The sequence below is a fragment of the Rhipicephalus microplus genome, chromosome 4, assembly GCF_043290135.1.
Source record: "Rhipicephalus microplus isolate Deutch F79 chromosome 4, USDA_Rmic, whole genome shotgun sequence".
Classification (NCBI taxonomy): domain Eukaryota; kingdom Metazoa; phylum Arthropoda; class Arachnida; order Ixodida; family Ixodidae; genus Rhipicephalus; species Rhipicephalus microplus.
The window spans coordinates 14,150,350-14,222,438 of NC_134703.1; the positions used below are offsets into that span (position 1 = coordinate 14,150,350).

Sequence of the window (72,089 nt, forward strand, 5' to 3'; positions counted from 1 at the left end):
ATTGAGCTGCGCGAAAATTATATTGAGCTTACGCACCTGGCGTGTCGGACGCTGACAGCTGCCGCGGCTCCGCTTCAGGCGTGGAATAGTGGCGAGATCGGCCGCCTACGACGTCTTCTATAGTCTCTTCCGTCTCACCGCTACAACGTCATTCAGTAGAAAGTCTGCGACGTCTGTAGCGCAGCTACGTGGCAAGGCACGAGTTATAGCATATCTGGTCGTATAGTAAGTTGCGACAGCGACCCATTTGTTGCCTGACACGGAGGTTGGGAAAGGTCCGAGCAAGTCAAGGCCGACGCGGCAGAATGGTTCCGTGGGAATGTCGATAGGTTGGAGCAGGCCAGCCGCACGGAGAGCAGGACGTTTGCGACGCTGGCAGCGCTCGCAAGCAGCGACATAGTGGCGCACAAATTTATGCAGGCCAGGCCAAAAGAACTGTTGCCGCACGCGGTGATATGCGTGAAAAACCCAGGTGTGCTGCCATCGGAGCGTCATGCAGATGTTGAAGAATGGTGGCACGCAAGTGTCGGGGAATAACTAACGAAAATTTCGGGCCATCAGGCTTCATGGTGCGGTGGTACAGAATTTTGTTGCAAAGGACATATTGACGCAGTGAAGGGTCGTAATATCCTGAAGATACTCACTCAATGACCATCTTGAGGGTTGCATCCCGGCGCTGCTCTGTGCCGATGTCGCGCAAATCAGATATGATGCCGAGCACACAAGAATCGCTCTCATGGACAGCGAGGCTAGCAGGGTCCACCGGATAACGCGAGAGATAATCGGCATCTTGGTATAACCTGCCAGACCTATAAATTATACCGAAGTTATACTCCTGGAGACGTAGAGCACTGCGACCTAGGCAACCATTTGTGTCCTTGAGTGACGACAACCAACACAGAGCGTGGTGGTCCGTAATAACTGAAAACTCCCGGCCGTACAAGTAGGGGCGAAATTTCACTACAGCCCAGACCAACGCAAGACACTGGCGCTCCGTTATCGAATAGTTTCACTCAGATGTGGAAAGAAGGCGACTGGCATACGCAATAACACACATTTGCTCCCCCCCCCTGGTGTTGGTCGAGGATGGCACCGATGCCGTGAGCACTGGCGTCTGTGCGAACTTCAGTCGTCACGGACGGGTCGAAGTGAGCCAATATTGGTGGTGAAGTGATCAGCTGGATCAGCGTGGAAAACGCAGCTGCTTGGTGTTGGCCCCACGAGAAGGGTGCATTCTTTTTGAGATCAGTGAGTGGTCATGCAATTGTAGCGAAATTGCGTATAAAACGTCGGAAGTACGAGCATAAGCCCACAAAACAATGAACATTTTTGGTAGTAGAAAGCAGAGGAAAGTTCTTGACAGCGTTAATCTTGTCAGGGTGCGGTTGCACGCCAGCAGCACTTACACGATGACCAAGGACCGTGATTTCTCGTCGGTCGAAATTGCACTTTTTCGAGTTCATCTGGAGTCCCGCTCGACGAAAAACGGCTAGAATGGTCGACAAACGAGTTAGGTGGCTTTCAAATGTTGGGGAAAAACAATCACATCGTCGAGGTAGCAAAGGCAGATGGACCATTTATAACCACGGTGGAGAGAGTCCATCATGCGTTCGAACGTTGCCGGGGCGTTGCACAGCCCAAAAGGCATAACCTTGAACTGATAAAGGCCGTCCGGTGTGACAAAAGGAGTTTTATTGCGGTCTAAGTCGTCAACGCGCCTTGAAGGCAGTCAAGGGCGTCGTCGATCCGTGGCAGTGGATATACGTGTTTGCGGGTTGTTTTGTTCAAGGCATGGTAGTCAATGCAAAATCTCCAACTGCCATCCTTCTTTTTGACTAAAACAACAGGTGACGCCCATGGACTTGAAGAGGCCTCTCCGACTCCATTGGAGAGCATCTTCTCGACTTCTCGTTGTATAACCAGGCGTTTGGACTGGGAAACGCGATATAGTCACCGTCTAACAAGACTAGCATTGCCGGTATGTGTTTGTGACGCACGACGGACGTTTGACCTAAAGGGCGGTCATCGATGTCGAAAATATCTCTGTAGGTGGCCAGAACGTCGTGGAGTTGCGCAGCCTGACAGGGTAGAAGATCAGGGGCAATCATCATCGTGATTTCATCGGTAGGTACGTTTGCTCGGCTGGCTGCAATAGGGGACGAGCAGTCTTCAGGGTTTAATGCCACGATGTTACATGCATCAAGAGGGGAAACATGGCCTAACGAAATGCCTTGTCGGAGAACTTGGGTTGAACTACTAAAGTTGAGAAGTGGAAGCTGAACGTAGTTGTCCACGATAGTCACTATGGTATGCGGCACATAACGCTTCACGCCAAGAGCACATTCACTAATGGAGACACTATGTAGTCACCGTCAGGAAGAGCTGGCGATATCGTTAAGGCAACAAACGTGGTGGCTTGCGGTGACAGCCGAACATAATCAACAGCACACAAGCGGTGTGACGATGAGGACGGCACAAATGCAAGTCGAGGCAGTTCAAGTTGGAGAACGCCGGTTGCATAGTCAATGAGAGCGGCATGAGTGGACAAGATATCCAATCCAAGAATAAGGTCATTGGGGCACTGCTCAATAACTGCAAGGAGAAAAGATGTGGGGTGATCGGCGATTGTGATGCGTGCTGTGCACATTCCTGTGATGGCAAGACTTCTTCCGTCGGCGACACGATTAATGCCAGAAGCAGCCGGTGTGAGAACTTTCTTCAGGCGGTGACGAAGTCGGACACTCATCATAGAAATATGCGCCCCGGTGTCAATAAGTGCAGAAACAGTCAAGCCGTCAACGTCTACGTCAATCACATTTCATCTTGTCGGCAGTACCACGAGAGGATTTGAGGTCGGTATCGAGAATGCAGCTTCACCTCTAAGAGCTGCACCACTGAGTTTTTCTGATGGGAATTGAACGGGGAGGTCGGGCGTCGTCGTAGAGGAGAAGCGGACGACGGGAGACATCCAGGCGGCGAACGAGACTGATGACGTCGAGGCGATGGTGAGGGGCTGTGCTGCGTATCAGGGGCATCGAAGGGTGGAAGCCGGCGGTAGCTGTCGGGGATCAGGGCAGGAGGCTGGAAAAGGTGGTAGCTGTCGGCGCAGCGAGCAGTGTTATACTGTGTTCGGGACGAAGACCAATGGTCGCGGCAATACCGTGTGACGTACCCTATGCGGCGGCAGTTAAAGCAGATCGGCGGATCATCCGCCGTTCGCCATTCGGCCGGATTGCGAGAGCGTGGAAAAGACCGTTCCTGGGGCGGTGACCTTGGGCGAGGCGGAGACCTTGAACGGAAGCCAATTGGTCGAGACTGAGCAACGGCGCAGACATCGAAGCCGAAATTTCTGAGTTATTCCCACACAATCGCCTGTACCAAGCAAACCTGAGGTACTTGAGAATCGACGTGGCCGTTGGTGGGAAGAGCAGGTGTTATTGTTTCAATTTCCCGCCGGAAGATTCGCGTAACTTCAGATGCCGGTGAAGACTGCCGATGAGAGGTCAGCCAATCTTCGCAGGAGGACTTCGCAGTGGTGTTCGGCAGTCGAGTGAATGATCTTGAAATACGCCTCCTTTTGGCCTTTTCAAAACACCGACATTTCTGGATAATTTCATCGACGGTCAGGCAGTTCCAGCACATTAGCAGGTTGAACGCATCATCCGCTATCCCCTTGAGGACGTGGCCAACCTTATCAGACTCCGACATGTCGTTGTCGACTTTACGACATAGAGCCAGCACGTCCTGTATATACGAGATATACGGCTCTGTGGACATCTGAGCACGTATAGACAACTCCTTCTTTGCAGCCGCCTTTCGACCGATGGGCTTCCCAAATAAGTCGCGAAGCTTCTCCTTGAATGTGTCCCAACTGCCGATCTCCTCTTCATGGTTCTCATACCAGACTTTCACCGTGCCTTTCAGATAAAGCAGCACATTGGCCAGCATAAGAGTCGGGTCATACCGGTTGAGTACACTGGTTCGTTCGTAGTCAGCTATGCAGTCGTCAACATCAACTTCGTCCGTACCGCAGATTGTTCCTGGATGTTTCGGATGCGTCTGCACGTACGTGGGTGGGGCCGGTGGAGGCGTTGCCGTGGATGGTGCGGGCGTTCCGAGGCCGATGGAGAGGTGGCCGTGGGATCAGTCCCGTGTTCCATCACGGAAACTGCGATTTGACGACCACTGCAGAGCTCCGTTGTAAGGCGCTTCGTTACCCAGCACGTCCACCAATTTGTTACGGGGATCACAAATACAAGGAACAAAGAAACGAGTGTATTTGCTATATTTACAGGTAGGTGTGACACCCCAGGGCTGCTAGGCTCTCGCGTGCCGAATCTGCTTCTTCTTCATCGATGGGTCAACGACGGCGGAGCCATGACCACTGCCTCGTAACAACATCATCATGTGGCTATGACAACTCAAATAAATTTCACCGTGCTCGTCACGTACCACTGAATAACGTGAAGCAGGCATCCATGGCGTCTGTTGCAGCGACATATGTTTCTATTTATTTGTTTGCTGAGACGTCGTTTCCACCGATTTAATACTACTGAAAAATCCCTATACGTGTAATATGCAAGTAGCAATAAACTGTCCATTTACTCAATATTCTCGATAGAAACTAAACGAGCTGCATGACAGTGGTGAGTGTGCACAACTGTAGCTTTAGAGAATGGAAATTCCAATGCTGTAGGTGGAATGAAAGAGTTCGCTTGAAAGTGAGCTGATGCCTACAAAAACGCCTTTGGGAGGCGCGATGATCTGTTGGCAAATACATATATAGGGCGACAATCTTGCTGATGCCACTGCACTGCTGAAATTCTGATTGAGCGGCGTGGTCGAGTTCGTCCGTGGTGTTCCCTTAAGACCACCGCAAATGCCACGCATGTGTGAGATGCCATACTAGTTCTTGCAGGAATTTTAGGGGCGGAGTTCGTCTTGGTCTTGTGCTGCGTCAGGCGTTGACCAGCAGTATCAGACAAACATTCAGACAGGTATACGGACGAACGGATGAATGGACAGGAGGACGGGTGGAGGCATGGACGGATGCATGGATGGATATGCAGGACGGACGCATGGACAGAAAGATGGACATACATACATACATACATACATACATACATACATACATACATACATACATACATACATACATACATACATACATACATACATACATATACATACATACATACATACATACGCCCACACATACAGACAGAGAGGCAGACAGACCAACGCTTCGGCCCACTCCTTCATTCACTCCGTGGATATGCTGCGATTCTTGTTATCCATGCCACTATCGCGTGTTTCACAATGTCTTGTCATGATGCCGTGTATACTGCAAGCTCGGAGGAAATTGGTGTGGCCGCGTAGCTTGGGCCATTCTCCATAGCACCCCAGTTCTCGGAAGACCACGGAACCTCGGAAACTATTATTACAAAAAAACCACATGGCCGTAGCGATGCACGTTAAATGGTCACGGGGAAGGCCTGGCTAAGAAACGCTTAGAAGAACAAAGTGGTGGGCGAATGGAAAATTGTATGGGGCACGCTTGGTTCCCCCTTGGATGATGAGGAGGGGGTGCCCCAATGCCCTACTCTTGTGCGCACACCGATGTAATTGTCAAGACTCTCCTTCTTATATTAACCAACTTAAAAAAATCTAAGAGAGACAGAAAGAGAGACAAAAAAAAAGAAACGTACTGAAATGAAGTAGCTGCGCACGTGATTTGACACCTACGTAAGCAAAAATGCATTTAAGGAAAAAAAATTGTAGGCAGTTTCGTGCTAGAGGAGCCAATTATGAATGAAGTGTGGTCCACCCTGTGTCGTTTTTTTTTGTATGTCCGATCTCTTTGTTGTCTTTTTCGGTCTGTCTCTCTCTCTGTTTCTTTTTCTGACATCCTCTGTCGTTCTTTGTCTCCCATAATTTCTTTCCCTCTATTTCTAGCTCCCTTCTTTTTTTCTATTTCCTTCTCTCCTGCTTTTATTTCCTCTTTTTTTTGTCTGGTGCTCTGTTTTTACAGCGAAAGCTGTATAATATTAAAACTCGGTGACGCGCCGTCATAGTTGTCCGCCGCCGCCACCGGTGTCCGTAACCACATCGTAAGAAATTAGAAAAAGAAGGCACAGCATATACACGGAGTGAATGATGATGAGTTGGGCGAAGCGTCCGCCAGCCCGTCCGTGCTTCCAACCGTCCGCGCGACCATCCGTGCGTCCATCCACGCGTCCGTCCATGAGTGCGTCCACCCATCTGTATATCTGTCTGTTTGTACATCCATCCAACCGTACGTCCACGCGTCTGTCCATCCGTCTATCCATTTGCTCGTCTGTGGGGCCATCCGTCCATGCGTACATCTAGTGAACACTCCAAGTACAGCCATCTCGCATCCCTTGTGGCCCATACCCAATTTAGAGCGGGTATGTGCCACTAGTGGCTACGTATTACTACACACATACAAGGGATGCACAGACCCACACATTAAGGAGCTTCGCCCCTAAAATAAAACCTAGTACCAACGACACAGTGGGGCTCGAACCCGGGTCCGCTAAGTGCCAGCCCAGTATTCTTCCAATAAGCCTTGCTGTTTTTTTACATGGTATTTAATACAAATGCGGCTCACGCATATACACAGCGTACCACATACATAGGGTCAAGTCGACGAATGTACAATGGACGTTATAAAGTAAATCTCATACAACACAATGTTTTAAGGGGTAATTGAGTAGCACATTTCATGAACTCAGCATACCAGTCCGGCTAAATTGCAGTTGGTCACAAACTTCTCTTAGCCACACAGTCGCACAAAGTTTCACCGCGAAGATCCCAATGGTTCCTCACGCCTGTCCAACATGCGAGATTTCCATAAACTATGCGTGCCCATTAAGAACATGTGCTTGGGACCTGTTGGCAAGCTTGCTTTAGGAAGGCTTGATGTAGGGAAAGCAATCGCGTTAATACGACTTGTAAAGCATTTCAATACAGTGAAACAAAAAGCGGTCGTCGCACAATGTGATTGGAATAACGAGAGGGTTGTTAAATGCTTCAAACTATTACAAAAGCTTGTTCCTTTTCACCTATTAACTGTGGTGGATATCAACTTCAGGCATAATTCATCCTCGTCGTCGGCCACTGCATGGACAACACAAAATTCCTTGCAAGTGTTTAGCGGATACCACGTTTCTCAGAACAATGACGAAAAATGGCATAGCAAAAGCCAGCCTACTACCCAAAAATTTTTATAATAATGCCATAGTGGGTGTGCTTGCAGCAGTTACCTAATGAGCGTTTAAAAAATGCTCTTAAAGGCCGCTTTTCTAGCTTTTGTTGGGACTGTGCTGCTCCTTCCGCGCAGGTCTGGCGTTTTTTTTTACTTATTTTGGTACTCCCGTGTTTCCACCCTTGAATGTTTCTTTCTATGACATTTTTATGTTGTTCTGTCTTCCATTGTTCACTCGATTTCATTATTTTATTGGAATAGCAATTATTTATTTTTTTTCACTCCCTGTACCTTTTTTTTTGGCCTATCAGTGTTATTGCATGAAGCAGCCATAATGGCCTAGTGACTAAAGCACTCAGCTGCTGACCCGCAGGTCACGGGATTGAATTATGGAAGTGGTGGCCACATTTTCGATGGAGGCGAGAATGATTGAGGCCCATGGGCTTATATTTAGGCGCGCATTAAATATCCCCCGGCAGAAAAAAATTCGGAACTCTCCACTACGGCTTCTCTCATAATCATATGGTGGTTTTGGTCCCATATTCATATGTGGTTTGGGGAAGGTAAATATTATTATCATTATTGCATCCCCATGCCGGACATATGAGCACTCGTATTCTGGCTGGGAATCAGAGAATGAAGTAAAGGGCGAAGCAAAAAAAAAAAAGGGAGTGGGGATGAGGACAGTGCGTGGCGGTTCGTAATGATGATAGTTTTATGTTCATTCTGCACGAATGATTGATTGGAATAAACCAGTGCGCAGTAATATCTGCTAATTATGCATAACTTTGTACCAGCACAAGAATAGAGAAACTCATTTAAAGTTTAAGGCAAGGTATATGGATTATAGTGGTAGCACATGCGGGAGTCATCCATCGATTAAACTTGCGCAAACACATCAAATGGTGTATCAGTTCTCAGTCACGTAGACCACGTGCTGTGTTGATCACCTAGTGCATGGGCATGCACAGATAATTTTTCGTGTCTCATTTTTTTCCGCCGTCGTGTGTCATTGCAGTTGTTGGCAGACATCTGTGATGTCTTAGCTACACCCCGTATCATTTAGAAGTGGTCTAAGGGGGTTTTTGAGACGGAAACATTTCATAACTGGCATAACTCCTCCAATACTAGGAATATCGTGCAGTGTTATTGCGAGTTCCACAATTGAATCAGTGACCTCGATGCGATGGTTTCCACACGCTTTTTCCCTTCACTACTTTTAAGATCACTTATGCTAAGACGGTACGATTGGTGTAGTTTCAACACAGGATTGCCAGCCAGAGACGGAACATCCGGTGAGACAAACTATGGCAATGATTACGATGATTTGTATGTGTAGTTGAAGATGATAAAGAACACTGTGAGCGATCCCGCTGTGTTCCCTGAATCTAAAAGTGGATAAATTATGAGCACATGGCTGTTGAACAGTTGCCACCTTTTTAGGCGATAGTAAAACGAAACTTGGGAATTCGGTAGTGTCAACCTGCGGTATGATATTCTCCCTCATGAACAGTAGAATCCACTCATTATTGTAGTGTCTTGCTACTGGAGGAAACGGCACCCTTATAAAACGAGCCAGAAACCGCCGTATCCTACTCCACAACTCACTAATAGCTGGCCCTTTTTTTTCTTCATGTCGACTCTGCTAGCGCTTGGTGACAAAGATGGTAAAGGTGGTGGTCGCGGCTAGCGTGTCGACGAGGCAATGGTTGTCATTTTGTCGCATGTGAATGACGTGGGCATCGCCCATGGAGTTTCTATATTTTTGAAGCATCTAGATGATTTTAAAATATTCTCATCATCTGCGTTAGTATGGTCATACAGCAATTATAAGACGTCATTCCTTTTAAAGATAGATCATCGTGAAGCATTCGTTGTTAAGAAATGTCGCTGTACAAAACTAAAACCCAGAAACCCCCCTCCACTAAAAAAGCACATGGAAAAACAAGACAAGGACAAGCGTGGACTAAAACTAGTACATCCCGTGCTGCATAGCGTGCTGATGTCTGCCACAAATGCACTAGTACGTGGTTGCTCATTTGAGGCAATATAGCAACGCAGCGCCAACAAGAAAGCACACCCTCGTCACAATCCTGTAATTACAAATAAATTAGCCTGTTTGCCTCATTATTTATAACAACTTGGCAGCCCCACTCTGAAGCATTCCTTGGTCACAAAAGCTAACGAAAAGAAACACTTTTGCATTGTCTTTTCTTACGTTCTAAGTGCTCAGAAATCCTTTTTAACTTCTTTCTTAAAGAAACAGAAATGCCAGAGCGAGAAATGCATTTGCTGCAAAATGCTTGAGCATATCATTTCTTCGCACATTTATTGTCATTTGGAAACCAATAACTTCTTTTTTGAGAATCAGCATGGATTTAGGCGAGGTTTCTCTTGTGACACCCAATTACTGGAATTTACCACTGATCTTCACTTCAATATGGATAATAATTTACAAACTGACTGCATTTTCCTGGATTTTTCTAAAGCATTCGACCGCGTACCTCATTCCCGTCTGATTTCAAAATTAACAGAACTGCGTTTAGATTCGCTAACCTTATCGTGGATCCGTAACTTTTTGTCTTTTCGAAAGCAATTCACTCTGGTTAATACCTCTTCCTCTCCAATTTCCGATGTCACCTCCGGAGTGCCTCAGGGCAGCGTCTTGGGGCCACTACTTTTTCTAATCTACATTAATGATCTTCCAACTAATATTTCTTCGTCAATACGGCTTTTTGCTGACGATTGCATTCTATACCGTTCTATAACTAGTACCGATGACCACTTTGCTCTCCAAAAAGACCTTAATCTCATTAACAACTGGTGTGGCGCATGGCAAATGACTTTAAATTTATCAAAATGTAAAGTAATATCCTTTAGTCGAAAAAAATTAACTGTTGAACTTGATTACACCATAAATAATTCCAACGTGTCACGGTCGTCTTCGTATAAGTACCTCGGCGTTCATTTCACTTCTAATCTTACTTGGGCGGCACATGTAACCTACATATCTGCAAACGCATCAAGAACACTGGGATACTTACGTCGAAACCTACGAAACGCGCCAAATAACGTCCGCAAACAAGCCTACTTAACCTTTGTTCGCCCACAGCTGGAATTTGCATCACCCATATGGTCCCCCTTCCAAGCCTATCTCATTAACCAGCTAGAAACTGTGCAAAACAGGGCGGCACGGTTCATTTCACGTATTTACAGTCGCCCCTCGAGCGCCACACAAATAAAACATGACCTTTCATTACAGCATCTAGACATACGGCGCACAGTTGCCCTCCTGTCTTTGCTTCATAAATATATTCACGCATTCAGGCCACCACCCTTCCCACTAACGGCACCATCGCGCATGTCTAAACGACTTCACAATCAGCGAAGCATCACGCGCATCTCTGGAAAAACAAAATCATTCAATTCATCGGCTTTGCCTCGTGCCATAGCACACTGGAATGACCTACCCGACGTCATTGTCAATTTAACTAATCATGAAAATTTTCGTGAGCAATTAATGATACATCTATCTCAATAGCATTGTGCAACCTCCTTGAATTCTGTTTTTGTTCTTTGTGCTTTTTTGCGGGTGGGAAATGCTTGTTGTTGCTTGAAGCCCCTCTTTGTCATTTGTTCAACCATTATTAGTTCCAATGCTATTACTTGCTTTGTATTTTTATTAGTTATTAGTTATTAGTTGCTCTGTAGTTGCTTTGCTTTGTAGTTTCTTTGTATTGTGACAGAAGTATCACCCACTAGCATTCTTTCCTATGTACCCCCCTTACTCTATGCTCCGTAATAGAGCCTGTAAGGTATTTTTAAATAAATAAATAAATAAATAAATAAATAAATTTCGAGAGTTTTTTCAAAGTGTTACGCCTCACAAGACAGTCTGGGAAATTTCAAGTGTCCGCGCTTTAGTCTTGCAAATATCTTTATCTTTTGACATACTTTTATCTCTTGAAAATACCTTTTGACCTTTTGAAACGTCCCTTAACCCGGAATCATGAAAATATCTTAGCTCACGGTTTAGCCGCAATAAAGAACATCAACGCAGAAGGCATCTAACACACCTTCCGTTGAATAAACAAGGATGTTGCATTTTCGTTTTTGTTGAAAAAACTATTTCTTGAATAAACAAGACATTTGTAGGGGTGCAAAATAGAGAATTTTAGCTGATGCGTCAAATTTAGTAAGGAAGAGATGCTGACGACTTGCGGTCTTCATTACGCGGTAACAAGTGTGATTGACTTTTGCGGATTTAAACTCAGTGCGGGTGCGTGAACGTGTCTGTGTGAGTACACCCATCGGCCAGGGAACGCATCACACAGAACAAAGAAAAATCACGGCATTTCTACGGAATACATGATGATGAGTGGGGTGAAGCATCGGAGGGTTTTGTTGGGAAACGGCGAATTGTCCATGCATCTATCCATCTATCCGTCCGTCCATTCATCCGTCCCTCCGCCAGTCCGTCCGTTCAACCGTTCGTCCGTCCGTCCGTTCGTCCGTCCTTCCGTCCTTCCGTCCATCCATCCATCCATCCATCCATCCATCCATCCATCCATCCATCCATCCATCCATCCATCCGTCCGTCCGTCCGTCCGTCCGTCCGTCCGTCCGTCCGTCCGTCCGTCCGTCCGTCCGTCCATCCATCCATCCATCCATCCATCCATCCATCCATCCATCCATCCATCCATCCATCCATCCGTCCGTCCGTCCTTCAATATAATACCTGTAATATAATATCTGTATTTATAGAGAGTAGAGGACACTCGATTGAAAGTAAAATTATTGGACAGCAGTTAAGTATGGATGTTCACTGCACTCCATCATCACTTGGGAAATGTTTTGGAGAGAAAATAAGATTTTAGGCCCTTGACATCCGAGTACGTCAGGAATTTTGTAGATCATTGCAGAAATATGCGAAAAAGGTGATCATTGAGACTATTATTGGGGGGGGGGGAAGTGAACACATAGAGTCAGATAAACACAAGCATTTTAGATGAAATGTCGTATATGGTCTCCACATGAGCTACTTTGGTGCTGCCTTGACTGATTCATTGATTTACTTTTGGAAAACATTAGGTGCTCGAAAGTAAGGTACTGTTGGCTTCCCCAGGCATGTTATGTTGCTCAGTGATGAAGTGGTGATTGATAGCACCAAGAGGTTACATCAGCAAAATGCTTTTATTGAACTTTTTAAAGAGGTAAGGAAAAAAAAGAACTTAATATGAATAGGTGCGGGCTGCTGTTATTGCCACTGATATGCCAATAACGTAATCTCGCTTGCCCCGCAGTGGTAGTGTAGTGACTAAGGTACTCGGCTGCATACCCGCATGCAGCTCACGGGATCAAGTTCCGGCTGCGGTGGTGCCATTTTTGATAGAGGCGAAAACGCTGTAGGTACGTGTGCTCAGATTTGGATGTACGTTAAAGAACCCCAGGTGGTTCAAATTTTCGAAGCCTTCCACTACAGCGTCTTCCATAATCATATGGTGGTATTGGGACTTTAAATCCTACACATCAATCAGCAAAATCTTATTCCTTCAAAGTAAAAAAACTCAAACAAAACAGTTTCGCCTCGAAGACGAGGCAAACAATGCGATAGCAAGAAACTGAAGTTTATGTGAAGTAAGGTGAGCAGTTAACTTTTCTAGAATTCGACCTGGCTAAAATAAACAAAACGCAAAGTTAGCAAACGTCATCACTGCAGCTTGGGAAGGTACTTATGTGCTGTCCATTGCTTCTGCGTGAACTTACGGTGAGAACACAGCACATACATACGAGTGCTGATGGCTGTCAGGAAAAGATCCGTGCCCGCGCATGGGCAGTCAAAGTGCGCAGTTTCCACTACACTTAAGGCCCACCCTATTTTTTGTGCCGGAAGATTCTATGCCCATCCAGGTGCAGCCTTCGTCTTGCCATCATCTAGTATGGCGTGAAGCGGCTGCATGCAGCACGTCTCCGATAAATTAAAGCACCACCGCAGGCTTACGTCACAGGCGGTGGCCACAACACCTAGCCGCCAAGCTAGAAGGATAATCAATGCTTGGCTTACCAGACAAGTGTGACGTTGGCGTGCTCACCCACTGCCATTGTTAAACAAATAAACTATTGTTATGTTTTGATGTTTAGATTCGTACTTGGTTAACTACCCCCCCTTCTTTGCCCGGGACACCCCAGGAATAATTTGTGCGATGGGAGGCAGCTGGGCGTTTTCTCTCCGCTTCAGCTACGATCGTCGGCTGCCCACGGACGCTTTTACAACCACGTCCGAGACCCCCCCCCCCCTCCTCTCACCACTCAGCAACAGCTAGCAATGTAAAACCAACTACTGCGACGACCATTCAACGGTGTGTTCCCTTCTATGCCAGCTGCAAGGCAGTTTATTTCGCTGGCCTTTACTTGGACGCAGACTGCTACCTCACTGCCCCAACACCCCAACTTCCCGTAGTGACATTAAGTGACTCCCGGCTACAGGTCACCGTGGCGCTGCTGCGCACCAAGCTAAATCAGTATATACAGCTTGCGGTGAGCGCCTGTCCCTCCACTCGCTTCCCTCACACACTGGGATATGTGCTGGAAGAAGGAGGCTGACGCCACCGCTAATGCTCGACACCATGATGTGACACTTCAGTCATCGAGGCAGCAGCCCTGTCGAACTACTGCCAGCCACGACTGCGGCCGCTGGTAACAACAGCTGACTCTGACAAGAGCGTGGCAAGTGGCAAAGCCCAGCCAACGCTACCGGAGACCGGCTTGGAGAGATGCGAGTGGTGGCTGCTCATTCGCCTGAAGACAAGCAGCGCCTTGTCTACGGCATGCACGTACTCTGAACCCCACTGCAAATCCCCTGCGTGCCTCAGATGACGTGACGGAAAAAAATTTACCGCATGTCCCCGAAGTCAATGATTATTAGGGGGCGAAGCACCGGGGAATTATTCGGGTAACAGTAAATAACCAAACATGGCTAACTGGAACGTGGAAATGAGTGACAACAAGTACCTTATATACAATCTTGTTGTATGGGTCGCATACTGTATTGAGGTGCGGACTTCGTTTGACATGTAGAGGAAACCAAGTACACCATGTGATTCCGGCAAACTCTCGCTGCAGCACAGCAATGGCTTTGGTCCAAGACCGTTCATTTTGACTGTTGGCGATTTTCATCAAATCGTTGTCTAAACACAGGTGATTGCATACCTTTCAGTTGAGCTTGAAACTTCGTCATGGGAATCACACTTGAACTGAGCGTCAGCGCCAACAACTTCAGGTTGCCAACGTTTCCGGTGTTTCGTCGCCGTTTTTCGCGCTCTCACTGCCTCCGGGTCCACTTGCCTGCGTCGCCGTGCCGCGGCAACTTAACGAGCCCTCAGCTATGCTTTTAGGTGAGCCGCCATTCGCGCCTTTTTTTTTCCATAGAGTTTCCTAAATATACACTAGAGAAAGCTCTGGTGCTAGTGTCTACGGGAGCTGAAACGGACGGCGCTTCAGCGAGTATGGGAATGAAGGGTAGTACGCGGATTTGTCAAATCTTCGTACTTCTTGCTCCATGTGGGTTAATGTGGTTTGAAGCTGTTTCTCTCACGAAACCAAAATGAGCAAATGATCAGCGATTCCACTTCACCTCCCTATTATTTTAGACTTACCATTTCGATTCAGGTCAAGAAGTTCGAAAGGGTTCGTTCTTTCCTTCTAAACAAAATCTAAACACCGCAATAAAGGAAGCCACAAGTGCGATTCGCTGCTCGCAAGTACGAAAACTAAAAAATTTTGTGTACTACCCATCATTCCCATGGTACTCTCTAGTTAATTTTAGGAAACTCTATAGGTAGCAGCGTTGGCGTTGCTAGGCGAGAAAAGGGGAGCGTAGAATAGAGGAGGGGGAAGAAGCCGCGCATGCGCAATGGGGCTTTAGCAAAGCGGCAAGAGATGCCTTGAGGAGGGAGAGAAGGGGGAGCGAGCGCGAGTAGGTAGTAGGAGAGACGTGGAAAGAGTAACACACAGGTGTTAGAGAGATGGAAAGAGGAGACTTGCGCATGCCTAGTGTGAAAGCGGACACAGCCGACACCGCGGAGCCTAGGCACGAGCAAGATGTGCTTCGCATCTGAAGGTTGCAACGGCTTCGTTGGCGCATTCTTTGTCTATTAGTTTTTTCCATATGTCAGCTTCATACCACCACGTTCGTCTCTTCTGTGGCCCTTTTCGTCTAGCCTCTATTCGCAGTTGCGCGTGCCGCTGCCTGCTGCACACTGACTCATCGCACACGTTTTTCCTGGCAGACAGTCCCTTTGCTAAATAAATAAAATATACTGCAGCCGGATAGGTCCGGCACAACGTGTCCTCGTATACTTTAAAAGCGCGTGACCTGATTGTAGAAAATGGTTTTGTCTTGTGAGCTCTTAAGCGATGCAATGTTCTTTTAATTTGTTGACCAGCGTAATGCGTTCGTAACACTTAAAAAGCCGATCTTCGGAGTGAGAGAGAGAGAGAAAACACGTTGAATTACCACTTCAGGAAAAATAAAAATTGATCATGACGCACCAGAATCGTAGGTGGCAGAGCGAAACATATGCATGCGGCCAAGTACCATAGATGCACCTGCAACGAGTACAACTGACTGATAATGCATTCAAATCACATTTTCAGTGAAGTCAGGAGAGGTACAACTTGTTTTAGGGCTGCAGCTATTAAACTAACATGTTCGGCGTGTTCTCGAGGTGTATTCTGTGTTTGGTATATGTTTCACAAATGCTTATATGACTGTTATACAACGTTGCTGCTAGGCTTTCGCGACGTGATGTTAGATTGTTTCAAGATTGCTTCTATAATGCTACTAGGACTCAGCGAGTTGATGATTGGCTATTTCTTGGTTGCTTATACGCGCAGGGTGGTTCGAGTTAAACCAAGGACACTCACAGACACGACGCGGATGTCGAAACTCCAGAGATCAAAACTCGATCCGCGTTCGCTTCTCTAATAAATATACAGGAACATCGTCATGGGCGTAGGACCTCCTCAAAATCTTCCGGTCGCAGAGTTGCCTCTCTCACTCTCTCGCATTTTTTGAACGTACCGCTAAAGTATTCCGCAAAGATGCTTCAGCGGTGATCTATCAAATATTCTCACCGTTACTGTTCGGGACTCCAACTCAGCGCTGGCCACCTATAGGCCCACCTGAAAACGGCGCTGACAGACTAAATCTTGAAAGGAGATATGCTACCACGTTCCGCATGTTGAAAAGCGGCTCTATATACAGTTCCTTAATCTTCGCCATGCCACACGTCCGAGTGCGGAAAAAGAAGAAATCACTGTCCAAGGACCATTCAAATGGGCTGCAATGCGTGGCATCGTGGTGGAATGATTGCAACGCATCGTTCCATCACTTCCCGAAGAATGCAGATGACGCGCAATGAAGAACGGAGCAAATGAAACACTTTTGCATTGGAAAGGTGACTAAAACTATGGTAGTTAATTCTAATCATTTGCTCGCGACGACTTCATTCTCCTTAGAAAGTACACTGTTATTTAGCATAGGTGCATTTTTACCAATAATTGGTTATATGAGCAAACACTTTAAAAAATTTTTGCATTACATGTGTGACTGTATTTTTGGTATACGTATTTCTGGTGCAAGTCGTAGTGCTAACGATTTTCTAATTAGGCTGCTGTTCCTCCTAAAATTGTTTGATTTCACATGTCTCTATTTACACGCACTCAAACGTACGCGCGAATGTCGCGCGCGCGAATAGCGTGCGTGTATCTGTGTTCGTGTGTATATATTTCATGACCGTGCATTCATGGCACGCGTAGTGTGCGTGAATATATCTGCTTTGGATATCAACCACTGCCAACATCAACTAGCCACTGTTCTAAAGCACACGACCTTCTTCATTAGAAACCTAGCAATAGGAATCGACTCCTACATATCACAATAATAAGTACGATTTGTTTTATCTCAAGATACACTGGCGCAATTAGAGCTTTCTTTCTGTATTGAAGTGAACAGCGTGCGTATTCAGCTTTTAACGGGAAACTAAGTAGGATACATGCAAAACGGCAGCATGACGTCGCAGCGTAGTCACATCAAAAACTTTTGAAGCCTTGCTTAGCAAAAGCAGGTGGTAGGAAAGGGCTAGCACCTTTTGGAGAGGCCCGCTCCACATGAGCAGTTGCCTCTGCATCGCTATTCAGGTTCGTCAACTTGAATTATTGTGGTTCGCCGAAGACGCTCGATGTTTGCGCGCACAGCAGAAATATTCCGCTGTTTCTCATCGAAATGCCTTTATGCCGCTGAGAATGCAATGGTCCGCGGCCAGCAGCCATTCTCCTTCGATGAATCAAGGCTATCCGACGCCACAGTCGAATTGCGTTCAACAGCGCAAAATGGAAGTGCCGTGTTGGCCCTGTTAAGCGCAGCCATCTTCGTTTTTCGATCAGTCTTGCCAGCAAACAGAGCATTAAGTAAGGTGCGAATAGTTCCCTAGAAATGCATTGAAGAAGAACGGCTATTTGGGCTAGTTGGCTAAAAGTTTGAATTGTTTCTATCCGCCCGTACTTGCTGTCTTCATTTTTTGGGGACCAATGGTGAGCGGTTAGATTTGCCTAATGTATGTGGCACTTTGACACTTTTCAGTGTCCAACTTCAGGGATTCGTATTATTGATAATATTTGAGGTTTTACTACCCAAAGTACAATATTAGTATATGTAAAACCGTGGTGGAAAGCTCCGCAAACTTTGACCATCTGGTGTTCTTTAGCTGACATCGCACAGGGCATGGTGCTCCAGTAGTTTGCCTCCGTAGAAATGCGATGGCCGGGACCGAACCTAACGCCTCCCGGTCGGTAACCAAGCGGCATAATTATTGCTTCACCCCGGTAGACTTTAAGCTTCACAACTTTAGTTTCGAATGTAACTTTACAAAGTGACTCCACTAAGTGCTGTACCACAAGTGTCACTCCTGGGCAGGAACGTCAAATACGCACTGAATTGTTTGCTCGCCATACCCGTGGGTCATCATATAGTGAGTCAATGTCATACTTATTTAGCAACTTGAATTATAAGTAATATTGTGCGCTGATTGGTTCAAGAAAAATGCTGAGATGCTTCACAGATAGAACCAGGGTGCCAGAAAGTCACACGTTTAAGAAGATTAGGATTAGCCACACTGCATCGCATAATATTCATAGGTTGCTCCAAAACAGACATCATTGCCTTCAACTAAGATGGCTAGGTGGTGTGAGCAACATGAGGTGGCTATTAGACCGCGGACTTTATAAAGACATCTAGTTTTCATTATGCAGGTATTAAAATGCACCTTTCACATATTACAGTATATTACCTCGAATGTCAGCAAATTTTCTTCCAATATTGTCGAATAAAAAAACTGCTAACTCACCCTCCACTACCTAACTTTCAGCAATGAAGCCACTGCTCACTTGACTTGCTTTGATTAATGAATGCGAAGCATTTCTTGGCGAACTTTGGTGATTTTGAGCGCATCCATCCATCCATCCATCCGTCCATCCGTCCATCCGTCTATCCGTCCGTCCATCCGTCCGTCCGTCCGTCCGTCCGTCCGTTTGTCCGTCCGTCCGTCCATCCGTCCATCCATCCATCCATCCATCCATCCATCCATCCATCCATCCATCCATCCGTCCATCCGTCCATCCGTCCGTCCGTCCGTCCGTCCATCCATCCGTCCGTCCGTCCGTCCATCCATCCATCCATCCATCCATCCATCCATCCATAAGTCCGTCCGTCCGTCCGTGTGTCTATATATATATATATATATATATATATATATATATATATATATATATATATATATATATTATTCGCCTACGACATTTAGCTCTCCTGAACATTTAGATAATGATATCGAAACCAAACTTAGTATGATATAACATGACTGTATGACGAACATAACTGACTAGTCATAACACGAAAATCATAAGATGTATGTCATACATGTCATGATTTACATGTCATGGTCTTGCTGCTCTTGCGATGGTTTCATCAACATAACATGTTGAAAAAAGTGCCAGATCCCGCGTGCATGGGGCTTGAAATCGACATTGTGCAAGCATGCGTAGGGAAGGGGACCGTGTTGCAATTTTTTTATTGAGTGACACGTCATCAAATGACGCTAAATATATGTACACATGTTGCGCGCATAGACGTATGTTGAAGAGTTGCAGATGTTTATATAACCAATTGTTTGCTCTTGCACAACGAAGCCAACTGGAACATGCGTATTAGCAACACCAGATGCTTATATGAAGCGCTGATGCTCGCGAGGATGCTGGACCTGGATACTGCTGCATAAATCAACTTCAGTGCATCGCAACTAACCACAATTGACGTTAACCCGATGGCTGTATGAAAGGTGTACATATGTAATGTTTATAAATTTGGGTAGGTAGCACTGCAACCACTATTAACATTTCACGAAGATTAGCGACTATTTGAAAAGTAGTTACGACACCTGGCGTAGCTCTGCGATAGAATGCTTTATCGCCACGCAAAATTCTTGGGTTCGATTCCAGCTGGGACCCTGACATTTATTCTTTGCATTCGTCAAGTGGACAATACCGATGTCGGGTTTTTCTTGTCGCTCCCACGTTAAAATTGTCCATGTGTGTTCTCGTAGTTCCTGGGTAGATACTGAAAGTGTCTATCACCCGTGGCACATACCCGCATACCAGCGGCACATACCCATCCGTTGGTATGTGCCACTGTCGGGCGGAAAGTGATTGACGACGTGCGCGACGGGAATATTACATTATTCATGCCTTTCCCAGCGCGTCATATTTGTCAAACCATCTTACCCTCCCATGGTAATTTTGGTTCACGCCAGGGTAAGGGGGTGACCACGAGAGCACCCAAATGTAAAAGGCTATATATATATATATATATATATATATATATATATATGTAGATAGATAGATAGATAGATAGATAGATACGCTTAAAGTCGCCGAAGTTCGCTAAGAAATGCTTTAAAAATGTGCAGATCCCACGTACAGCGGGAATCTATGATATGCGAAGCACGAATGAGAAAGGTTGATATGTCACTTTCAAATGAGCACAACGTTACGACGTCAAGGTAAATGATGCAGTACATGACTTCCGTGTCATAATTACGTTTGGATGTGTCGTTTACCTTCGTCATCTATTCACGTCACGTGATACCAAATTTAGTATATGTGGAGCTACTGAAACTGCCGTGAACACGCTATGAGCGTGGTATGCTGTCATGTTTTTAGATGACATTCGTGTCAGGACTATCATGTTTGCACCAGCCATATATTTCGTCATTTATTGACGTCACGTAACACCAAATTTGGTATATGTAGAGGTAGCAAAACGGCTGCGAGTGCATCATGAAGGGCCCAATATACTCCAATGTAGCGTTGACGCGCGCACATGCTGAGCACAGCGATGTTACGTTAGCGAAACGCGAGAACTCTATTGTCTGACGACAGGCGCGACCAGCGTCCGTCGGTGTGGCCCGATGGCAACCGGCGCGAAATGCGACATGCTGCATTTTGCGCCGATGCGTTACCCAGACAACTCTGCGTCTCCCTCTCTTCATGACGGAGGCATGCCGGACGCGCTTAAACGCGTATGCGTCAGAGCAACGCAGCGCGGCGCGTGCCTGCAAGAATATGGCAGGACCGGCGCTTGGCGTGGCAACGACGGCGTGACGCGACGAAATGAACGCCGGCGAGCACGCGCACCGCTTCACGTCGAAATGTATTGGCGCCTTGACTGTGGCATGTAGTCTTGTTCTCACATGACACGCATCTCATGATTATGATGTATGTACCAGTCACATACCTTCGTCATCCATAGACGTCACGTATTACCGAATTTGGCTCATTTTCAACTAGCGAAATAGCCGTGAGCGCATCATCAGTGTGGCTTGTAGTCTTGTTACATGACATGCACGTCAAGATTATCATGTTTGGATGTGTTATTTGCCTATATCGTCCGTTCTCGTCGCGTAATACCGAGTTTGTATACATGTGAACCTACCGAAACGGCCTGGTGTGCATCATGAGCGTAGCATGTAGTCATGTTGTTACATGACACGCATCTCATGTTTATCATGTTTGCACCAGTATCTCAATTTCGTCATCCATTCACTTCCCGTAATACCAAATTCAACATAAGTGAAGCTAGCGAAACGGCCACCAGCGCTTCATGGGCGTCGCATGTAGTCATGTTGTTACATGGCACGTGTGTCATGATTTTCCTCTTAGGATCTGCCGCTTATGTTGGTCATGCAATCATGCCATATGAGAACTGGTTGCAATGAATTTAGGCAGATTAACGGATGATCTATGTATACAATCGCCCATTTTCTTATGCTTGTGTGTTGTTTTTATTATGTTTAATATGGAATAAGCATTTCAGAAAGCAATAATTATTATCTTCCGCAAAACTGGCATGATAAAACTGAGTCGTCACCGATATAAATGTTGCGACAACGTTACTTATACTCAGGTTTCTCGTGAAACAATCGAGCGCATGTAGGCTCATACGAGGAACACTGTGCTCTGGATATCGTAGAGACTATACCGACAAAACGAGCGTATGATTTAATCGCGGTTTTGATACTTCTCCTCTCTTTGTTGTTCACCAGTAGCCACTTATGATGTACCGCAGCTCAAAGTGCTGCTTGATGAAGAAGCTAGGCCGATCCGTGCAAATTCTAATTGACATTTTTCGTGAGTTGGCAGGCTCTTGAAACAGTGAATGTAATGACGCAATTTTGGCGTGCCTGCATATTCACACCTATACACCATGGCACGTAGCAGGTGCGTCCACTGATAAAGGCTCAGAAACGCATTAAACGCGCTAAATACGCGCAATTACATGCTTTCGTAGGCTACGGAGCGCGCTCTTCCAATGCAGACGCTCCTGAGGTCTTCAGTACAATGGGACAACAACGCCCCCGCTACTGTCACCCGCCGGAAAATCAGCTGAGATGCGGCGCGGCCGCGTCGTTCATTCCACTGCCCCCTTCTAGTACACTGTACCTTAGTAGAGATCAATGGATCTGCCCACTGGCCTTCCTTGTGCATGCCATGCACTCGCAGGCGCACGCCGCGCTGCGTCGCTTTGACGCATGCGCGTTTGAGCACACACGGCGTCCCTCCGTCACGCACAGAAGCAGATGCGGTGCTGTCTAAATAACGTCGTCGGCGCGAAATGCAGCATGTCGCTTTTCGCGCCGCTTGTCACCGGGCCTCGCCGACGGACGCTGGTCGTGCTGGCTGCGCCTGGCGTCACACTACAGAGTACTCGCGCTTTGCAGGCGTGGCGTCGCTGCGCCCAGCCTGCGCGTGCGTAACGTTGCGTCGGAGTATATTTGGTTCTTCATGACGCGCTCGCCACCGTTGCGCTGGCTCCACGTGTACCACATTTGGTATCACGGGAAGTGAATAGACGATGTAGGTAAATGACGCGTCCAAACCGGATAATAAAAATATGCGTTTCATGTAAAACATGACTACATGCTACGCTCATTACGTTCTCGCGGCCGTTACACTTGTTTCACATATACCAAAGTTGATATTACGTGACGTCAATGAAAGGTACATCTAAATGACAGGCTCAAATATGATAATCATGATATAAATTTTATGTAAAACATGACGACATGCTACGCTCATAGCACGCTGGCGGCCGTTTCGCTAGCTTCATGTAAACCAAAGTGGGTATCAGGTGACGTTAATAGATGACGAAGGTAAACGAAACGTTCAAACATGGTAATCATGCCCTGGAAGTCATGTGCGGCATAATCAACCTCCGCCTCTTAACGTTGTGCTGATTTTAAAGTGACCTATCACCCTTCCTCATTCGTGCTTCGCATATCATCGATACCCACTGTACGTGGGATCTGCCAATTTTATATCTACATGCAAAGCGCGACTATGGCTCCTCTAGTCGCCAGTAAGCCCAACAAGCTGAATGCGTGTCTAGGTTTCCAGACTAAAAAAAGGGCTAAAATCGCACGTGACAAAAAAGGAAAAAAAAAACTGATTCACGCAAACATTGCAAAGGTGAGGTGACCACGCAACTCGCAAGCTTAACGCCAGAAGACAAGCAATTTTTTTATGACTATCAATTCTGAGTGTTATCACTCGCTGAATACGGAAATGCATTAAAATTACATGAGTTCTTTATATGCAAAATCCAAATGTAACCTTTGCACTTGACCTCTTGACCTGTTACTATAGAAACAGAGATAGGAGAGATAGCAACAGGTCACTGTTTCAAACGTTGAGTTATGGGTCGGAGAATTAGACAAAGATAGAAAAGCAGGAAGCAAGGTACCATCGATTAGTGGGCACACCTTGGTGCCACGATGATGAAGGAAAGGGGAAGGCACTATTACTGAATGCCGCGTAATAATGGTTACTTTACAACTAGCAGTTTGTCTTTATAAATTATCATACTGAATTAGTTTGATCGTTATGCCAGCAACAGCAATATGTTGTTTTTCTTTGTCTCCGTAATATTAGTTTACAAGTAAAGCCTAACTGCACGAAGCGAAGCAGCTATGTAGTACAAAAACAATGTTATATCAATATAATACAATTGTTCGGGTTTAACGTTTCGAAACCATCATATGATTATCAGAGACGCCATATTGGAGGGCTCCGGAAATTTTAACCACCTGGGGCTCATCGACGTGCAACTCAATCTAGGCACACATGACTTCAAACAATTTCGCCTCCATCGAAAATGCGGCCGTTTCGGCCGGGATTCATTCCCACGGGTTTGCGCGTCAGCAGCCGAGTTTTTTGAACATGGCGGGTTCATTTCACAAACTACGGAAATTTTTTATCGCTATATAGTTGCCATTGATTTCCTTTCAAAATATCATCGTTTTATTGTTTTCATTTTGTTCGTTGTAAAAAAAAGGGTTTTTGAAATAGTTTGTTTCATGGTCCGTGCTACAGAATTCTTCCTTTTAGTTAAGCCATGAGGGATATATTGTACGTGAATCTTGTTTTTCTTTTTACAACAATCGTTTGTGCAGACAGGCGATGCAGGGTGGCCGAGAAAACACATAGCTGATTGATGAGCTTTATTTGGGCGTACGTTAAAGAACCCCAGATGGTCAAAATTTCCGAATCCCTCCACTACGACGTCTCTCATATTCATATGGTGATTTTGGGACGTTAAACTCTACATTTCAATCATCAAATCAATTGATGAGCTTTCTTTTCTCCTGGACTCCCGCAACGTTGTGATAGCGCCACTCTTTTAACTTCTCGATGCGCCAGGTAGTGCTAACAGAAATTATCATCATCATAAACCAGTAGTGCTCGCCTCGTCCACTGTCCACTGCTTCTGCCTAGCTGCTACAACCCAGGTGCCCATTTGTCCAGTGCAAAAAAACAAACAAAAGCTTTCTGTCACGTGACTCAAATTTACGTAACACCATGTAACAACGAGCCAAAAAACTGAAATGCACAACATTACATAACAGTTCGTGCCAGGACCAAAAATCACGAGACACCATGTGATAAAAAATCAGGCTTTAATCTATGCTTCAGTCGATTACATTACTTCGTTGGGCAATTAACGTTTACCACATACCAAAATGTCCGCTCCAGAAGTTTAGTCTTTGCCTATATGCATGATACTGATTGATTGATATGGGGGTTAAACGTCCCAAAACCACCATATGATTATTACAGACGCCGCATGCAGTGGAGGGCTCCGGAAATTTCAGCCAACTGGAATTCTTTACCGTGCACTTACATTTGAGCCCATGGGCCTACAGCATTTTCGCCCCCAACAAAAATGCAGCCGTCGCCACCAGGATCCGATCCTGCGACCTACGAGTGAGCAGCCGAGTGCCTTATCCAGTACACCACCGCGGCGGAGTGATTACCTATAATCATAAATGCTGCCATTATTACCGTTAAGTTTGAAGAAATTTAGGAAGAAACTTTAAAACACCAATACAATGGAAATTTGTGAGAGTTCGTAAACATTTATCATAAAAACAGTGGCGCCGGGAGGGGCCTTAGTAGTGTCAGTACTGGTACCTTCGTGGCACCGCCCCCGGCAAAAGCCACCTAGAAAAAAATGGCAGCATATCCACGGAGTGAATGATGGAGAATGGGGTGAAGCATTCGTCCGTCCATTCGTTTTTGCTTTCATCCGTCCATGCGTCCGTCTGTGTGACCGTCCATGCGTCCATCCGTCCGTCCGCGCATCTGTTCGTGCGTCCGCCCCTGCGTCCGTTCATGCGTCCATCCATGCATATGTCTGTGTGTCCGTTCGTCCATTTATTCAACATTCCAAGTACCATCATCTCGCATCTTTTCGTCATATATTCCCCATATAGAAGCACCGCCATCCAGCGGACATTCTGCTCCGCCATCAGAAGCACCGCCGTCCAGCGGACGGCTGGCGCTTCGGGTCTACTTCCTATCTTTAACCACCTCGAGTTCACGGTACATACTAGTTCACTGTATTCATGGCACTGCGGCCCAACGCTCACTAAACCTTTCTAATATCAAGGAGGTTATGCCCAGCGAGTATAACGAAGCAAACCTTTCTTGTCAGATAGTGCTCAATGTACATGCCAATGGCTGCTAATGGGGAATGAGAGACAGGAACATTCGGCTTTTAGTTAACACGCACGCCGTGAACTTTTTATTGTTCAACAAAGCACAGGAGAAATCTTCCACCGGCACCAACTTGCAGGTCAAAATGTAACACTGCTTACACACTACGACTACGACTATGTGGGACAAACGGGTGCCGCTTTAAGGAGCTTCGCACCTAAAAATATTTTTTTTACGTGACTTTGCTTCGCCTCGGCTTTATGACCGGGTCAGCCTCTTCGGCACCTTTTCACGGCTCCACCTGCAGCAACCTTTGCCAGCAGCGAGCGTTCCCGACACGAGGTGTGCTCTCGAGTGACCGCACCACGTCATTATGGTTCCCATTTGCCTGTGACCACGGTGTCATGGAGTGTCCTTCGACGTCTGCACTCTTCCCAGTGTCGCCCGCCACAGACACACTGGTTGCCGATAGTCCATTCCCGTTGACGACCTGGATTTCTTACGCACCCTTTAGCTTGTCGATCTGCACACTTTTGTATACATGCCCTCATTGTTTTGATTACGGGTTCATTTCTGCAGAGGGCAGTAATCTGTAGCGTGATCATCATCGCAAATCATCATCATCATCATTTCATAGCCACAGCGCCGCGCCTCTCGCGCAGCTCATGCATAGCTCGAGCTGCGCGAGAAAAGAACGAGTTTACGCGCCTGACTTTACGGAATCTGGATATCGCCGCCGATTTCAGCCCAGACGAATAAAGTGGTGAGTTTGACATGGGCCCGTCGGCCGCTTGTACCCTTGCCACTACACTTGTGTTCGTCGAAAGGTGGATAGCAATATGACACATCCTCTTTTACGCTACTTTCGGTTCAATGCTTATCTTCAACTTTGGCATGCGCACGCGCATACGTATTTTGGCATGCGCTCACTCAAATGGATTTTGACATGCGCACGCACATACGCCTTCTTGCATGCGCACGCGCATACGCATTTTGGCATGCACACGCACAAAGGCATTTATGTATACGCGAGCGCACCCGCATTTTGGCTTGCGCACGTTCATATGCATTTTGTGATGCGCACGCGCCTACGCATTTTGGCTTGAGCACACACATACGCATTTGGGCATGCGCACGCGCATACGCATTTCGGAACGCGCAAACGCCTCTTTTCATGCGCACGCGCATAGGCGCTGGGGCGTGAGCTTGCGCTACGCATTTTTGCATGTGCGCGCGCAGACATTTCATGGCATGCGCATGCGCATACTCATTTTGGCATGAGCACACACATACGCATTTCGAAACTGCGTGGCTCCGAAACTGCGTGGTCACACATGCCAACAACAAAATCCGCAGCAAGCGCGTTTCTGCCAACCGTGCCGCCAAGGCGACGACACCACTTGTTTTAGCGTTTAAGCGCAATCTAGGACGTGCACCGCTGATGCTGCTAGATAACTGATAACGGGCCGAACATTTTCTGAACGCACTGAGATTGCGCTTTTCAAGGCGTTGCGGGGAGAGTGTCAACACCTGTATATTCTTACACCGTGGCTTTGAAGTATGCGCACGCGCATATGTCAAGAGGCATAGCTGGCACATAGCTGGATGGTTTGCTCTACGCCATCGCGAAGGCCTGCCACTGTTCCAGTTACATTTGCCGATGATGGTACATAACGAGAGAGAGAAACAACTTTTATTGAAACGGCAAGTGTTAGAGGAGTTGACTCCCCTCCCTTAGATGGCAGCTAGGAGTCCTTGGGCCCTAGCGGCATCTTCGGCTTGCCTGATGACCTGTAGTTGGTCCTCGATGCTTGAGCTTAGCAGCGCGGTCTCCCACTGGTACATAACGAAAAAAAACCTAGGTGGGAGGTGCGCATGACACAATCAATTAAGAATTGCCCAAACACCCAGGTGCCGTAAAACCATAGAGATAAAAATTTGGGGACCTTAATGTTCACCTTTAAGAGTCGAACCCGATAGCGATATACGGTTCTTGTGTGCACTTGAACCATTTAGTGCGTACTTTTTATCACATGACTTATGATGTTATTCAAGAAGCTCAAATTGTGGATGGCTACAATTTAATAGATAATGTTCGAACTGGCTTGTGTCTTAAACTTTCGAATTGGGTTGCGTCCTGCGTAATGAATAGCGTGTTTAAACCATGAGCGCGTGAAAACGATTATTAGCGCGAAATATTTTCGAACTTCTTGTAGGGTCATCATCATTACCATTCATCATCATCATCATCATTTCATACTCACAGCACCGCGCCTGTCGCGCAGCTCACGCGTAGCTCGAGCTGCACGAGAAGAGAACGAGTTCACGCGCTTGGCTTGACGGGCGCTGGCTCCTTTATACTAAAATTCTATGTAATGATTTGAAATTCATAACTAATTAACTTGATGACCCTGCCATCCGGTTCTTGGCTGATACCCCTTTGTGGGCGAGTGCCAGCAGATCAAAAGGCTCATTTTCATCATAATCAGCCGCCACCGCTCCACTTCATTCATTCATTCATTCACAAAACTTTATTTGTGTCCTGAAGCCCGGTGTTTTCAGACCAAGGTGGGCCGCGTCCACGTCGGTACTGTCAGGCCGAGCCCTGTGGCGTCATCGTGGACCTTCTGGACTGCCCGTAGTTGGTCTTGATAAGACGCGCTTCGCACCATCGTCTGCCAGTAAAGCCATTGTTCTTCGGGGTCGGCGAGAGTCGCGGGACAGCCCGCCAGCATTTGTCTGACCCAATATGTCATCGCACATGTGACACTTGTCTTGAATTTCACTGTGAGGGAGAATTTCATGTAGAAAATACGGAGTGGGGTAACCTCCGGTTTGCAGCAAACGTAGCGTGACTGCCTGAGCCCTGTTCAATTTTGCGTGCGACAGTGGGAATTGCCTACGTCCCAAGTGATAATATTTTCTGATGTCATTGTCAGTGATTAAATTATCTTTATAGCCCCGGAATGGCAGTGGGCGTCGGATCGGGTCTGACCGGCACGGTTCAGCCCCGACGAATAAAGTGGCGAGTATGGCAAGCTCGTCGGCCACTTTCGACGTCGTCTCACGTCTCTCTCGCAGGTACAGTGGTGACCTGAAGGACACGCCCTTCGGCGAGCTACCGCGCTTCCGCCACTCTGCCCGCCAGTGCCGCCGTTCCACCCGACCCTAGAGGCACTGCTTATGCACCTCGTCACCGTTCTCGCTGTGAGTGGCGTCTTGGACCTGCCTCTTAAGCACGCCATCTTGCTGGACGCGCTGCCCCTTGCTTCAAAATAGACCACAAGCCCGCATCCATATGACGCCCTCTACACTGCGCTGGTCGCCTGCTAAGACCTCACGTGCCGCCCGCTTCCGGGGTCCCGCGACTTCGGGGTCACCACTGTGTCGCAGCGCACGCTACCAACCGGCCCGCAACCGTTCATTGACCGCGACCTCGCTACCCTTGCTACGGCTCCTTCTACCTAAGATCCGGTTGCAGGAACATCCAATCTTGCAACTGACCACGAAGACGCTCTCACTTCGACTGGTCTCACCAGCGAGAGGTGCGCACACTTGGAGCCCGCGAACACCGGTCCGTCACACGTGCCTGCTGCCTGTACGTCTTCCTCGACCTCCTCCACCCGAGACGACTCAGGAAGGTCCGGCTCCACGATGGCAACCTCATCACACGCCTTGGAGCCTGCAGCAACTACGTACAGGGTCATGCTCGCTATTCGCCCCCCGATCACGGAGGCACCGCCGTCGACGATGTCTGAAGGTGACTCCTGAACCGACCTGGACGCGTTGTATGTCTTTCAATCAGCCACTATCATCTACCTCGACGTATCCCACAGCTGAAGTTCCTGCCCGTGACATGCTACGACCAAGCTTTCGGGGAGATGCTGCTACAATGACCGAGGACTACGTGGCAGCTTGGCCAACAGCAGGACAGACCACACGTTTTGTAACTTCCACGCAGGCGGATAATCACCAGGCTGCTCCTACGAGCACGGGCACGGCATTCAACCCTCCAGCAGAGGCCATGACTTCTGGGCTCCCCAGCCATCCCCCGGAGCCTTTGACGCTGGACGGCAACGCAGGCGTGTCCGCAACGCAGGCTCGTTGGTGACATGAGTGACGACGCCAATTGCTGCTGCATGTCTACCACCCGTGACAGCGCATAGAAGCAATCATAACGTTCGACGTAAAGCAGAACGGCCCTTCTTCAGGCGTCCTGCTATGCAGTCATTCTTTTGCAGCCATGGCCTTCAAGACGGCGCATGCGCCTACTAGGTTGTCCCGACGCAATGACCTACAACTTGCCGTGGGCGTATCTACCCGTAGTGCACGCGTTACCGTTATTTAGGCACGGGGTTTAAGGATGCCTTCTCACCGTGAGGGAGCGCCCACGTGCCTTGAGAGGGCTCGGCTCCCGCGTTCTAACGTGGCAATAAATGTTTCTACCACCACCAGTGTTTTCGCGTCCATCGACACGACCACCCCTGCCGGCACGCCAGCCAGAACAAAACGCTGATGCCGGTGTTCTATCGGCGGCGACGTTCGCACGAGCCTGACCAGCCCACTATTCCTTGTCGACAGCCTGGTCGGTGCCCTGTGCACTGTTGGAGGCCCCACCATGGCATTTGCACTTCAGTACTCGGTCGTCCCTGCTCCGCTTCGAGCATCGCACCGCCCAAAGTCATCTAGAAAAAATATAAAGGCCTCCAAATCACTTCCTCCTGTCAAGACAGTGAAGTGAGATCACAGTGTTAGAATGGGGAAGGGGAGTAAGGAAGTAGTCAAAGCGACGCCCACCGCATTGTGAACGCAACAAACCCACGCCGCGCTGTGAAAAAAGTTTTCTCCTAGGCTGAAACACTACAGCGGCCGAATGTAGAGCCACGGCCGGATTGGAAAGACGCACGCGTTCCGTAGAAGGAACACGCGCGTCTGCATCGCATGCGCTGCATCGCATACGCGCTTGCAATATCTCACGTGCGCGGGGTTAACGATTCCCATGGTCATCCACTGAAGCACAACAATGACTGGCTGTTGCTGTGCACCAAACTGCTAGTCAAATTATGATGGAGGGCCAAGTGTACGAGTGCACAGGTTTGTTTCAGACCCAATCATGCGGGCAGCGTGAACTAGAGCTCTTCTTTGGAGGACTTCTTTCCAACGAAGTACACTGTGGTAAGCATTCATTATCTGCGTTGTTTATCAGGGTTTTCAGATATATGGATTTCGTTAGCATAGTGTCCTATGTATCCGTTGATGGTTGCACGCTAGATGGGGATTGCGCATTCGTCGGCACGCTTGTTCTGCGTTTTGGTCCATCTCATGTTTCTAACATCTTTTTATTTTGTTTCAACTCTGTGAAAAGCATTTCTTGCGTTCGGATTACTTGAAGACGACATCTTACACAGGCGTGAAGACAGTAGTAAACAACTTTATTAAGGCAGCTGACGGTTTCCTAAGTGGCGAGGGCTGTCAGGCCATGCCTGGTCGCCACCTCGTCAGCGCGTTTGATGGCCCGGAGCTGGGTGTCCAGGCTTGTGGTCGTGAGGATTCTCTCCCAGGCCTCACTTGAAGGTGACTGTCCTAGGAGGTTTGGTGGGGGAGACAGAAAAAATTGTAGAAATTACCCTAAAAACAGTCGTCCGAAGCAAACTGCTGTGCCGAGCTTGTTTCCCAACTGCCCTGCCTACTTATCGCGTTCGCAAGCATGCGTTCTGGAAGCACGGGATGTGAAAAGAGCGTTATTGGAAGCCGCTTGTTTGCACAATGCAATAATGCTTTCGCTGCAAACGCAAGCAGAAAAGAAAACCAAAAATTACCTCTGTAGTTTTGCAGACTTGCTCAACGCCTTGCCAGGATTTGGCATTCAGACTCCTGGACTGTAAACCACAATGGCTCCAAGGTTTACTTTTTGGACTTGGCTCTCCATTCCGCTCCAAACATCCGCACTTCAGTGATTGTGTCAACTGACCTTTACATTGAAGAATTTTTTAGTGAAATGGTCGTGAGAAATTGGGGTGATGTGATAGTTTCTGAGAATATATGGGACTTAAGAGATATGAAGATAGTGCTAGATATCATTGATCAGACTGGCAAGCATAGGCGTATCAGCCGGGGTTGCAAGGGAGGCGCGAGCCTCCCAACTGAGGAAAGTTAGGAGGGCTTAAACCCCCCCACCCCCCTTTCGACAGTGGTCACTTTCAGCTGAACGCTGGGGAAACTAACAAATAAGGCGAAATGTTCCTTCGCCATAGTAATCACTGAATGTTACAAAAAAACGAAAATGTTTACAGGCAATGTTTTAATATAGCAAAACTTTTCAACATTTCTGCTGTGAAGATTTTCCTTGAAGGCTCTCTGCCTTGCGGACCACCTATGCGACATTTTCGCGCGTTGTACCACGCATTGCAAAGCAGGCTACAGAACAAGGCGAGAAAGCATATACTGATTTGTTATGTATACTTTGCCCGCTTTGTTATGGATGGGAACGAGCAATCGTTTTATGAACCAATCAGAGCTTTTGCTTTTTCGGCAAAATCATTTTCTTTCGCCGAAAATGAACAGCTTAATTCCTGCTCTGTCGAAGCTGCTGTGAGCCGATGATTGTGACAAATATTTTTAAATTTTCTGGTTTTGCCGTACTGGAAACGCCAAAGAAAAGTTCAGCCGAATAATATATATGTGGCTGACGAGTAAAATAGGTTCGCTCCCCCCCTCCCGCCCTCGCGAAAGAATTGGTTCGCATCTGTTCACGAAGATATCAAGAAAGCCCGTCATCTACCGAGATTGGTGTCGACGTTACTAGGGCAAGTAAGCGGGGTACATTTCGCATGCTAGTTGCGAGAGTGGCATTTGGAGGTGCTTAAATTCTTGAAAAGTCAAGTTGATCTCGTTTTGAATAATGCCAGCCGTTATCCCCCAAATTTGTTGTTTTTTCCAGCCTTTTGTTCACCATTTTCCCTCATGCATATATTCTTGAGAAATTCGATCTTCTTAAGACGCCACATCCTGGTAATATCAGGAGACTGTGTTCATCATGTGATATTAACCCAGTGAAGGAGCAGCAAGAAGCTAGCTTTCTTCCTTATGCCAATACAATTGTAAGCGCACTTAAAGATCATGAAAAGACTGTGACATTAAGGTTTGATGAGGTTGATCTGCAGTCTCCTTTTTTATTACAAGGTTGGCTTTTTAACTTGCGCTGCGCCAAATTCATCGATTGCAGCAAAGACTGCGCATGTATTTATGATAAAGAGCCTTTTTTCTCCAAACAAGGATGTTGTACACATTCTTCCCTTGGCGCAAATTGATGCTAAGACACTACATGACTTTCTCCGGAAGCTTATTCTTGATCTCGAGGCACCTGGTTTTAGAATAATCACAGTGATCTCAGACAATAACTTCGTAAACAGAAAAGCTATGTCCTTCTTCGCTAATCCCGCAAGTGTCAGCATTGTTTACCAGCATCCTGCTGACTCATCGCGTCCTCTGTTTTTCATGTTGGACCCAATTCACATATTAAAGTGTATGAGAAATAACCGGTTCAATCAACAAAACATTGGAAAATGCACGTGCCTTCCTGAACCAGAAAGTATAGCGGCTGAACTAAAGATACAGCGTCTTTCAAGGTATTGTGAGAGTTCCACGAAGCTGAAAAGCACGAGCTCTTGAAGTTAGCGCCAACTCTCGCTTTGAAAGTGCTGAACCCCTCCAACAAGAAATGACAGGACTTTAGGTTGGACTAAAGGTTTTGAACTCATCTACTGTTGCCTGCTTTCAGTACCGCCACATTCCAACATGCTAAAGAAACATCTGAGTACATTGACACCATATTGACTTGGTGGAACATTGTTAACGTAGAGACGCTAAAAAAAGGGCAGCAGTTGCGAGATATAATTTGCAAGGGCTAATAGTATCATCGTTGTGTCCACAGCTCGACTTCTTGCAAAAAATAGTTGAGTGGCTTGATCCCCGGGAGAGCCTCAGACATGACAACGGCCACCTTATATGTGAAACGCGCACACCTTTCAGCCACATTACCCCCCCCCCCCCCCCTAGCACGAACTAGCCATACACTGCTTGGAAGAGCTTCATTTTGAGTACGTTCTTTTGGGCAAATTACAAACTGACTGTTCAGAGGATCGCTTCGAAAAGTATCGGTAACTGTCGGGTGCAAACTACCATGTGTGAATAAGGCAGATATATGAATGTGGAAACAATTGTATTCATTCTAAACAGGAAGTAATGGAGCATGTTGTAAGTACTGCAGCGAATACACTGCTGAACAACTTGTGCCACGCAGAAAACGACAAACGCGTAATGTCAAGAATGAGCGAAAGCTAAAGACCTTAAAGACATGAGAGCTGTTTCTCGTTCTTTATGTTTTATTCATGATGCTCTGTTTTTTGGAACTTATTTGTATGCTTTTTCTGACAGAAACCATGTAAAAATTGTGTGCTGTAGCTAGGCTTCACTTGCGCACATCATCTTATGAAAAATTGCATTTTGTTCATCTTAAATATTATCGTTGAAGCGCATTATGGTAGTTTATCATTGGAGCTCTCCATGTGACCGCATTTATTCATTGGCCACTTTAATTTTGCACTGATGGGAGAAACTTTGTCTTTTGTTGGGTCTTCGCCATTATATCAACATTTTATGATGAGCAAAGTGAGCAGCAAACAGGGTGGATTGAAATAAAAAAGCGATCAGGGATAGTACAAGAAGGCTGAAGATCGTTTTGTGCGAATCATTTGTGCATGGCGCTATTCTGACAAAATGTACACCAATAAAATGAACCTTCATACTTGAGAACGACACAGCGAGCAATGGAAAGAATAATGGTAGGTGTAACCTTAAGAGACAAGAAGAGAGCAGAGTGAATTAGGGAACAAACGGGGTTTAAGGATATCATAGTTGAAATCAAGAAGAAGAGATGGACATGGGCTGGGCATGTAGCGCGTAGACGGGATATCCGCGAGTCATTAAGGGTGACTAAGTGGATTCCCAGAGAAGGCAAGCGGGTTAGGGGGAGACAGATGGTTAGGTGGGCAGATAATATTAAGAAGTTTGTGGGTATAAATTGGCAGCAGCAAGCACAGGACCGGGTTAACTGGCGGAACATGGGAGAAGCCTTTGTCTTGCAGTGGACGTAGTCTGGCTGATGGTGATGATGATGATGATGATGATGATGATGATGATACTCTTGTGTCTAGCCCTGATTTACAAAATGTGAAAATACACTTGATCTATGCAAATACATGCTTTCAACTATTCTTGAAGAATGGAGTTTTTATAATTTGTGTACAAAGTATACTATGTGCCTTCACTGTGCTGTTCTCTTTCGTAGTCGCGCCAGTCTACGACTGAAGTGACAGAGTTTGCTTTCTATAGCCTTTGTCAAGCATTCACGCCCAAAAGCACAATAAGAGATGTAATGTTACGATACACACAAAAACAATGTTTTTAGCACATTATCCTAAGGGTAAGAGAATGACGCTTCTTATGATGGTGTAGATTGCGGTGTACCCGCACGAAGTACTTATTTTTTGCGTTCAGAATAGGTGTTTTGCGTTGAGGCCGAAGCATATACAGTGCTGTATAAACTTGGAGGACAGCGCAAAATTTTCGAAGCCATAAACAGCGACTCGCAAAGTGACTACCTGCAAGCGCGACAAACCTAGACGCGTCGAAGCCAACGGTCCGGCCCATCTCGCTAGCGTGACGTCGCATCGGCGTTCGGAGGCCTTGATATTTTTTTTCTCGGTGGTTTTGTCCCGTCTCACCCCAGGAAACACTGGTTTCTTTCCAGTAAACTATAAACCGTGCCCTGTTGTCTCGAGCTAATTATCTGTCTCTTTCTTACTCTTCTTTTTTTCTTTCAATCTCTTTTCTTATCATTATTCCCCCTTTCCCTACCCCAAGCGCAGGTATAGTCAACCGAGCCAAGCTTGGCTAACCTCCCTGCCTTCCCTCTCTATTTCTCTCTCTCAATATATATATCTTGTTACGTTGGGGAATGACAGAAAACGGTCATATTATTTACAATATTCACAGTCCATAGTAGTGCAGTCAAAACAACCAAGATGGCGAGAGCAGGCACACCTAGTCTTTCACTTCTTTGTTTTGTAGGTGAGCGGCAAACACCATTACCCTCCAATGGCGAAGGCACCGAGGGTGCAGCCAGAGAAAGAAGGTAGTTAAAGTCGTCACTATATATGTGCGTTGGCGGAGTCATATGTGTGATAAGGCTTCAGGCGGACAACGTGAACGATGTCAGTGTGGGGTCGCGTGAACGAGGACGAAGACAATTTTTCGATTTCGTACGTGACGTCGGTCACATGGCGGTGCACACGGTATGGTCCGGAGTACGGGAATAGTAGCTTCTCAGACAGCCGAATACGGCGTGCTGGACACCGCAGGAGGACAAGAGATCCTGGTATAAATTGGGTATTTTGGTGGTGACTGTCCCACTGAGTTTTTTGGCCTATTCACCCACGTGCTGAGGTTTTTTGCTGGAAAAACGTGGGGCGCATCGGTACGAGCAATGCTTCAACTTTACAATGTTCTGTTTCTCGGTTATATGCGCTACAGCTTACCACTGCTTTGTGGGATCCGAAAAACAAACTTGCGCGTCCTTCAGTCGATCCAAGCCCAAGCACTGTGAATAAGCCTTGGTCTCCCGAGATGCACGTCTACAGCAGCGACCAGTCATCATTACGCGTGATTATCCAGTCGACGCATACATTCGCGTAGACGCTTTGAGAATGCACATAAGACATTTCGCTCGGCTTCCATCACATCACCTCGCCTCACTTCGAACTTCTCGGGCACACTCAGTGTTTGGCGCAACTGTAGCTAAGCATAACGCAATACTTCCATTTCACTTCACGCATGCAGCATGACCGCCTTTACCATTGTGGTGCCTACACCCACTCAATGCCCTTCTTACAATTCCTGGCATCGAAACTAAGATATATTTGTCGCATCTAGCCCTGAAACGGGCCACAATACTCTTCCTGCAAGAGAAGCACAACGGACGTCTTCAAATTTACACGGATGGCTCGGTGTCTTCAGTAAGCTCAGCAGAGGCGGTGGTTATTCCCGCGAGGCGCATCACAATTAAATTTATGGCATCGCATTTGACATCGTCGACAGTTGCAGAACTCGCCACCATACGTGTAGCTCAGGAGTTTATAGTTGAACAACCTTCGGGAACTTGGCCTATCTTCTCGGACTTGAAGGCAGCTCTTCAATGTCTTGTGTCACCCTTTCGACATGAACCTAATGAACAGTTAGTAGCTGTAATAAGGCTTCTTCACCACCAGGCAATCAAGAAACAGCACAGCATAGTGTATCAGTGGATACCAGGTAATTGCGGTATATATGGCAATGACCGCGCCGATGAGGCCGCTAGATCTGCGCACGACGGTACCCAATACACAGCCATCCCGTTCTCAAGAACCAACGCAGCTACAAGACTTCGTTCGCTTGCGTGCACGTGATGTCACACTGGTACAGTGGAACTCGACAGAATTCACAAACGCGCGCCTGCATAACTTGGATCCCGATCTGCAGCTTCGTCTTCCCTCAGGGATATCTCTAGCTGAGGAGACTCTTCTATGCCGCCCGTGGCTTCAAGTGGCCTTTACGAAGGCATACTCCTAACTCATTGGAATGGCCAGCTCTTCTACATGCACTTACTGCAGCGGCGAAGAAACCATTGCGCACCTTCTATGTGATCGCACCCATTTCAACGCGCCAAGACAAGCACTGACTGCAGCTCTGGATAGACTGGATGATCAGCCTTTGTCGGAACAAAAGATTCTGGGTCATTGGCCGAGCTCATCCTCAGCTCAGAAGGCTTTGAAAGCTTTGCTACGTTTTTTGCGGACAACTGGCCTCATTCAGAGACAGACTTTAGTGTCTTTTACTCTTTGATGTGACATTTCCTCTGTCGCTATGATGTTGTTTTTTCTCTGTCCCTGAACGGTTTATATGGAACGTCGAGTGATTGAATACAGCCAGCAGGTGGGTGAGTTGACTTCTTCCGATACCGAGAAGGATCGCACAAGATCACGTAACGACGTACTGACTTATGCATTCCTGGCTGGCAGAACCAACGGTGTGCTCGATCGTAGGTACGGGAAACGCCAAGGTGCCCCGCCATCGACACGTCATGAAGCTGGTTTAGAACAGTGAAACAAACATATGCGGCAATCACAAGTAAGAGCTCAGGAAGTAGCAAATTGCCGTCGCGTAGCACAAAGAGCCGAAGGGATGGATCGGGAGCTGTAGAGTTGATGTGGTCGATAATGTTACGAAGAGTCTGGTCACTTCGTTGCTCATCAGAAATGTTGAACATATCAGTTACAACAAGCACAGGCGGAGTGGTATCGTTCACCGAAGAGCCTTCTGGGTCGACTGGATAGCGGGAAAGGCTGTTGGCGTCCTGATGAAAGCGGCCAGACTTGTCTGTAGACAACAGTGGACGTGTACTCTTGAAGTCGTAGTGCCCAACGACCAAGTCGACCAGCCGGATCTTTGAGTGAAGATAGCAAGCTTAAGGCGTGGCGATCACTTACCATGGTGAAGGGTCTGCCTTAAATATAGGTACGAAATTTTCCGACAGCCCAAACAAGAGCAAGACACTCTATCTAAATTATAGAATAGTTCCGCTCAGCTGCGGTGAGGAGGTGGCTTTCGTCAGCAATACCGCAGTCATTGCCGCGTTGATTTTGACCGAGGAGAGCGCCGATATCATGACCACTGGCATCGGTCCGTACTTTGCTAGGTGCAGAGTCGTTGAAATGGGCCAACACAAGGGATGACGTGAGTTGGTCGACGAGATGAGAAAGAGCCGATGCTTGGTCAGGTCTCCAAGAAAAAGGGACGTCCTTTTTCAAAAGACATGTGAGGGGCTGCGCAATGACTGTGAAATAGCTAACAAAGCGGCGAAAATACGAGCACAAGCCGAGGAACGAGCAAACGTCCTTGGAAGAACCTGGATTAGGGAAGTTGGTGACTGCGCGTATTGTTGCTGGATCAGGTCGTGTACCCACAGCGTCAACAAGATGGCCAAGCACGGTGATCTCTCGGCGGCCAAAGCGGCATTTTGATGAGTTGAGTTGAAGACTGGTGGTGCGAAAGACTTGAGAAATAGCCGACAGACGTTGCAGGTGACTGGTGAACGTTGGAGAGAAAACGATAACATCGTCTCAGGTAGCAGAGACATATGAACCACTTGAAACCCCTCAGCAGCGAGTCCATCATGCAGCAACTCAAATGTTGCTGATGGCGCGTTGCACAACCCAAATGGCATGACCTTAAACTGATACAGACTATCGGGTGTAATAAAGGCGGTCTTCTCCCGATCATTTTCATTTATAGCTACTTGCCAATTGCCTGAACGAAGGTCGATAGAAGTAAAGGACCGTGCGCCAAGAAGAGAATCAAGGGCGTCGTTCATTCGCGGCAAAGGGTAGACGTCTTTTTTAGTGACTTTGTTGAGGTGCTGGTATTCGACGCAGAACCGCCAGGTGTTATCTTTGTTTTTTACAAGTACCACGTGCGACGCCCAAAAGATCGAAGATGGCTTGATGATGTCCTTAGAGAGCATCTCGTCAACTTCTGTTTGAATGTCGCCGCGTTCAGTCGCCGAGACAGGGTAAGGGCGTCGATGAACAGGTCTTGCGTCTGCGGTGTCCATTATATGGGTCACCATAGATGTTTTTTCAAGTTTTGGTGAAGCAAAATAAAAAAACACGTTGTGGTATAACGCCAACAAAAGGCGAAGGTCCATTCATTGAGAAGGGTCCAGGTTTGGGGCAATGATGTTGTCGAATGCGTCATCAGGTGTTGGACTAGAAACAGGGCTGCCTAGAGGCGGCTGTAGGACATCAAGGACCAGGGCAACAGGGTCGTTTGCGTCTGAAGGTGATAGAGTGCCCAGCGTGATGCCTTCAGGAAGCAGTTGTGCACAGCGTCCAAAGTTCAGGACAGGTGTACAAGCGTTGTTCGCAGAAACAGTCACAAGAGAGTGAGGCACAGCTACTCGTCGCTTCAGAACAACGTTCAAGGAGGGGGTAATCATGTAGTCGTCATCACCTACTAGTGGGTCTGCGTTAAATGAGACGTAAGTTGCGGTACCTGGGCACAAGCGAACAAACTGGACGAGACATAAACGTGGTGACGATACCATAGTGAGGTCAGGTATAGCAGGAAGCTCGAATTCTAACAAACTAGACAAAAAGTCGATCAGGGCTCAATGCATGCTCAGAAAGTCGTGGCCGAGGATTAGGTCATGAGGGAACTCGCCCAGAATAGCAAAAAGAACTGGGGTCTTGTGGTCATCGAAACTTACACGCGCCGAACACATTCCAAGGATAGTAGGTTTACGGTCATCGGCTACGCGAACAACAGGTGATGAGGCAAGTGTAACTATTTTACGGAGACGACGAGAAAGGTAAGCGCTCATGACTGATAATTGGGCACCTGTGTCGATGAGCGCTGAGACAGGAACGCCATCTACTTCTACGTCAAAAAAAGATTTGCCGAGTTGCCGGAGTTAGGAGAGGGTTTTCGGGTCGATTGTTCAATGCAGCATCACCTCCGATAGCTGCACGGGTCAGTTCCCCGAGGAGGGACGGCGTGGGAAAGGCGAAGGGGAGCGACGGGGCATAGATGACCGAGAACGTCGCTGGGTCTGTGGGGATGGCGAGCGGTCGTAACGTGTGGTCGATGTTAGGGCCTCAGGGATTGCTGGGTCCTCATAGCTGTGCAAAGGGGAAAACCTAGTGTCGTCTAAACGGTATAATGAACGAAGGGTCGATGGCTGACGGTAGCGACAATAGCAAAAAATGTGGTCTACACCATGCCAGTTGAAACATATCGGCCGTTCATCAAGCGTGCGCTACTGGTTTAGATCACGTTAGCGGGAATACATCTGTTGTGACCGGTAGTATGGAGCAGGGCTAGCCGCAAGACTACTTAAGGCACATGCTGGCTGGATGCCTGCATTTGCCAGTTCTTCGTGCATGGCGGCTTGAATTAGTTACACTGTCAGACGCGCTTCCTCGTGAGAACGAGCCTGGGGAGCGGAAGGAGTTGCTGCCTCGATCTCTCGCCGCACAAGACGCAGAATGTTTTCGGTACTGGGTGGCGGCTGATTCTGGACGTCTTCGCACAACGACGTTGTGGCATTGTTAGAGAGCCGAACAAAGTGCTGCGTGACTCGTCGGCTCTTTGCTTCTTCGAACCACCGGCACTCCTTGATAATGTCTTCAATGGCGGAGCAGTCTTTATACACAAGCAAGTGAAAGGCGTCGTCAGCGATGCCTTTGAGGATGTGGCTGACTTTGTCGGCTTCGGGCATTTGGCTATTAACTTGCCGGCGCAAGGCTAAGACGTCTTGTATGTACAGCATGTACGGCTCCGTTGAGGTTTGGGCCCGACACGAGAGGTCTTTCTGGGCGGCTCATTGGCGTGCAATAGGCTCTCCGAAAAGGTATTTCATGTTTTTGTTTACATACGTCCCAGCTGATCAGCTCTTCCTCGTGCGTGTCGAATCACAGACTGGTCGTACCCCTGATGTAGTAGCTGACATTTGCAAGCATCAAAGTCGGATCCCAGCGATCGGTCTTGTTGGCGCGCTCGTAGTCGGCCAGCCACTTCTCCACGTGCACGTTATCAGTCCCGCAGAAGAGCCAGAGTCTCGAGGGTGGGTCACAACAACGCGGCTCGCTGCATACGGCATATCGGGGGCTGGATCGATGGAATTGTCTGTCAACATGATGGACTGTCCAAGAAGACGCCCGCTGCGAAGTTCCGTCTTGCGTGAAGTGAATACCCCGCAACCTCCACCAATAATGTTACGTGGGGGGGAATGACAGAAAACAGGCGTATTATTTACAATATTTACAGTCCACAGTAGCGCGGCCAAAAACAACCAAAATGGCGAGAGCAGGCACACTTAGTTCTTCACTTCGTCGTTCTCTAGGTGAGCGGCACATAGCAATATACATATGCTTTGTCTCTCCTTCTCGTCTGCGCTGCATTTACGATGAACTAAAGCTTGCTACGTTTGCATTGAATGGTTACGAGATTTCGGCTACTGCGAAATCAGCGTCTGAAGCGGCAAGGTTGCATACCTTATTCACTAGTAGCCCCCCCTTCGCCATACCTTCTTTTTAAGAGCAATGCATAAAACGTTCTCACAAGAACATCTGTCTTCAAACAAGCTAAAATTCTTTTGTCATGGAGCGGATAATAACGAATAATTATCGCGCAAACAAAGCGAATCCGTTCTGGGCTTGCCTTATTTTTAGGTTTGCCTTATTTTCAGATGATTTCGACATCACTGTCTGTCAAACGTAATTCTTCACGTAGGGACATCAAACATTCTTAACAGTGAAAAAGTAGTTATGGTTACAACGGAAACCACGTAGCACGACTCTCACGCACTGATGAATCGCTGGTGAGACGCAGTGTTAGGGGGTGGTGCTTGTATTTTTATTTTATTTGGGTTTATATTCTTAGGTTTTAACCGACTATACATAATGAAGATCTGCAAGGGTGGGAAGCTGGGAGTGCTGGAGGGGATGCGTAACTAGACATGGTTCTGGTGCTAGGATGGGGGCAGAAGAACCTGCCGTCGGGACAATCATGCACAACAAACCCCGTTTATCAATGAACATACAGAATATATACATAACTCCTATTGCACTGTTATCATACAATGAAAGACCATGCTGTAAATAGCTATACTACCAAAGAAGCACTGTCGGCTCCGATCAAAATATACTACAAACCACTCACGTGGTAACAGTCAAGAAAATAGCGTTTAAATAAGAGGTGAAAATTTCTCACTAATTCTGACCTCAGATTCACAAAAACAGTTAAGTTTATACCCTGCGTGACGGTGATTCTCAAAGTCGAGGCTGTTTTGTTTACGCTGCATTAAGAATGTGCAAATACAAAAGTCCGCACAAACAGGGCATTGACAAAATATGCATTAGGTTGCAGCCAAATGACTAAACTTATGTGAAACCAAGTGTTGTCGAACATATCCCTTTATTTCATGATACGTCACACTCGAGCCCATAAAGTTTTGCTAATACAGTTGAGGCGGATGCGAAGCATCAACCAAAAGCTCAATAGATTCAAGAGCATTGCTGGCTGACCAAAGAATAAATGTATGCAAGCCGTTTGATACGCATGCGAGTTCCAGAAAAAGGGTGGTACATTTGAGTGCTTACCAGCTATTTTTGACAATCGGACGATGCTCGAAGCAGCGATTCTGAGAATACCCCCCGCACACGACTTGGGGCGTCTCCATAAGCTAACATAACGTGCAATCGCATCATCGAGTCAGATCACGTGCTCCGCAGCCAGTGCGATTAACAAGCGCGCATATCCAAGATTCCCTCCACGTAACACTGTGCTCGCGCAATTCATTACTTGAGTGAGGCTTTTGCGTTGATATTGCGGCTTCTTTTTTTAAATTCTGTAAATCAAGAAAGGGGGTCTGTGCACGCAACACCGGAGCACGCTGGAACTTGAAGCGAAAAGCAACGATCTTCCGAGATAGGAACAACGCCGAGAAACAGGCTGGCGGAGCTCTTTATTTAGTTAATATAGGATCGCACGAAACTCGTTCTCACCCATTGCATTAATGAGGCTGTACAACGTCAAGTGACCGGTGCCACCTCGAGCGAACGTTCAAGGTTTTGTGAAGAGGAGGACGCTCGAAGCTGGACTTAGTTGCTAGTTCAGGCGAAGGAAGGAGAGGGCAAAAAGGTCCGTGCGTATAAAACCCACCCCTTTTTTTCTAGGGCTCCGTATTCGTTTCAACCAACTCTGCACTTGTGCGGCTACTGAGAAGGTGAGCCCCTGAACGCCAGGATGAACGCTTTGCTTCGCGACGATTGCGGATACCAAAACTGCCCAGCTTTCGGAAGAGGCGTAACGTCACACACGCCACGCCGTGACACTCTGCGCAAGTAGCGACGCCTTGTTGCTCTCGTGAAAGGCAGCCTGCAAATCTTTAAAATAGCGCGGCTCCCGGATATGTTATCTCTAGCAGCGTTCGCATCACTTCATAGGACATATCTTGAGCTTGAATATTGGTGGCAAGCACCGGTGGATATGCATTACTAGCTACACCCCCCCCCCTCCGAGTTTTCCGCCACGAGAAGAAAGCAATCGTAGAGAAATGTGGTAGCCCACATACAATAAAGCTTAATGTATCCACAGCATGCAAGATATAGCAGAATATAGAAAAGCGAAATATTTTCTCACATGTACTGAGTTCCGACTAAAATCTCTCATTTAAAGCAAAAATTCTGCAGTTATTGTACAAGCACACAGATATTCTTCGGTAACATTTTTGTTCAAAGTTATCTAGGTACATTGCGTAAGCACTAACGTCTCCATAATTTTCAGCTGCCGTAGTGTTAATGATGTCTTTAAACGTTTTTTCGATGTTAGCATCCATGTTATCAGTAACACCCGCACGTAAGACACGTTAACATGATAATATTATAATAATAGAGGGTTATATTATTAAAATATTTTAATTATATTATGGAGACGCCGAAGTGTAGGGCTCCGGAAATTTTCATCTAAACTTCCGCCTAAATATGAGTACACAGGCTATATACAAGCATTTTCGCCTCTGTTGAAAATGCAGCCGCCGCAACCAGGATTTGATCCCGCAATGTTCGGGTTAGCAGTCGAGTTCCATATATCCACTAGACTACCACTGGGGAGCCTGCTGTTAGCATACTTATGAAAGAAATCTGCGCATCTCTCTGCTTTTCAAAAATATCTGTACTGGTTAATAAATTGGTAACTAAGAAACCTAGAATTTCATTAACGCCGATAACCTACTTCAGTTAGAATGTCAACGTTTCAGTGCGCGGTATTTCGCAGGAGTTCGTACGATGAAGCAGCACACCGCCTTCCATTGGTGATTTAGCAAAACTTCAAATTCGGTGAGATGGTGCATTGTTGACGGGAATTTCGAGTGCTGAAAAGACACAGTCACAAGAGGAGAGGAGAGGATGGGCGCCACTTTCAGCTAAGTTTGTTTGAGGCATCGCCCGCCGTTCTAACCAGAAAAGCCCACGTGTGCGCAAAATCAAATGCAACTGTCGAAGACGTTTTCGCTTCGCAAAGTTTATTGAGATTCTCAGCTTCTGCTTTCCAAAGCTTCACCGATTTGTCACTGAGAGCTCTTTTCCCTGATACGAGGAGGCACGTCTGTTATCGACACTTACGATTGACTGCGTGCGCATGTGTGCTTTTCCAGTTAGATTTCAGGCGATGCCTCAAATAAAGTTTGATAGATCTAGCACCCGTCCAGTCCTCTAGTCTTGTGAATGCGTCTTTTTGTGCGCTGAAAATTCCCGTCAACTTACTAATGAGAGTCTGGAAACTTGGCCCCCGCAAATTTTTTTTCGTGAGTCAAACGAGTAAATTTGTGAAGAACTAAATATAGAAAAAGCAAGAACCGGATGGCTGCTTGTTGACTCAATACGCAACCAAGAAATATTATATCAGGATATGGTTCAGCATGTGAGGAATAAATCGTAACTTTGAAGAACAATATTGTGGGGTAAGAGTGCTACTGGCAGTAAAATACGGTCAAGATGAGCAAAATACTTCTTCACTATAAAAGTTACTTAATTTGACAACTCAAAAATAAATATTAATTAGGTTCACCGAAACAACGCTTCTGTGACAGCTAGGTTCTTCTATATCTGTCTTCTCGATAGCCTCATAGCCGAACTTCGACGCTACTTATAAGAGATATTCAAAAATTATTTTATGTGAAGAGGAACCTGTAATTTATTTTTATTAATTGATATGAAGCCTCATGTTTGCCTAACTTTATCTGTGCTGCGACTTTTGCGAACTGTTTTTATGTGCGTGAGAACGTTTTAAACTGTGTTTCATGTGTATGGTGTATTGTGTGTGTTAAAGGTTAGTGAGTCTGTATTGTTGCAGTCCAGGGTTTATAACTTCTTGGGCATAGTGTTACAAGAGTAATGAGAAACAAAGGCACTCCTACCGTATCTGCGGGTCAAATTTCGTGGCAGGTTATTTGTGCTCAGCTTCTTTTCTCTGTTGCTCGCTTTCAATAGCAGGGTTGCCACTTATCACCAGCAAGATGGTATCCAAAACGATCAAAATAAAGGTAGTGAATTGAGAAAGAGAGGAAGAAAGACCAAGAAATCAGCCAGCAAAGTGAAGGCTGTGTAGAAATCTGTTATGGTTACCAGAGGTAATTATGTTTGGAAATCGCCAAATGGAAACGGAAGTTACAGTTCAGGATTAGAGGTGAATGAAAGTAAACACGTTGATACGGATCCATCTGAGAAAAGCCGCGCTAAATCAAACACGACCTGCGAAACATCACATGAAGGCACACCCATCCTCGTTTGATGTTTCGTAGTCCGTGTTTGAATTATTACTACTTTTTTTAAGATGGATACAGTAAGGCTAATACGCCAAAAAGAGAGGAGAGTAAAATGAGTTACCACGTAATTAGGTACAATATTTGCACAAGTATAATGGGGCGGCTCTCTTTGAAAAACGAGCAAAGGGCCTTTCGAAGGCATACGAAGGTCCCTTGGCTGCAGCAGTAAGAAGTGCTTAAAAGAGAGGTGACGAGACGAAATGAGAAGCTGCGATTTGGTTTAATTGAATAGCGAATCTAATTCACGCTTAGTGACGAAGCCTCTTAAAGCTGGACGTCGAACTTACCGTTAGGTGTTTCCGTGATCATCTCAATCAGTACAGGGCGATGAGAAAGATAATACAACTAATACTTTTTTTTTAGATTTTATATACGTAAAAAAGACCGACTTTTGTTGCTGCGTATACGTCCGCATCAGTAATTAATGTACTAATGCCCTAGTTTACCTTGTTGCACTCCCGTTTTCTTTGCATTGTGTTTAGAAAACGAAGATGAAGGCTGCTCTGTGTCTCCTGGTCGTGTTCACCATAGCCGTCATCGGGTAAGAAAGAGCATGTTATGTGGCGTCTTCTATTTAGAAAACTCACGCACTCTACCATATCATTCTCATTAGATCTATCCTAGATATATCCAATTAGAGGCTGAATACAGTTACCCAAACATCCATATATGTAGTTTGGCTGTCAAAATAACTGCGAAAACTTTTCTGACATTTTAGTATGCCCGAGATATTCAGTAACGTTGAAATAAGGTAATTCAGTTCCTGGAAGAACTACTGAAGACAGAAGTTGAGAGTATTTTTATGCTAGAATAAGGCGAAGACTAGTTGGGCAGCTCCAATTAATCATGGTCATCAGGACTAGAACATCAATGCATGGTATATCAGAGCTTTGATTATATATTCACTAAAAATGATCACTACATCATTACACACAGTGGAATAAGAGGCGGGAATTTTTAATAGGCGTTTAGTCTTTCACTGCTTTCTTTCTGACACGTCATGAAATATTTCACGCTTGCAAAAATTATGGTAGTATAAATGGATGGTCTAGCTGGCAATATTTATTTCTAGATATGCACATTTCAAAACATTGGTGTGCATATGAGGCACACCGTGGGAAAAACCGGATCAATATGACCATGTTGCGTTCTTAATATGCACCTAAATCAAAGTACACAGATAATCGTGTACTTCGCTACCATCTAAATGCTGATGACGTGGCCTATATGTGATCCGGCGGCATGAGCTTCCACGCACAACTTACAATGTTAGCAACTTCAGTCAGTAGTCATTGTTTGAAAAAAAATAGGGGATTTTAAAGCTTCACCTTAAAGAGTTGAATGAGATAGTAACGTATTGTTTCTAGTGCATAAACACTTAGTGCATGAAATCTTTTCGAATTTGGTATGCACCCACCACGTGGCATTAAGGGAATAAGCGAAGTAGCGTGTGTGCCTTTTGTAGTGGGGTACCGGCCTTCGACCACGGAACCATTATGATAATCACATATTTTGACGCCCGTTCGCAGGAAACACTTGTACCACGCATCATTACTGCAACATTTCATGTTGCATTGTGAAACATGCATACAGGACGCATGTGCTTGTGAAGCATTAAATATATTTTCCCTGCATTTCCAAGCAAAGTTCTTTTCCCTGTTTCACAAGCAGAGATGTGTTCGTGTGGTAGAACATCCGCTGGCCACGAGAAAGACGCAGGTTCGATTGCCACTTGTACCCAATAAACCCTGGTTCGGTCCCCATGCACTCTGCTCCAAGATTTTCATTATTCATTTTATTTCAGTGTGATCAATTCTTCGGTCAACATAAGATGATGATGTTTTGTTCAAAACCAACGACGCTGACACCAGAATTTCTGCGAAACGATCTCTTTATTGCTATCGTGTTCATACAATATTTGTAATGATTTTAGAGCGCAGAAACCTCTACATATGAATAAAGCATCGTAGGAAACGGCCGGATGTGTTACCATGACGCCTGAATTTCTGTCATCCTTTTTTGCGCTGAATTTGGTTAATTCAACGTCCATGTGCTTATGGGTACGTGTTTCACTGGAATAGGTATAATATGTGCCTTTCTATAACGCAGCACCCTGGCTACCTCTCAGCCAAACTGCGCCGCTAGCCCCTGCGATCCAAGCAAGTGCCCAAACACTGCCAGCTGCAAGTGCGGTACTTACAAGGACGCCTGCAACTGCTGCGATGTCTGCTACAAGGTATACACACTTTTCAACTGCCAAAAATTATTGTTTTATTCGTGAGTTATCTGTAGCTATAACTGCAGGAACGTATAAAGAGGAAATTGGGACCGGCGATTCTTTTTATTTCTGCCAGGTGATTACTAGCAAACTTCTTTTAGTTGCATGGACTGATCTATGCAGGAACATGAAAGGCAGAAAAAAAACCGTTGTTTCTTACGAAGTCGCATCAGTGCCGCCGAGAAATGAATAGGCAGCCTTAAGGGATGGCTCTTCGAAAATGCATGGCAAATGGTACGCCAAATACGTCCGTATAAACCTTCCAGTTGCAGTGAAGTTTCTCAAATAGAAGAATAAATCTCATAAACCCATATATAGCATCAAGATAAAACAAGGGTCAAGAGAAGTTTTTGGGCGAGGATGCTTCTTGCACGTAATATTGAACACATTTTATAATATAGTGATCTAAACTTCTAAATCATATGGATAGCAACTGAAGAAAAAGACGAAGACTGAACTGCACCTTTTTTATTCACTCGCGTGTTTAAATCATTGGCAAGTTCAACCTTGTTGTTGACGCACTTCTGCTGTATACCCTTTTTATATTTTTAACGGGAAAATATCCATCATTTTGGCTTTTTTTTCCGCCTCATAAAGACAGCGTAAGTAGTATGACGGGTGTCGTTAATGTAGCTAGAGCCGAGCACCTCCGCGGAGATAATAACGACCTTATTTTGACAAATGCGAGGCATTCGCAAATGGGCAAAACAGCTTGTCAGGAGGCGCAGCACAAGCGTGACATCGAGCACTGAATTTTTTTACTTTCAGTATTACTATCTTGCGCACTTAACAACGGGAAAACATTCAAAGCCTTCATGATTATGAAAAGACAAACTCAAAAGTTACTGCATGCCAAAGAAGACTCGAAGCAGAAAGCCTTTTCTTTATCTTTTTAGTCGATGTTTTGATGCTCTTCTACCTCATCTGAAAACTTTCTGCCTCTAAAAAGGTATTGCGCTGCCTGTGAGATTGCAGGCATCGCGAGCATTTTTGCAGCTTGCTCGGTCTTGCTCTGTTTCCATGACCGGCCCAGCTTTAAGCGCGTGACGCTGCGATGCGATTACCTCAACACGTGACGCTGCGTCTTGTGACGTCATAATGACGTTATATTGTGAAATTCATGACACGCTTTGTTTTTGCATCACTCACGCTGATACCACCGATGCGGGATGTAAATTTTCTCGTTTGATGAAGCGTCTAAACGGACAAATGCTTTTGTGCGTTCGTGCTGGTTCGGTACTGTCTAAAGCAGCGCATTCGCATTTGTACTGCATGGAAGGCGATACCAAGTCAAATTAAAGTCAACAATTGTGTCTGAATACGGGGGTGAGGGTTTCGCCTTAAAAAAAAATGTGCTTCGTCTTCTTTTGCATTGTTTTTTTTTCATAATCAATGTGTGACCAACAATAACAATGGCGTATATCTATAGTTTTCTCGGTAGCATTCGTTTAAGCGAGAGGCATAATGAGCCCAAATCACCGACCTTTGTACTCTTGTCTCGCAGTGCCCCGGTGAGGCCTGCGTGCCAGTCTTCCAGGACAAGTGCGCCGGCAAGACCACCTGCCAGCTGGAGCCCGGCGCAGCCATCCTGACCGGCGCCACCGGCATCTGCTCCGAGAAGGGATACGTCTTCAACAGCGAGAAGAGCCACCACGGCTGAGCGACATGGTGTCCGTCCGCAGCTGTGATGGGGGCGCATGCGTATGGGCCCCGGCCTAATGTGATATATATCTTTAATTTTATATCTGCTGCTTCAAGAAACTGTTACCGGTATTCCCAGTGTAAAAAATAAAAATTCCTTACGTTTTTCTTGCCGTTACCTGCAGCGTGAATCCACTATAGCACTTTACGGTGTTGTTTAGAATGCAGTCGTCTTTTATACTTCATTACGAGTCTATAGGCTACACGAGAACGTATAACAAAGCATAACATATCCAAAACTCTCATTGCACTAACAGAACCCTAATTCAAATCATGACATTGTAGGGATCATAAATGCACCTTTTATCATTGCAGATACCATATCTTCTAGTCAAGCACATACCATGATAGAAATAAACAAACAATTATCATTTGTGAAGACATAAGCAAGGAGGCCATCATAAACAAGGTTTAAGAAAAGATAAACGGCATTACCAAAAATAAAAAAAAGAAGACATAATTCCTTGGTGAACATGCCAGAACGATCCGAATATGAAACATTCAGTACCGATTCACAATGTATTCCTCAATTATGCAGTCAATACACGATACATATGTGTTTTTACCATGGAGGAAGAAAAAGAAAGTAGGGCACCTGACGTCACGTGGGCAGCCTTGGCAAGCCGTGAAGTTTTGAAGCCAGCATTGTCAGCCCAGCACGTGGCCTTTTCCGGAAAATCACGCCAGCTATGAGACTTGTCGATACTTCGGAGTACGGCACCAGGTAGCTTTTAATCGAAACGCTCTGGTTCGGTGTAGACCAGCCGGCTCACACAGGTCGTTCAAAGACGGAACAGCACTGAGATCACTAAGTCCTACCACAAGCTCTCACGTTTTGATCACTTGCTGGGGCGACAAGGTGGGCTTCACTCGTGTGATGTAATGCTCCCTCCTTTTTTTTTACTTCACCCTGGCTTTTACGTTTTGTATCTGCCCGAGCTGCAGCTGCCTTGGTTACTCTGATAGAACCACGTCAGTAGACTGTAGCCAGACATCGCCGATGCGCAATCGTGGCTAGTAGAGAAAAACTCACAGGGGCATAGCAACACCCTCTAGAAAAGTACGAAGCCCTTCGCTCTCTCCACGGGACGTCACACGTTGGGGCGTATTTGAAAGGAAAAAAGTATGAAGTGCTGTTGAACAGAGGTTGCCTCGCAGGTGCACAGCGTGTAAACATTTTTTTTCTGCAAGAACAATCACGCATGTATTCAAAATTAAATAGAAGCAAAACGCTGTATACCAGCAGAACCTTTATTTACACAGCCCAGTTTCGTTTAATACTTGCTCATATTAGAAGCAATTGATGCACTTATTTGTAGGCTGTGTCCTACCTTTGTTTATTTATTGACAGCGTCGAAAGGTTTGTCGTTCAGCTTCTTACAAAATTTTTTTAAAGCAGAATATGGGTGTTCCACGGCAGGATGTGTAAGTAATAATGGAATCGTGTAGCCATTGAACCTGTCGGCGTTGGATAGCGTTTCGTTAGCGAGCAATTGTAGCATCAATTTATTGACGACCTCACAGCTGGGAGATACAAAACAGGTGAAAAACACGGGCTCAGCAAAGAATAGATACCACATGAGCAGTGACTTTATACAGAATATTTATATTGGAAAAACACTATACTGTAGTCTTACTGCACATGCTCTTACAAGGCATAAAAACTCATAACGACACTTCTGGCTAGATCCAAGATGGCTAATGTTTACAGTACTAACGGTTAGAATAATCTAAAGAAGTACAAGTCTTTGAACTTACACGTCAGGATGCGCACTACAAAAACTAGTGCACAGTTAGCAGCTTCAATTCTGTTAACGATAATATTGCCCCCTTCGTAGTCCAAGTAGAGTTTTATATGTATTTAGTCTACCATAAGTGTGACAAAGCATTGGTCGTCTTTCATGACAGAAATTCTTCTCGTCATGTAGTGGAGGAGTGTTTAACTTCGATGCTTTTGTTGGGGGCTCATACCATATGATGAGCACACCAATCTGATAGTCATAGGATGCGGCAAAGTGATGCTTCCGTGGCTGGGCATTAACACGTACGCATGGGGCAATACAGTGAAAAGAATGCAGAAGAACGTCATGAAGTTAGCAGAATAACGCTTGCGCTGTTTTTTCGATGGATGCAAGATGACTTGCTCCTTCACAAATCTAATATATTGGGCGTTGGATTTCGCTTGGGATGTGCAAAGGTGGTCTAGCAGTAAACAAACTGTCTCGCGAATTTCCATGACCGAGATGCACATCAGGTCACCATCTCATTTCTCCATGCCTTCCAGGAATTCCGACACAACCTTTTTGCTGCTGGGCAATTCGGTAACGTAGCAATTTATGCCATGCTTTTTTACAGCCGTTATTATAGCATGTAGATCCACACTCAAGTGTACTTTCACGCAGAGTATTTCAACCACGGGGCTTCGTCATAGGTGATTTGTATGAGGAGATGCCGTTCATATTTATTTTGTTATATCCCTGAACTACATACCTTTGCCCTTCAAGCAGTAGGTAAGTTCGTTGACAGTGTTGAATTTATCCTCATCCCAAACTTTGATAACCAAATGTCACGTAAAATACAGCGATGGCTTTCTGGAGGGCCGCATCCTACATATACGTGCGCTTGGAGTCGAGATCTTCCCTTCTTGCGGTCTTGCCCCGCCGCGGTAGTCTAGTGGATAAGGGCCCTTCCATGCACTCGCCGCACAGTCGCAACACACATACCAGCACACCTGCCGGACAGAAGCGTAGGGTGGAAGAGCGTCGCCAATCGGCTTATTCGACCCCTGCTTGCGTGCGGCAGGGATCCCGGCACGTACGTTGCAGCTGCGAGGGTAGCGCGTGTAAAGGCCATAAGGTACGCGGCTGCTGACCCGCAGGTCGCGGGATTGAATCCCGGCGGCGGCTGAATTTCCGATGGAGGCGGAAATGCTGTAGGCCCGTGTGCTCAGATTTGGGCGCCTGTAAAAGAACCCTAGGTGGTCAAAATTTCCGGAGCCCTCCACTACGGCGTCTCTCATAACCATATGGTGGTCTTGGGACGTCAAACCCCACATATCAATCATCAACCTTCTTGAGATGAGGGCGCCCCGCTGCGGTGGTCTAGTGGCTAAGGTACTCGGCTGCTGACTCGCACGTTGCAGGATCAAATCCCGGCTGCGGCGGCTGCATTTCTCAAGGAGGCGGAAATGTTGTAGGCCCGTGTGCTCAGATTTGGGTGCACGTTAAAAAACCTCAGGTGGTCCAAATTTCCGGAGCATGACGATCGCGGGCAGTGACGCAGCGGTTATCATTGTCACCGCAGTCGAGGTCATGACTTTGGTTTTCCGAGTCGTGTCTTGTAGAGGCCCGTACTCCAGCGGTAGACCTTGCCGCCTGCGGCTTGTTCGCTGCTCGTGGCTGGCGTCAGTGTTTTATACGCGATGTGGGCTTGGTGAATGGCTTGACGGGGCTGTCCGGTAGATGAACGAAGCAGCGCCTCTTCCAGATGTCATGGGTTCGTGACATGGCCGAAGACAGGAGACGATATGTTGAGATTAAACTGTTTATTTGGGCGAATCTGTGCCCCGGAAACGGAGTGTTGGATTACTGTAGCAGACTCGCACTGATAGTGGTGAACGTACCGTGTCGGCCATCGATAAACTGACAAAGGGTGAAGGGCGTCTGCATTTATACACGTGGCGTCGAACATTCTAGCGTTATCGCCAGCGACCGCGTAGGTTCCACATTAATCTACAATGTTCGCGAAGTGGGCCTGATCCTAACGAAATGATCTACTGCAGCCCCAAACCTTCTCGAACATTGCAGGTGCAGTTTTTGCTGAGAATTACGTACAGTGACGGCACGATAACAAAACTAGAGGAAGGGACATGGCAATATAGCTAGTATAATTCGAGAGCATTGACGGCACAGTGGCTGAACGAAGGTACACATTAGATAGTGGCACTTCCATTATATCAGCTTGATCTGTATACGTTGTTACTCAAATGATGTCTTCATCTTCAAAGTGAGTCAGCATACCCAGAAATAAAAATTTAGCTCAAATCAGCAAACCGATGATTACTTGTCACAAAACGTGTGATGCGCGAACCACTTGTAAGCACTTAAATACCGAAAAAAAAGCTTACCCTGAAAAATTTTATGGCTGTGATATTTTCCCTTGTTACAGCGCAAATCCAAGCGTTCTTCGGAGCTTACTGTTTCAGCAACTTGAAGACGTGCATCTTCATGTACCCTGTGTAGTTCCTGGGACATGGAGGTATACAGAACTTCATCATCATCATTTATTTGACCCTTAAGGGCCCCTTAGAGGCATTTTATAAGGGGGCGGGGCATTTTTCTAAATGCAAAATCAAGGAAAAAATAGAAAGTTGTACAAACACATGAGCAATACTTTTGCAGGATCTGAGAACAGACGCACAGAAAATGTACTTATACAAGTATAAAAACATGCGCGCACAAAATTTACACATACAAGAGCTCAAAATACTTGTACGGCATCTTGGCGTCATCGCTTATTTCATTCACAGAAAAGAAAATGCGGCCAGCTGAACAAAGAGCGATGAGATGTGCTACTCTTTATACGCGCTATTAACGCGCACCAGCGTGATCCGGACGCACGAATGCGTTGTGTCGCAGCGACTGGCAAAACGCGCTCGTCGCCTCATGCATCCGCCCCATGTACTGACGTAGTGCGAGTGGAGAGAAAACAAAACTAAGGCCTTCACAGGGCATAGATATAGTGGAAAAAATCACAGAGTATCCACGGAGTGAATAATTATGAGTTGGACGAAGCGTCCATCCATCTGTCCGTTCGTGTGTCCAACCGTCTGTGCGTTGATCTGTCCGTCCGTTCGTTCGCTCGTCCATTTATTTATCTGTCTATGCTTCCATCCGTTCGTCCATTCGGGCTTACGTCAGTCCGTGCGTTCGTCTGTGCATCTGTCCGTCCATCCGTCAGTAAGTCCGTCCGTCCGTGCTTCTCCGTCTGTCTGTCCGTCCATGCTTCCGCCGGTTCATAGGGTGTCCAACTGTTCTTCTGTCCATGCATCCGTCTGCTTGTCCACCCGTCCATGTATCCGTCTGTCTGTCTGTCTGTCTGTCTGTCTGTCTGTCTGTCTGTCTACCCTTCCATGCGTCCGTCCATCTGTGCGTCCTTCCGTTCATGCTTTTGTCCCTTCGCTCATGCGTCCATCCATGCGTCCGTCATTCTGTCCGTGCCTCTATCCATCCATCCATCCATCCATCCATCCATCCGTCCGTCCGTCTATCTGTCTGACTGTCCCTCACACTAGCACCACCAGCTGAGTTAGTCATACAGGCAGGTGGTTACGAGTGGTTCACAAAGAGACATGCCTGGTCCGACTTACAGCTTTAAGAGCTTCGCCCCTGATTGATGATTGATATGTGGGGTTTAACGTCCCAAAACCACCATATGATTATGAGAGACGCCGTAGTGGAGGGCTCCGGAAATTTTGACCACCTGGGGTTCTTTAACGTGCACCCAAATCTGAGCACACGGGCCTCGACATTTCCGCCTCCATCGGAAATGCAGCCGCCGCAGCGAAGATTCGATTCCGCGACCTGCGGGTCAGCAGCCGAGTACCTCAGCCACTAGACCACCACGGCGGGGCGCTTCGCCCCTGAAAAAATAGTTTGATTGATATGTGGGGTTTAACGTCCCCAAGCCACCATATGATTATGAGAGACGCCATAGTGGAGGGCTCCGGAAATTTCGACCACCTGGGGTTCTTTACCGTGCACCCAAATCGGAGAACACGGGCCTATAACATTTCCGCCTCCATCAGAAATGCAGCCGCCGCAGCCGGGATTCGATCCCGCGACCTGCGGCTCAGCAGCCGAGTACCTCAGCCACTAGACCACCGCAGCGGCGCGCTTCGCCCCTGAAAAAAAGTTTGATTGATATGTGGGGTTGAACGTCCCAAAACCACCATATGATTATGAGAGACGCTGGAGTGGAGGGCTCCGGAAATTTGGACCACCAGGGGTTCTTTAACGTGCACCTAAATTTGAGCACACGGGCCTACACCATTTCCGCCTCCATCGAAAATGCAGCCGCCGCAGCCGGGATCCGAAACCGCAACCTCAGCAGCCCAGAACCTTAGCCGTTGACCACTGCGGTGGGGCGTGATGGATGGATGGATGGATGAAAAACTTTTATTGAAGTCCTGAAGGATTCCACCTCCGATTTATAGGGGTAGGATCGCGGGCCGCTCCCACGTTGGGACGGGGAGGCCCAGCCTCACCGCCGCAAAAAAAAAGAAAAATAGTTGGTTTGTTTGTTGGTAAGTAAGGTATAGCTTCTCAATGCGGGTGGGACTGCGGAAGACGCTGCAGTGGAAGGCTTCGAATGGTTTATTTTAAAGGGCCAGTCAACAGTCTCCGAAGCACGCATGAAAAACTCACGCATTTTCCCTGCACGTGACCGAACTCCGATCACCGAGTTGACGTCACTGCGCGTGGAAGGAAGTTGGTGACGCGCCGTGAAAATTTGCGAGCTTTTCCAGCGCGTTTGTTGCCTGTTGACTGGCCCTTCAATAAAGCTTATCTCGTACAAATATATTCTCAGCCTCGAAGTTCCCAGTGCCACGTGACACCTTTATTTTATTATGTGCATTGACATCGAACATGAACGCTCTCTAGCATAGGCATCTAGCATTTCGGCTAAATAATACTGCAACCCCTGTGGCTGGGATCTAATCCACATATTACGGATTTGCCACCAAGCCCTGTAATCAAGAGCAACTGTATAACAGTAAAGAGCCGTGAATACTGCACATAAGTATAACAGCTTTAAAAAGGGTGCCTGTCAATAATCTCTTATGTCCTTTATGTCCTTATGTCCGTTTTTGCTCATGACCATCAAAGCCTGAAACGAGGCTGAGTGCCTTCGAAGTTGTGTTGCTGCCATTCCCGCACACTGCCACTTTTCTGCGTCATACGAGAAATCATGCTTATGAAATATTGTCAAAACACTTTGAATGAATTTGAAAAATATGCATCACATTACTGTGAGTTTATTTCTTGCTCGAATCGTTGGGCAATTTTAACATGCTGCCTCGCCGTGGTGGTGTAGTGGTTGAGGTACTCGGCTGCTGACTCGCAGGTCGCGATTCGCATCCCGGCTGCGTCGGCTGCATTACAAATGGAGGCGGAAATGTTGTAGGTTCATGTGCTCAGATTTTGGTGCACGTCACAGAACCCCAGGTGGTCGAAATTCCCGGAGCCCTCCACTATGGCGTCTCCCATAATCATATGGTTGGTTTGGGACGTTACGCCCGACATATCAATCACTCTCTCAATGAATCAATCAATCAATCAATCGATTTTAACATGCCTAATACAAACTGAACAACGTTGCACTTTCCCTCGCGTTCTTAGAACATATTCCTAGATACTACATTGAATCTTAATTTGTCTCAAATAGTAAATCAACCTACGCGTATATTCAGGTCTTCATCTAACATTCCAGATCTATTATTTCTCAGTGGTCACTTCCCAGAATATCGAATAGGAATTGGCGTCATCAATGGTATAGCAGATAATCTTGTCTTTTGTAGTATACCTATTCGAGGCACCATATCATACCTAAATACCCCAAATAAATGTCAGGATTTTTGTAATGTTGACGACCCGAGCATCCTTGGTCACCTGATCGTTGAATTTCCTGTCTTCCTAGAACTATCCAATAATGCAATATCTGACATTGAACAACTATGACATAGATTAAAAGAATTGCATAGACAGTATTGTACCTATGAAAATGAAAAAGACAAAGGAAATAATCTGTGCTATAATCGTGAACTCATTTATGCTAAACGTAAGGCAAAGCGCTTAAGGAAGACATAGGAATCCAATCCCAGCAACACATTTTGACTAGTCATTTCGACTGCCATTCGTAACACAAAAAGTCAAATAAACGCGTCTAAAGCCAACTAGACCTTTACAATACTCTTTCAAATTTTCCAAAAAGTTCCCTCAGAAGTTCTAGAATTATTTTAAACCTAAATAAATAAAGCGAGCACTTGATTCCCTCTGAAAACAAACTCTGTAGGACGAATAATTTTAATAACTCTTTTCAGTCAGTGTTTACCGTGAATGATGGAAACATTCCACATGTTAACCCATGGAACCAAATACGATTAGACAGACCTGTTGTAACTGAGCGTGGTCTGTTTATTTAGACTTTCACTAAATATCGACACTGAAAATTGACTGGGACCAGAAGATATACCTAATATGTTCCTAAAAAGATATGACGAAGGGTTAGCAAAATGCCTGTGCTTAGTTTTCAGTAATCCACTGTTGTCCTCTACATTACCACAAGATAACAAAGTCGCGAAAATTATTTTAGTATATAGGTTCGGTGAGAAAGCTGGAATCTCTAATTATCGGTTCATGTCTCTCACCAGCTGATTCAGTGAACTTTTGGAACACATAGTGCTTTAAAAGCATATCCACATACCTTAAAGAAGAAAGCATCATTTCACTTTGTGAACACGGCTTTCGAAAAGGGCTATTTACTGTCACCAAGCTTGTTGAGCTAATTCACGACATATCACTCAGCATCGATAATAAAAAAAACAAATAGACCTTCTTTTACTAGACATTTTAAAAGTTTCGGATCGGGCCTCACTAAGTACATTCATGGCTAAAACTGAATCAGCTCTGGGAAACAGACCCATCATCTCTTGTATACGAGATTACCTTCGCCCCGCCGTGGTGGTCTTCTGGCTAACGTACTCGGCTGCTGAACCGCAGGTCGCGGGTTCGCATTTCGGCTGCGCCGGCGGCATTTCCGATGGAAGCGGAAATGTTGTAGGCCCGTGTGCTCAGATTTGGGTGCACGTCAAAGAACACAAGGTGCTCGAAATTTCCGGAGCCCTCCACTACGGCGTCTCTCATAATCATATGGTGGAGTTGGGACGTTAAACCCCACTTATCAATGAATCAAAATTACCTTGTCAACCGTTTGCAGTTCGTAGAAATTTGTTATCAGTCATCCACTCTTTCGCGTGTAAGATCTGGAGTGCTTGCGGATGTACACTGGCTCCACTTCTTTTCCTGATCTTTAACAATGATCTACCATTTAACATTTGTGCCGAATTTGATTGTTTGCGGACGATTGTGTACTTTATCATATTATTAACTCTTCCGAGGATTACATTTCATAAAAAAGATCTGCGCTCAGTTTTTAAATGATGTACTGACTGACAAATATTCCTTAAGGTTAAAAATTTGGCTGCCCTCACAGTTAGCACTAAAAACACGTGTCAGAGTTCAAATATACCGCAAATAACACACAGCTAGCTTGAAATCAAGAAAACAAATACCTAGGTTTATTACTTACTCCCGATTTTACATTGGACTCCCACATCAACACCATTACCTTAACTGCCTCAAAAAAGCTCTTCTTCCTCAGCAGACACCTCTGTCTTCCGCCACCTGACATCAAGTATTTAGCATACAAAACTTTTATCCGAACAGCTCTCGCATATGCTAACTTTGCATGGTTCCCGTACACTAATATGTGAATGATAAACTTGAATGCAGGGATGCATATAAAGACCATTAGGTTTGTATTTAACAACTATAAAACTTCAGACTCACCGACTGAATTACTGAAAATGCTGGCCTCTTTAGCCTATAAAATAGATGTAAACTAACCAGATTAAAATTTATGCATCAACTAGTACACTATCAAGTAAACATTGACACCACTACATATATATCAATTACGTCATGTGGACCTAAACGTAACCCACAATCCATTACACTAACTGAATGTTCACACCATTATAACTGCTTTAAGTACTCCTACTTCCCGAGAGCCATAGCAGAATGAAATGAACTAGATCCATGAACTGCTAATTTTCACTCACTAAATAGATTCATCACGACATTCCAGGTAGTCCTATTAACACAACACGGTTCTGTTATGTTATTCCTAATATATTTATTTTTTGCGCGTTTTTTTCTTTCTGTTACTCTTCTTTCTAGTATAATGATGTTTCTACGGCATATTCTGTAGTTAACTTAAGTTTGCATTTATCTATTTAGTGCATTACTTACAACTTAGTATATTTTGTTCATTGTTTTTATGTATTCTGCTGCGACATTCTCGTTTTCCGGCCTTGATCTTGGTTTAAATAGGCATATATATATATATATATATATATATATATATATATATATATATATATATATATATATATATATATATATATATATATATATATATATATATATATATATATATATAGTCCAGTAGATCCTCCGTGAGCGGTCACAACGTGGTTTATTTCTACGTTTCGGCCTACAGTCTGGCCTTGATGAGGCCTTCATCGGCCTAGAGTCGTCAGCCTTTTAACCTTAATCAGCCTAGAGTCTGGCCTTCATCCTGATGAAGGCCAGACTCTAGGCCGAAACGTCGAAATAAACCACGTTGTGACTGCTCAAGGAGGATCTACTGGGCTGTATGCAACGCTACGGCCACTCAACCACCATGCCTGCATATATATATATATATATATATATATATATATATATATATATATATATATATATATATATATATATATATATATATATATATATATATATATATATATATATATATATATATATATATATATGTATATATATATATATATAAGAAGTAAATAAAAGAAAAAAAATCAAGCACACAAAGAAAGCAACACTTGATGCTCAGCGCTTTCAGGCACTTAATTATTTAGGCATGAGTTTCAAGAGCCATGATGATTATTGCTCCACGTGCACAAACATAAGGTGAGGCGAGTTTCTTGCATGCTTTCCGCTGTTGTTTATTTGACATTGAAGCGGTAACAAATATAGAAAGAAAAACATGAAATAGAAAAAAAGCAAACTGACAACTGTTTCCGAGGCGTACACAACTCCTACCTAATTCGTTGGCAGGTGGTAATAAAACTAATCTCAGAAATAAACGTGTATTGAAAGAGCGAGCGCTTTTCTGAGAACAATACGTTGAACTCAAGTGGAGGTGAGTGGGGCCGACAAATGAAGCTTCTCTGGCCGCTTTTGAGAGGGCATATTTACTTTAATAAAACTTGTCTGGTACAATCGTCTCCTCAGACTCGACGTTCTGAGTGTCACGTGACAGTGTGGTCTTCACTTACAATAGCCTACAAAGAGTTCGAACGAAAATGCATTGTCTTAGTATTACGAATACCTGCATTGTGTTTCATTTGTCACAACAAAATACTGTAAGCCCACGGCTGCGCAGTTCTGCAGTGACTGCAGCTGAGTGAAATATGACCTTGCAAGATGAGTCTGTGCTAGCTTTTCATGATCATCGTACTCAGTGGTCAACACGTGAAAGTGCGTTCAACGGGAGCTAGCATGTTAGCATCGAATATCATCTTACTGATATGCGGTGTGTGCTATGGTCAAACCATCTCAGGTGCGTATTATATTCGTATTTGAAAGCAATATATAACAGCTGTCAGCACTTCAAGTTGCGTTCTATAGTGATTTTCACCTTTATCATTCACCGTTACTGTATTTGAGACTAAATTTCTTCAAACACCCGAAAGTTCTCAGACATTTAATAGATTCTTTTCATGCAAAGCACTCGGTAGCGTGTGACGTTGTCCCCCTTTTTTTTGCTTTCAGCCAAGTGCCATGGCGACGGCCAAAGCGCTTGGGTGAATTAATTAGTTGAGCGCATATTGTAGACTTGCCTGGCTTTCAGCCAAGTGCCATGGCGATGGCCAAAGCGCTGGTGGAAATTAATTAGTTGAGCGCATATTGCAGACCAGACTTGCCTGGCAGGACGGATGCACTGGCGTGTAGATTACCTGACTTAAAGTCAGCATTCACGTTAAAGCACAGACGTCAGTTTTGTTGTTATAGTTTTATAGTTAGAAATGGTTAAGAATAGCACTGCAAAAAACGAGGACACAAAGGAGGCACACACACACACACACACACACACACACACACACACACACACGCGCGCGCACACACACACACACACACACACGCACACGCACGCACGCACACGCACACGCACACGCACACACACACGCACGCACGCACGCACGCACACACACGCACACACACACACACACACACACACACACACACACACACACACACACACACACACACACACACACACACACACACACTCAGCGCAGCTTTCAAGAGTTTTATTACGTGATACTATGGCTACTTCTAGGGCCAAAGATACAATAAATATGCGCACTTCTGTTGCGCAGTAAAACGAGATTATTACTAGGCATCAAGACGGACACCAAGAAAATCAAATTCCTTTCTTGTGAGCTGAAGAGGTCATACAATTAGATAATGCTTCGTTATCTCTTCTTAGTGGTTAGCAAGAAAAGACATTCGTGTCGACGATGTCATGATTTCTCGCGTGGTTGTTGCGGTAGGAGCTTCACAAAACGCGTCGTGTGTGTGGGCGCGGTAACCTACGCCATTTCCGGTTCTTTTCTTGTAGCCACGCTGCACTGCCATGCAAGGTTCCAGCCACTCGCTGATACAAACTGTGAGAGCAATGTTTATATGAAAAAGGTTCAAGTAATTACAGTGAAATCTAAAGTTCTCCAGCTGGATTTTTATACCTATATTAGAGACAAAGCGCCCAGGCTTACGTAAACAAGTTTCTCTCACTGATTCCCAGAAATCAGAGGATCTGCCGAATTTTTATACTCTAGTGTTTTCGTTTACCATCACCATCATAATTGTCTCGTAATCTTTATTTTTATGGAACGTCAATTCCTTAGGTAATGCGTACCTGCCCAATTAATAAAAAAGGTAAATTGTCAGACAGGAGAACTTTCACACCAGGAAAAACAAACTTTCATAATTAAAAACAATAATACTAAACTATAACCAGCGATAGTACTGAGAGCAGTTTCCTTTGCAGCCTTGCAAAAAGAAGGGCAAAAGCAGTGTGGACGAAAGATAGACTATCGAGAGATAGAATGAGCATCTAGTCTTTGATTGCCTTTTCCGATGCGCGAAGGCAACTTGCTCAGTTATCCAAATTTCCGAAATCGCTGTATTGTTCAGAACCTACCGTTATTGCCATTACGTGTCGTAATTTACGTTTTTAGGAACCAATAGGCATGGTAGACGGAACTTTAGATAAAGTTAATAAGCAGTGTTTCCTGCATGACCACCACTGCAAAGCCTATACACACCTGAACAACTAAAGAAATGGCCGAACACACGTTTTCTGTGGTAATATGCATGCAGCAGAAGACGAATTTGAAGCAAACTGGACTCATTTTTATTAGGAAAGACGCCACTATTGGTTGCTTTTTCACGTTTTGTTTAGTTCTACGTTGACGAAAGCTGCTGTGCTGCTTTCAACACGACCAGACATATAAGTTTTGAAGGAGTAGTGCAGTATGGGGGCAATAAGAAGTTTGCAAATTAGGGTCCAAAAAGTTCTAGGTTCCCAAAAGCTTTGTGTTTTTTTTTGGCCTTTCATTACGCCTAAAGTTAGAAATTTCGAACAGGCTCCTAAGCTGACTGTTTGAGCCTTGAGCTTGCAATGCTACGGTAATTAGCAAAGGAAGTTACAATCAATAATACATGTAATCAGAAGCTTTTGCACGAATTTTTTTTCGGTATATTGCCTTTCAGTCACTTTTTCTTTTACATTGACTTTGAGATACATTGCTTTGAATCAAAATTTTTCTTTAATTCATCCGTGCTATAAAGGCTACAAGCTGTAAATTGGTGGCAGATCTTAAAAACGACATATACTTTTCTTGTCACGGTTTTTGTGTGTGAGATGAAACGAAGGAATAGTTTACGCAATATTTGTTTACTTATAATTATCGGTTCTATTAAAACTCACTCATGACAAAAGCTTACTGAAAAAGTTCCTAAAGCTCACTCAGGACTTACATATTTTGCCCAAAGGGCTCGCACCATTAATCACCAAACTTTTCTTGAGCCAGACCCACTGTTCCTTTGACTCACAAAACATTTTCTTCATGTAGACTCACCGGGACTCAAACTCATCAAAATACTAATTATCCGACTCGCTAAGACTCAGACTCACGGCTCAATTTGAGTTTGAGTGAGTCCAAATCAGTCGACTCATGAGTCCGCCAGGATCAGAATTAAAAGGTCCCTACTAATCCACAATTGAATGATGGCAAGTGGGTGAAGCTTCGGGGGATCACTAATACCCGAAAATTCTTCATTTCTTTCAAAGTGATCAATATGGTTAGTTGGTGAAGAATGATCTAAGTGTACTACGCGGTAGAAAATACGGACGGGAAAACTACAAGGACAAGCGAGACTATGAACTCAAGGTTTATTCATCCCACATTGGATGTATATATGACAACCAGGAAAAAAGAGAAGAAAGAAAGGGAAGTAGCATTAAAAAAAAAACAACAACTTCAGACTTCATATACGTGAAGCACGAGGAAGAATATCAGATGAATCACATGCACGCGTCATTTGTCTGAAATTGAAGCTCTTTATCTAGGAGGGCAACCGATGGTTTACTCAAGCAGTTGTCAGGTTCTTGAGCCATTGCCTCTGCTTCAACAATCATGCGCATGTTATCATCTTTGTGCCTGTACAATACAACTGCGATTTTGTACAGTGCATTGCAATCTTCATTCTTGTTTTCTTTTTAACATTCTTTCGTACTTTCCTCCTTTCTTTGTTTCTTTCTTTTTCTCAAAGTGCACTCCATGACTTTGAGAGAGAGAGAGAGCTGAGGGCGAGTGCTTTATATAGCTCATGAAGCAACGCAGCGAAAGAAACAGCGTGCCACGAGCACACCAGCTATCATCCTTTTTCTCTTCTACTTACGATCGGTGCGCTCCCAGCCGGCGCTCCCAGCGTGTGCAAGCCACGCTGGGCACTACCAGCATTGGTACCAGCCATGGCACTACCAGCATTGATGTACGCAGATGATATAGTGCTAATGGCCGACAACAAGGAAGATTTGCAGAGATTGATGGACATTTGCGGTAATGAGGGAGATAGGTTAGATTTCAGATTCAGTAAGGAAAAATCAGCAGTGATGATTTGATGACACTGAAGGTAGTGAGCTTAGAATACAGAAGGTCACGCTTGAAATAACAGATAAATACAAACATCTTGACGTATGAATAAGCAATGGGGCCGAGTACATCAAGGGAACACGAAATATACTTGACGACCAAAGGTAACAGGAATGCAGCGGTAATGAAAAACAGGGCCCTGTGGAATTATAATAGATATGATGTTGTGAGAGGAATTTGGAAAGGGGTCATGGTTTCTGGTCTGACGTTCGGCAATGTGGTCTTGTGCATGAGATCAGAAGTTCAAGCAAGATTAGAAATTAAGCAACGTGGAATAGGTAGGCTTGCCATGGGAGCTCACGGGAATACACCAAATCAGGGAGTACAAGGTGATATGGTATGGACATCATTTGAGGGCAGGGAAGCTAGCAGCAAGATAAAATTTGAGAAGCGATTGAGAGAAACGGGGGAGGAGCGTTGGGCTAGGAAGGTATTCAGCTACTTGTACCTGAAGAATGTCCACACAAAATGAAGGAAGCGAACCAGAAAATTGACTGGTAAATACTTAGAAAACAGCAGGGTGCCAAACCAAAAAGAATTATCGGTTAAGAAGAAGGTGAAGCAAGCTGAGACCAATATGTGCAGAATTAGAATGATTAAGAAGTCCGAACTAGAGATCTATCAAACTTTTAAGCAGGAAATTGCCAAGGAAAGGATCTATGATAATACTAGGGGTAGTTCTCTACTGTTTGAGGCCAGGACGGGAGTATGACGAACCAAGGCATATCGGGCCAAATACGAAGGGGTAGACACGGTATGCAGTGTGTGTGGAGAGGAAAAGGAAAGTGCTGAGCACTTGATAATGTTCTGTAAAGGGCTTCACCCTATGGTTCAGGATGATGGCACAGAGTTTTTCAAAGCACTGCGGTTTAGGGACAGGGACGGCAAAATAGACTTTAAGCGGGTAGAATTAACTAGAAGGAGGTTATCTGATTCGTGGCGAAAGTCAAGGCACAAGTGAAAATTAAACCCTTCACTGCAAAGTACGAATCCTTAACCTCCCTATTTAAAGAAAAAAATTAAAAAAATGGTTTATTAATTATAACGGCTTGGTGGCGCTAGCCACCACCCGATCTAAAGGGTACAGCCATATCCATTCATCCATCCAGCCAGCCAGGACAACGAACATCGGAGGGACAAGGCTAAGGTGCTTCACCCCTAATATTGGACCATTGTGTCAATGCTTTCCAACACAAAGTCTCCCGTTCTCTGGGCTTATCTTGGTGCCTTTGATACAATACCTTCAAATACGAGTAATGAGTGGCTGCAAATTAGCAGGGACACTTCTCTTGAAACAGATGCAAACATAGAATAAATTTATAAAGAACGTCCCTAGAAGAGGAGCTGCAGGGGCTGGGTCATGGCACTCTCTTAGAAATTCATGCATCTGATCAATAAACATCCAGCTGGTGTATGAATTATACTACTTTGGGATACGTGTCAGTAGATATGAGTATAAATGCGAGTCCAGGTACCTCGAAAAGCTTCTTGATGGGCGAGTTGATGCATGTTAGATTGCAGTATATATGCGCAAACATTGGTTTAACACTGGACAAAGGAAGTAGAAAGAGAAAGCGCAAACTATCAACTGGTTTATTCGTTCTTGAAACAGCCTCACAGGCTCCTTCCAACGACACAGGGAAAGGAGGCAAGTAGAGAATTCGTATACCTTTATGGCCACCTTTTGTCGAAGAAATCTGCGGCTGGTAGTAATTCTGAAGATGAGTAGATAGGACGAAAACGCCATCAGCTGTTTGAGAATATAGTAGACGCTTTGAAGTGCGCTGCCATATTTTTGACACAAAGCTTTTAGGGGAGGCTTGTCGGGCAGCCCACTGTTTATATAAACAAAATATTGCAGAATGATCGCCTACCATATGCTAGCGCAAGGTTTCAAGTAATGTTGACTGCGCACCCTATTACATTTTTTTTTTGGCTCTGCAGTTTTTCTGCTTCTACGTAAGTTGTTTCTGACTAAAAATTTTGGAACTACGATTCGGGCGAGCAACACCAACCCAAATGTAGTCATTGCTACGATTTACTTTCCAAAAACATGAAAATACTATCAGAAACGCCGTAGTGTACACATCCAGGAATTTCGACCATGTGGTGTTTTTAACATACCTTTAAAAATAGGGCTGGGCTGGGTCTCCACTCTTTGTTTGGCATATCAGTTTCAGACCTATCATTTGGACAATATCAGTGGAAAAGGTAAACCCTTTTTGATTCTGCCTTTCCATCTGTGGCCTTAAACATATATTTTATGCAATCATCAAATCGCAAAAAATGGCCTAATTGTCGCGTAACCAAATGAAGAAGAGAGGACTGCGCTCCAAGGATTTATCGGAAACACAGAACTTAGATTTGCAAAATAGAGATTAGGTTATCAGTAACTCTTGTTATTTTTTTCTTATAGGAATGCGACCAACTGGCGTCTACTTGACAATATCGTCGTGCAGTAACCGTGGAATCAAGCCCTTTTTTGAAGTGAACTGGTTCGGCATGCCACAGCAATACATCGGTGTGGTGTCAGCAGTACTTTCCACAAAAAATCGACCTCGAAGCTCTTCTGATATTCTAGCTAGCCAAATTGTCAAGAACCCCACCGAATCATACACTACACGAATTGTGGCACCGAATTTTAATTCCACCGTACTAATCGAAGGAAGGTGCCTCGGATACTGGGCCCTCATAATGGAAACGTCGTCAGCCGTCAAATCGTCGAGTACCGCGAAAGTTCTTTACTCTTCATGCTTCACACCTCAACCACGATGGATGCGAGACAACTGCGGCACCGTGTTTGGGCTCAGGCTAACAGACATGCTCATCCCAGGAACACACAATGCCGGAATGTACAAGGCAGGGCCCATGGCCCCCCATGAACAGCTGATATATGACCAAGATCAAAGCATTTGGCAACAGCTTGCTTACGGTATTCGCGGCTTGGATTTGAGGGTGCAGTTTAGCCGTGGTGACTATTACATCACGCATGACGTAATCCGAGGAAAACCCACCGTACGGGAGGTTCTAAGAGAGGTTCGTGATTTCGTGGTACGTACGGGCGAAGTGGTGCTCTTAGATTTTCACAGGTTCCCGAGAGGCTTCGAGAAGAAACGCAAAATTGGCACAGATCGACACAAAGGACTCGTGAAACTAATTGTCACTGAACTAGAGGATGTACTCCTGAAAGGCACGGACTACATAAAGACTATGGGTGAAATATTAGGCGGGTGTAGTGGCAGAGGTCGACCACAGGGTCGGGTACTGGTGTTCTACAATTCTAGAGAATACCAGGGACCTTACCAAGAGTATCTAGCACCTGGAGTAAGCCAAAAGTGGCCTAACGCGCAGTCTAAGAGTGCACTGATGCAATATCTAGAAACAAAGGCGTGCCTACGCGGCGTGCACTATATGATTGCAATAATGGCGGAACTCACACCCAAGTTTCCCAAGTTTCTCATTAGCACACGCAAGTTGGCGAAGTGGATAAACCACAAAATTACGGAGTTTTTCAGGCTTCGGCAGATGAAGTACTCGGGTATTATTGCGACAGATTACTTTCTTGGAAACGGTATAACTGATGTAGCGATAGAAGCCAACTGTTTGAGGGGTCGCCAGATGCTACGTAATCCCAATATGGGTCCCCGAATGCAGTGACGACGGCATAATGAAGCAGAAGCTTTGAGAAAAATGTAATTCCTGTTTAGAAGAACTGACATTTGAGCGAGTTCGTACTTCAATATAGTGGTATATTGAGAGCGTCAATAGACAAGAAACGAAAAAGCGATAGTCTGTCTACCTCTGTCTTTCATTACTTGTCTACTTACGCACTCAAAATACCACTTTAGTTCCTGTGCATTAAAAATTTTTATTGCTTTCTGCACGCGTTAGCTTCATTGTAACTTCCAGAAGCAAACGCAAAATAAAATTTTGCAATTATTACGCTTTTGGCTTCAGAAACAAATACCATTTATAAACTGAAGTAAATCTTGAATCCTGGTTCTACCATACGTTAACTCACACGTTTTCTTAGTAGCTGAATAAGCATATTTCCAAATCCATGCACACATTTTGATTAAAGGCAAATATACAGGAGCTTTGGCTGCTTCATCGTAGGAAAACTTGATGAAGGAGCGTATAATGTACTGTTTCGAAATTTTGAAATTTATGGGCGCCGAATAAATCTAATAACGTTACCCGACCTGTAGAGATTGTTCATTTCAGTATTTATCTGGCGATAATTATTAATGTGTTGTAGGAATAGTAACTGAATTCTGAAAGACTAGGTAACAATAGCAAATGGCTGTATTAACACTATTTGAAACTAACATAAACGATGGTGAATGTATGTATAGAGAATAAAGTTGGCTTCAAGAAATAATTTTGTTTTGTGTTTGTGTGTTCTTTCTTACATTCGCCAGCGGTCGACTGTGTAGGAGTGTTATTTGTGTGTGGACATATAGTTCCTTCATCACTTCACATAAACTTTTGCTACATGAATTGACAACGGTTATTGAGTTATTGTTGTTAATTTGTTCCTTCATACTTACGTTCTATTGGACTATCAGCAAGATGACAGAAAACTAACAGCTTTTATATTTCGTTCAACTGAAAAAAATACCCCCCGCAGTCTTGTGGTCAAGGAGTATGACTGTAACCCAAGCGTCAAGGTTTCATCAAAATTCATAGTGAGTGATGTGGTCCGTGAATTTCGTGAAAAGTAAATATAAAAACATACATGTACATCGGTAAACAAACACAGGACAGATGAATGCAGCATACCAATGCTGATGTAAATGAAAATGAATTCTAGCAAACAAATATATGGAATGCTTCTATTTGATGGTAGATCTAGAACCGTCGATTGACTTGCCCAACTTGCCACTGTTTCCACAAATTGCGCTGGCTGGCATCCCCAGGATCAAACTCGCAAAATTAACCACTGAAGTTTAATGAAATGCGGCCATCACCATAGCTCAATTTGATGGTTTTGGGCACCTAATGCACCATTGCTTACACAGTAACAAATTTGTTTATATAAAGGGGTGCAAGATAACAATAAAGATGGCAGATCCCAAGTACCTTGCGATAGACATTATGTGAAGCATACGGAGGGAAGGTGACCATGTTGCAATTTTTTTAATTGAGTGACACGTCATGCAATCGCGCTAAATATATGTACAACTGTTGCATGCACCGACATATGTTGAACAGTTTCAGATGTTTATATTGCCAGATGTTTGCATTTGCGCAACGAGGCCAACTGGAACATGCGTATTAGCAACACCAGAAGCTGATCTGTAGCGCTGATGCTCGCGGGGAGGCTCGCCCTGGACACTGCTACATAATTAAACTACAGTGCATGGCAACTAACCACAATTCGCGTTCACCCGACGTGACGGCTGTATCAAAGAAGCACATAAGTAATGTTTATAAAATTGGGTAGGTAGCACTGCAATCACTATTGACGTTTCACGAAGATTGGCGTCTATTTGAAAAGTAGTTGCCACTCCAGGCGTAGCTCGGTGATAAAATGCTTCATTTCCAAGTGAAATGCATGGGTTTGATTCGAGCCGAGACCCAGACATTTATTTTTTGCATTCGTCGGGTTGACACTAATCATGTAGAGTATTTCTTAACGCTCGTGCGTTAAAATTGCCCATGTGTGTTCTCGTCGTTCTTGGGTAGATACTAAGTGTCAATCTCCTTTGGCACATACCAGCATACAAGCGGTATATACTCAGCCATGGGTATGTGCCACTGTCTGGCAGGAAGTGTTTGACGACGTACGCGACGAGATTTTGACATTATTCATGTTTTTACCAGCGCGTCACATTCGTCATACCATCTTACCCTCCCATGCTAATTTTGGTTCACGCCAAGTTAAGGGGGTGATAACGAGAGCACGCAAATGTAGTCTGCCAGATAAATAGACCGATACGCTCAAAGTCGCTGAACTTCGCTAAGAAATGCTTCGCATCTAAAACAACGTTTCGTAATAGGTTGGAGCATTGTGTGACCTACTCGTTACGCTATTCGCTATGTTTGACGCCGTCGTCTTTATTTTCCTGTTCCAAAGCGCGTTATTAGTCATATTAACGCAATTCTTTTTCCGACATCAAGTATGCCTAAGGCCTATTTGTGAACTAGTCCCAAGTACCGGCGTGGCTCAGTGGTAATATACCTGGCTGGCACGCAGTGGACCCGGGTTTAAGCCCCACTGTGTCCTTGGTACTAAGCTTTTTTTTCCATGTCGCGATGATGGTTACGGACACCGGTGGCGGCGGCAGCGGCGGCTGAGGACAACTACGGTGCTGCGCGTGACCCGAGTTTTGCTCATAACTTCTTTCGCTGTAAAATAATAGTTTAGCTGCATCGTCGAAACATTGCTTATATCGTACGTAACACAATCGTTCATTTAATTTGAAGCGAAATAACATAGCTTTAACCTTCATGTATCGTTAAATCTGGAGTGGTACAGAGAACGTAACACTTTTTATCACTTCACAAATATCGCGGGATAGTTCCGTGCCTAAATCTGGGTCTGTATCTATGTGAAACAGCATGACATTGTAACAAAAACACTTTGCGCAGAAAGAAAGAAGCACAATGCACCTGCTTTCACGGATAAGCGTATAGACATTACAGAAAAACGGAATACTGCGATTTTTCGAAC

General features: G+C 45.4%; 2 protein-coding genes across 2 annotated transcripts; both read left to right on the top strand.

Moving 5' to 3' along the window:
* The first annotated feature begins 43,580 nt into the window (after nucleotides 1-43,580).
* LOC142813858 (8.6 kDa transglutaminase substrate-like) lies at nucleotides 43,581-50,400 on the top strand. Its single transcript, XM_075891818.1, has 4 exons — nucleotides 43,581-43,715; nucleotides 46,796-46,854; nucleotides 48,423-48,549; nucleotides 50,096-50,400. Exons 2-4 carry the CDS (start codon nucleotides 46,805-46,807, stop codon nucleotides 50,249-50,251), a joined length of 333 nt encoding a protein of 110 aa, XP_075747933.1. The 5' UTR covers nucleotides 43,581-43,715; nucleotides 46,796-46,804; the 3' UTR covers nucleotides 50,252-50,400.
* Nucleotides 50,401-61,593: 11,193 nt separating this feature from the next.
* Nucleotides 61,594-69,794, top strand: LOC142813859 (PI-PLC X domain-containing protein 1-like). The gene is made up of 2 exons (XM_075891819.1): nucleotides 61,594-61,752; nucleotides 67,830-69,794. The coding sequence occupies exons 1-2, from the start codon at nucleotides 61,638-61,640 to the stop codon at nucleotides 69,068-69,070; spliced, it is 1,356 nt and encodes a 451-aa protein (XP_075747934.1). The 5' UTR covers nucleotides 61,594-61,637; the 3' UTR covers nucleotides 69,071-69,794.
* Nucleotides 69,795-72,089: the final 2,295 nt, after the last annotated feature.

Excerpts from the sequence above, each read along its gene's own strand:
- LOC142813858 (XM_075891818.1), top strand. The coding sequence starts at position 46,805 with ATGAAGGCTGCTCTGTGTCTCCTGGTCGTGTTCACCATAGCCGTCATC. Across the intron at positions 46,855-48,422 it reads TTCACCATAGCCGTCATCGG|CACCCTGGCTACCTCTCAGC; the intron begins GTAAGAAAGAGC and ends TCTATAACGCAG. Across the intron at positions 48,550-50,095 it reads GCTGCGATGTCTGCTACAAG|TGCCCCGGTGAGGCCTGCGT; the intron begins GTATACACACTT and ends CTTGTCTCGCAG.
- LOC142813859 (XM_075891819.1), top strand. The coding sequence starts at position 61,638 with ATGATCATCGTACTCAGTGGTCAACACGTGAAAGTGCGTTCAACGGGA. Across the intron at positions 61,753-67,829 it reads CTATGGTCAAACCATCTCAG|GAATGCGACCAACTGGCGTC; the intron begins GTGCGTATTATA and ends TTTTTCTTATAG.